The sequence below is a fragment of the Phocoena phocoena genome, chromosome 12 (genome assembly GCF_963924675.1).
Source record: "Phocoena phocoena chromosome 12, mPhoPho1.1, whole genome shotgun sequence".
Lineage (NCBI taxonomy): Eukaryota > Metazoa > Chordata > Mammalia > Artiodactyla > Phocoenidae > Phocoena > Phocoena phocoena.
This window is the reverse complement of record NC_089230.1, coordinates 16,019,463-16,091,551: the sequence shown is the minus strand read 5'-3', so window position 1 is coordinate 16,091,551 and position 72,089 is coordinate 16,019,463. Positions and strand designations below refer to the sequence as shown.

General features: G+C 36.6%; 1 protein-coding gene and 1 pseudogene across 1 annotated transcript; one reads left to right on the top strand and one right to left on the bottom strand.

Annotated features, from left to right (window-relative positions):
• Window positions 1-24,196: 24,196 nt before the first annotated feature.
• LOC136131824 (large ribosomal subunit protein eL30 pseudogene) lies at window positions 24,197-25,477 on the bottom strand (annotated as a pseudogene).
• Window positions 25,478-28,992: 3,515 nt separating this feature from the next.
• On the top strand, window positions 28,993-66,226 carry TAB2 (TGF-beta activated kinase 1 (MAP3K7) binding protein 2). Its single transcript, XM_065889051.1, has 6 exons — window positions 28,993-29,184; window positions 36,766-38,266; window positions 54,026-54,186; window positions 54,400-54,493; window positions 55,748-55,828; window positions 65,631-66,226. Exons 1-6 carry the CDS (start codon window positions 29,083-29,085, stop codon window positions 65,771-65,773), a joined length of 2,082 nt encoding a protein of 693 aa, XP_065745123.1. The 5' UTR covers window positions 28,993-29,082; the 3' UTR covers window positions 65,774-66,226.
• Window positions 66,227-72,089: the final 5,863 nt, after the last annotated feature.

Sequence of the window (72,089 nt, the reverse complement as noted above, 5' to 3'; positions counted from 1 at the left end):
TTGGTGGTAAATATGGAGGCTGAAATGCATGGAGCGGTGTAAGGGGAAGTATCAAAAAGAAAGTTAAAAATAGGGTGCCTAAATTAGGATTCTTGGAACAATATTGTACAGGTCCATGATAACTTTTCTGAAACCCTGGGGCCAGCTATGTTTTGGAATTCATAATTTTTTGAATTTTAGAAAGGTAACGTGTATATATTGTATACTATGTAACATGCCCAGCAAGGTTTGAGGCATCACCCAGTAGTTAAACACTAGTATCTCTGCAGTGAAAAATGGAAATGTTTACAGTAAGTGGCTAAATAAAGCCTATAAGTAGCTTCACGTCAGTTCAAAGCAGACTTTTGCCACTACCAGATGAGTTTTGACATGAAGCTTCATAAAAAATCTTTTCAGAACTTTTTAGATTTCAGAACTGAGGAAGTGACTGTGAACTGTACTGACTGTAATATCGAGTGAGGAGAGTCTCAGGAGTTGTGTTTTGAGGAATGTTAGTTATTAAATGGATGAAATTTGAAGCAGTTGAGAAAGGTAAAGGAAGGCAAGAGAAAAGTTAAGGTAATTTCAGTTTTCAGGCTAACAAGAAAATTGCTATTTCTGATAAAAATGGGAAGTTGAAGAGGGGAAGCTAGTTTGGGGAAGAGTTTAAGTTTAAACTTAAGCACAATTAAGAGGAAAAAAGTCTTCCTGCTTCAAATAAGATTCCCTTTTATTTCTCATGCATTCTGTATCATGGGTAAATGAGCTTAAAAGTTTAGAAGTGTTGGAGTAGAAAATTTCCTTTTAAAATGAGCTGTTAATTTTCAGAGCCTATAGACTCTGATGTTGAGATGCTAAAGTACTTCTAGTTTGGGAGTTGTTGGAAAGGTATTCCTAGATAACAAAGGGTTGTGGCCCTGCTCACTAGAACAAAACTTGGACAATAGACCAAAAGGAGAAGAGTGAGGTACTGGTCCTCTAACAGGATGCTTGTCTGTATGGCTGAATCATTAATACGACCATATTTATAATCATATGAATATATTCAGAAGTAGTAATTGGTGGAGAAGCAGTGGTAGCTGACACGTTTTCAGTACTTAATACATGTACCAGGCACTGTTCTAAGTGGTGTTCAGAAAACAGTCTAGTGGTATCTGTTCCTGCCTTGTAGACTAGGTCATGATTATCAACCTAGGTAGGAAGCATTAGGCTAGGTAGTGGTGTGATTTTGATTCCCAGTTCACTCTAAAAATCTGGAAGATAGATAATTAATGCACGAATATATAGAATTGAGTAGGTTTTAACTTTATTGCCATTCCATGATTTTCTTTAAAAAATTACTTTGATAAATGGACTCATACATTAGTATTGTCATATTAGAAATATGGACAAATATCTTTAACAAAAATGAAACAGGGGCCAGTAATTACTCTTGAAATTTTAGTTGCTTTCTATTTACTGTATATGTATATATTTGTTTTATGATTCATAAGTTTAAAAAGGCAAATTTTGCTTAAACTTTTATTCAAATTCTGCTACTGACTTGTGTGAGTTGAACTTTATATTTTTCTTCTGTTTAATAAAGATGTTGGACTTAATAATCTCTAAGATCCTTTCAACATCAAATTCTATGATTCTGAATGCTTACGTTTCATCAAGTAGAACAGGAAGCTTAAACTACAATTTAAAGGAGCTTCTCCCTAGATGATGCTGTAACTGTAGATGAGATGCCAGAGCAAGAAGTGAGAGAATAAATGTCATAGTTTTTACTTATACATCCTTTTGACAAACATTAAGAAGTACCAAAATAAGGAACCTAGGACGCTAGAAGAATATGCAATATTGACCAGAAAAGTTTTAAAGAAGAGAATGATCAGTAAGTATTCAAGTTAGTAATTAATCAATCAAGTTAATAAAATATAGAGGAGGGAACCCTGGACCTGGAGTTAGAAAGCCACAAATACATCTCTGGCCCTAACTCTGCTGCTTATTGGAGTTTTGATAATCAGTAAATTGATGTATTTTTCTGCACCTTGCAAATGAGAGTAATAATTACCTAGCCTTACTGGGTGGTTTTTCTTGAGCATCAAATGATATGGTGAATTAAAAGTGCCTAGTAAAACTTAAAATATTCTATGGGAACTTCCCTGGTGGCGCAGTGGTTAAGAATCTGTCTGCCAGTGCACAGGACACGGGTTCAATCCCTGGTCCGGGAAGATCCCACATGCCATAGAGCAGCTAAACCCGTGTGCCACAAGTACTGAGCCTGTGCTCTAGAGCCCGCGAGCCACAACTACTGAGCCCGTGTGCCACAGCTACTGAAGCCCATGCGCCTAGAGCCCATGCTCCACAACAAGAGAAACCACTGCAATGGGAAGCCCACGCACCGCAGCGAAGAGTAGCCCCAGCTCACTGCAGCTAGAGAAAGCCGGCGTGCAGCAGTGAAGACCCAACACAGCCATAAATGAATAAATTTTTAAAGAATAAAATATTCTATGAATTTCCTTTAAAAAACAAAATTTAACAGTACATTTGAAGATCTAATTGGATTTATTAAAAAAATATGAAACAAGCCGCAAAGTTTTTGCAAAATGGTGGGTAAGGCTCCTGAAGAGATTATTGGATTTGGTGATTTGAATAAAACTTATCAAGGGATAAAACTTGAAGGCAGATTAAAACAAATTTGAGACCATAGCATAACTACTCAGTAGAGAAGTTTGGCAAGGCACAGATGGTGAGAGAGATGTCCTAGCATAGCTTGTTTATTCTTTGCATTGCTATTGCAGTTTTTTGTATGCATGGTTGTGCTCCTTACTAGATTTGGAATAGAGGGCAGGAACTGCAGTTCATTCTCAGTTCCTTGAATAGAGTAGCAGTTTTAATAAACAGCTTTGGGAATAAATACTTGCTGAACAAGACTTAACTGATAAGGAAAGTTTTTGTGGTATAAATGTGTTCATGGATGTATGTTTAAGATGGTTAAGACTTAAACAGGTTCGTAGGTTGAAGTGAGAGATTGAAAAGAAAGGGTGTTGTGGAAATGTGAAAGAAAGGGATAGGATCTGCAGCCACAAATGAAAATGCTGGTCTTAGCTGATATGAGACTCTTTCCTGCAAAAAGCACTAGATAATTAGCTGTGTATATCAGAATATAGAGAAGAAAAGGTAAGCTTCCTGGTTCTTTTTATAAAGGCACGTAACGTAAAATATAAACATAAAAGATTGCACATCAGTCTCACAAAAGTTGGTGTAAAAAATGCTTAATAAAACTGTCAAATGGAATCTAGCATTACATTAACAGAATAATACTGTAACTGAGTAATATTCACTCTAGGAATGTAATGATAAATCAAATTAAGTCGTATTAGTAGGTCACGAGGGCTATGAATATCTTGACAGATATCCAAAAAAAGGGAAATCACATTTATTTCTAATAAGAATGCTTAGTGAAACAAGAACGAATGAACATAGCCAAGATTTTATATATCTCAGACCAGAAGCCAGCATTTTGTTACTAGAAATGGTAAAATACTAGAATTCCTATTTTAGTATTTAGTGAAATACTAAATTCCTTTTTAAAAGTCATGAATCAAAAAAGGTCTGGCCAGCATTACTGTTACATAACATTGTCTTGGGAATGCTGGCCAATATAATTAGACCAAAAAACAAAATAGAAGGTGTAATTATTGAAAGGGAGGAGGCACATTTATTTGTAGATGACATTTTATTTCTGGAAAATCCAAAAGAATCAACTGAAACATTATTTGAGTAATGAGATTTCAATATGATAGTAGTTATAAAATAAAAACAAAAATTAATGGTTTGTCTATAAAAGTGTTTTTCTTGATGTCTTTAAATTGAAAGTCTATCCATATGGGTTAATGAATAGGAATCCTCATTTTTAAATACTTTTTTTTTTTTTTTTTTGCCTTCTGGCAAAATTTAGTTTAATCTTATCATCTCTAAGTAAATTGCAATCTCTTTTGAGTAAGACTCTTTCTTTCCATGTTAACTTTTAAAAACTATTTGAAATAAAGTTGTAGCAGTGAATACATTTCGAGTAACTTTAAGGACATTTTTTTTTTCTTTTTCTTTTTAAAATTCCTTGTGGCCTGCGATAATGCTCTATTACTTGGTAATGCCAGGGAAGGTGTAATCTGATCTTTGAACCATATTTGGTAAATAATAATTTTGTGTGGAACCCACTGTTCTATCAGTAAGAGGAAAATTATTGCTCAAATGTAAGGCTTTTCTTTGCCCTTAAAGCATTTCCTGACTTAAAGACCTAGTTAGATCATATATTGATTCCTTTTGTTTTTTAAAAGGCACTGTATCCCAGATCTATAACCTTTTAACCTGTTGACAAACATATTTTTTCCTTTACTTGGAGGAAGAAGAATTACATGTCTACTTACTTGTTTACCACTAATTCTCTTTATATCCTAAATGTAAATTGTTATATTTTTATTTATCATCAATTCTCAGAACTGAGCGTTCTTACATTTGCTTTGTTCTGAAATCAGTGTTGATGAATCAGTTATATCTCTTAGGATGTGACATGGTTGAGTTATTTAAACCTAAAGCTTGTTACACAGCTGTTGCTTTAGCATTTATTAAAATGAAAGCTTAAGTATACTCATATGTTTAGAACAAAAAATAACGTTCCATTATGCAGAAAAATGTATTGAATACCTACTGTGTGCCAGGTCATTAGGTGCTAATTCTCATGACAATCCAGTGAGGTGGGGGATGGTATCCCATTTAATAGACCGGAAACTTCTGCAGAGTTTTAGTTTATACTGGAACCAGATTTGAACCTAGATCTTTCTCCACCTGAATATTTTCACCTGCAACATGCCATCACAGAAGGTGGAAAATTGACATTTTTCTTAAAAACTACTTTCATTTTATTTTGCTTTGTTGTGTTTCTAGTTACTAGAAATGCAGGGAGTTAAGTTCTTTGAATCCTTGTCTTCACTACTTTTTTGTCCTGTTACAGTTCTCACAATCTGCCATCATTTGACAGCAGCAGAGGGTTCAGTTTATTTTGACTGCTGTGGGATTGATTCGTTTCTTAGAGAGAGACTCCTAAGGGTATCAGCTCACCAAACATAAGGACATCATTTCAAGGCCCTAGTAATCTAATTAGTACAACAGTCTAACATTTTTAATAGCCTACCATTTCTGTAACCTTTGTAGTTGCAAGTTTTGCGGGTGTGTGTTTTTTTAAATAATGTGGACCTAACCAAAAAAAAAAAAAAAATCATTGAATCTGTTGTGGTAATGGAAAAAAGAATTTCCAGTGTGGTTAAGAACCACATCTTATGAGCTGTTCTTTGCCTCCCTCTTTAAGAATTACAAAGTATTTTTAAAAATTGGAACTTGAAATTCAGTTCATTGCTTGGATATATATAAAGCATTTCTTAAGAAACCTCTGACAATTGATTGTAGGAAATTAGGGGAACAATTAGAAGATGATTGGAAATAAGATAGCAAAAGAGAAAACTGACCTGAAAATGAGGACTTTACAATTCCAGTTTTACCAATGAAAGTGAATTTATTGTTGTTTTTCTCGTTCTTTATACTCTGTGGTCCCATATTGGGCAGTCTATTGCTAAAAGCCAATAGAGATTTCATAAAGGCTACTGTTTTAGTTTCTAGAATTAAGAGTTCAGAGTGGAGTTGTGTAGATTAAGACAATGACTGAACTAATGCAAATAGCATCTTCTGGTAACTTGTAATTTAAGAGATTCTTTTCCACTTAAGAATATTTCATGTGAGAGACATTGGGGACTACCTCACTGCTATTAGATCTCAATGTTATCTGGTCACGTTTATTGTTCTGCCTACCTCTAGTTTACTCTAGTTTCTCTTCTGCTTTCAAGGCTCCAGACCCAGTTCCTGGACCTGCCCTGGAAAAGAAGTATCCAGTAGAGATGAGCTCACTGCAGTTACTTAATTAAAAATTTGTAAGCTGCAAAAATGGCAATGGGCCAATCAAGAACAGCTACCATTTGAATTTTTCTATTTCCAGGTATGCTAAAGTCCATGGTACCAGCCAAGCTTAGCCATGTAACTGCCTTACTATGAAATCTATAATAACCAACACTTTACTTTCAAAACTTGTGGTCATCTTGCTTTAAAGTTTGGTAACATCCCTAACACCTAGATAACATGCAGCTAGTATTGACTTTAATGTACCTTTGCCTGAATATTTCTAATTTAACTTGTTTGCTAGTAGTAGCAAACTAATGCAAAAACCATTTAAGAAAAATAAATTTGACATGCTATTGAGTTAAGCCCTGTAAATCTCCAAAAGGTACTCTGGTCTTCATTGAAAAGTAAACAGTAACAACAAAACTGTCTTCCTTTAAGAGGTTCACATATGGTACAAGTAGTTTAGAGAATTAAATGAAACCAGTTCTCTGTCCTGAGATCCTCAACTGTTCTGCACTACGAATGCCTTCACATAAAGAGTTAATATGGCTTTTAAAAATTGGAAGAAGATTCCTGGATAGAACCAAGTAACGTATTATGTAATACTTTCGCCTGAAGAATTTAATTATATTTTAAATGTAAGTATATAACTAGTATTTGCTATGTTTTTACTTGATTGCTCAAAAGAAACCAAAGTCATTAGTAGTTGGAATGTCGTGAAATTTAACAACAAAACTAAAAACTAAGGTCTCTTGCTACCTTAGATTTTAACCGAGAAAAAACCACTTATGAATGGTTAGAGGGCTGGGGTCACTTAGCTTTTAAGGACATTTACTGCTTTTACCAATTTGTATAGATTTAGAAATAATTAATCCATAAAAGGTGACTCTATTTACTAAATGGGTAGATGACCTTACACATCCTTTGATTTTAAAGTTCAATTCAGTTAGGTTAGAGATTACCCAAAATTGAACAGAGGAATTTTATATCCCAGTTGTGATTTTAAAAGATGATTCCAATATTCTAGCTTATGCTTTGTATTCCTTCCTCCAGTGTTAATGCGTAATGAATTTAATGTCAGCCAGTCTTGTCAGCATCAGGTCACTGATTATGCGCCACTTCATTTGTTTGGTATGGAAATAATTATATCTCACTGAGTGTTGAATTAGGACTGGAAAGAGTTACTACCAGAGTTACTATAGGGTCATTACCACTGGTAGGTGAATTGAAGGGGAAATTAGAGAGAATTGCTTCAGAATTTCAAGTTGTACTGGTTATCACTGGGGCTATGAGTAATGGTGAAAGTTTTCTACATTATTAAATGCAAATTGTGTATAAAACACTGTGCTAGGCACAGTAGGGATGTAAAAATAAATAAAACTTGCTTTCAGTCAGTTTACAAACAAGTGATACAAAAAAAGTATCATAATAGAGGTACAAGCAATGTACTTGAGAGTGCCAGAGAGAATCAACTTTGTAGAGAAGGTAATATTTCTACAGAACCTTGAAGAGTAGATAGAACTGTTTAGCGAGAGTGACAAGAGTACTCCTAAGTTATGGAAGTCAGAGTATATAATATATTCTGAAAGTTGTGAGCACTCCAATGTGCCTACAGAATAGTACGGTACAGGAGGAATATGATGGGTGATGGAGCTGCGTCACACATGCTTTCAAATGTCTGATGAGGGAGTTTGGATTTAGTTCAGTAGGTAATGAGAATCCATTGCAGGTTTCTTAGCATTGGCACACTTAAGTCAGTGAGGCTTTTGAAAAGCTGACTGCAGTACAGTAATTGATAAGGTTAGAGATTAGGCAGTAGGAACACCTATAAAGGACAACACTTATTGTTATGTGATTGGGCATTATGTGTGAAGAGTTTTACCTGCAGTTTCTCATTTAATCCTTACAGGAATGTTGTATGAAATAATACAGGTTAACAGCGTTCATCACAGAGCCCAACCTGTAGTGAGTGCTAAACCAGAGTGATTATGCTATAGGTTCAGAGGCGAGTGCTCTTGTCCACCTTTATGTATGGACCTTTAAATCTCGTCTGTCAAGACTCCTGATGATTGAGCGTTGTTGCAGTTGCTAACTGTATCGGTAACAGTTTCAGCATTGATAACATAGGCTTTGAGTTATCTGAAAGTACATTGAGTTGGCTCAGTTCAGGTACTTGCAAATAATTCTTTCTATCCTGCTCTTACTCTCCTACCCACAAGTAGTGGGTAGGCGAATACAAGTAGTGTTATGGGGAGATATGTAGGAAATAACTTTATAGGGAAAATATTCTGCTTTAAGCTCAATTGTTTATGCTTAATTATACAAGTAATACATGAATATATATCCTTATAAAAAATTCAGACATAACAGAGATGACTAAATCTCCTTGGTCCATCTTCCATCCATGTGTCCCTTTACCCAGCCGGCTCTCATTAGTGTGTATCCTTTCAGAGCATTTCCTGTGCGTTCGTATAAAAATAATCTGTTTAAAAGTTTTTTTGTATCCTTTTTTTTTTTTAACACAAAGGGTATCATTATACACGGGTTTTGCATCTTTTTTCATTCAGTAATGTCTTATAGGTCTTTGCATATAATTACTTGGATATCTTCACTTAAAAAAAAAAGTTGTATGATGTTCTTTAGTATTGCTATACAGTAATTTATTTATTCATTCCTCGATGGTCATTCAGGTTGTTCTTTTAGTAATATACACTCCAGTGACATCCTTATATGCTCCTCTTTAAACACATGTGTTTGTCCATAGGTTAGATACTTTATATTGTTATAGATAGAGCTCTGGTACTTAATGATCAGCAACAAATTTCATTTACAACTGATTGCGCTAGCACTGGGTAGTGACACCACAGTTGAGAACTGCTGTCCTAGAATACTGCTCTGCTACTGACTTAGTTGGAACTGTAGATATATCTCTTAATACGTCTTTCCATGATTCTCTTCAGTTAAAAAGAAAAAAAAAATGGTTTACCCGTTGTCTTCTCTGCTTCACATGTGGGGAGGATGAAGTAAGATAGGTAACAAATATATACTATAAGAAGTCCAATATAAATCTGAATTCTACTAATTTATAATCTCAGAAGCAGGGACCATATTTTATTCACCTTTGCATGTTTAGAACACATTACCAGGCTTATAGTGGGCAGTGTTTGTGAAATGGATCCCAGATATCAAGGTGAACCAAAAAGTAGATCATATTTATGAGAAAGTTCCAGGCCACTATAATTTTCTTAGATCTTTTACATTATCTAGAATCTGTACATTTTTCACTGAAAACTTTCCACCTTTTTAGCCTTATCTCACTTACCCTTCTACACTACAGCTATAATTCTTCAAATTTATTCTTTCATGGTCTTTCCCGCAACACAAACAGTAGTCAGTGATAATCCTGCAAGACTTTTATGATTCATCTGTAATGGCTAAGTTCAAGCACTACATTCTTTGTGAAGTTTCTCCTGCCTCTCCTTAATTCCTATGTTTTAGGCACTTCCTCCTGATCTCCACTGCAGCTTATACACTGCTAAATGGCACAGAGTGAGTGTTGCTGAATGAATGCATGCCCACCTCTGGGACTTGGTGGAATGTCACAGAACCAGGCAGGGCTTGGAACTTCAGAGATAAATTATCTGAATCTGGAAAGTGAGAGACATGTTGTTCTTGCTGACTTGTGGGATTCAGCACATATGGTACAGAGGAAAGCAATTAAGATCATCTATGATATGCCTGTGCCTACCCTACTTCTTCAGCCTCTTCCTTTATCACACTTTTTTGCTGTTAGTCTCACTCCCTGCACTTCAACATTAACCAGCTTCTTGTGGTTTTCCAAACTTGCCATGCATTTAAAGTCTTTTCTCAGACAACTACTTATGTTTGAAATATTCTTTCCCTCTTGCCTGACAATCTAGCGAACACATTTTTATCTTCCAAGACCCAGCTTAGGTGTTGCCTTCTTTATTTTATTTTTTTTTAATTATAATCTTGTGATCGTTTTGTTTTTCATGTCATCATTCTTTTTTTTGAATTCTATTTATTTTTTTATATAGCAGGTTCTTATTAGTTATCCATTTTATACATGTAAGTGTATATATGTCAATCCCAATCTCCCAATTCATCCCACCACCACCATCCTCCCCACTACTTTCCCCCCTTGGTGTCCATACATTTGTTCTCTACATCTGTGTCTCTATTTCTGCCCTGCAAACCAGTTCATCTTACCATATTTCTAGGTTCCACATATATGCATTAGTATGTGATTTTTTTTTTCTCTTTCTGACTTACTTCACTCTGTATGACAGTCTCTAGGTCCAGCCACGTCTCTACAAATGACACAGTTTTGTTCCTTTTTATGGCTGAGTAATATTCCATCGTATATATGCACCACATCTTCTTTATCCAGTTGTCTGTCAATGGGCATTTAGGTTGCTTCCATGTCCTGGCTATTGTAAATAGTGCTGCAGTGGACATAGGGGTGCAAGTGTCTTTCTGAATTATGGTTTTCTCTAGATATATGCCCAGTAGTGGGATTGCTGGGTCATATGGTAGTTCTATTTTTAGTTTTTTAAGGAACCGCCATAGTGTTCTCCATAGTGGCTGTACCAGTTTACATTCCCACCAACAGTGCAAGAGGGTTCCCTTTTCTCCACACCCTCTCCAGCATTTGTTGTTTCTAGATTTTCTGATGATGCCCATTCTAACTGGTATGAGGTGATACCTCATTGTAGTTTTGATTTGCATTTCTCTAATAATTAGTGATGTTGAGCACCTTTTCATGTGCTTCTTGGCCGTCTGTATGTCTTCTTTGGAGAAATGTCTATTTAGGTCTTCTACCCATTTTTTGATTGGGTTGTTTGTTTTTTTTTAATATTGAGCTGCATGAGCTGTTTATATATTTTGGAGATTAACCCTTTGTTGATTCGTTTGCAAATATTTTCTCGCATTCTGAGGGTTGTCTTTTTGTCTTGTTTATGGTTTCCTTGGCTGTGCAAAAGCTTTTAAGTATCAATAGGTCCCATTTGTTTATTTTCATTTTTATTTCCATTACTCTATGAGGTGGATCAAAAAAGATCTTGCTGTGATTTATGTCAAAGAGTGTTCTTCCTATGTTTTCCTCTAAGAGTTTTATAGTGTCCAGTCTTACATTTAGGTCTTAATCCATTTTGAGTTTATTTTTGTGTATGGTGTTAGGGAGTGTTCTAATTTCATTCTTTTACATGTAGCTGTCCAGTTTTCCCAGCACCACTTATTGAAGAGACTGTCTTTTCTCCATTGTATATCCTTGCCTCCTTTGTCATAGATTAGTTGACCAGAGGTGTGTGGGTTTATATCTGGGCTTTCTATCCTGCTCCATTGATCTGTGTTTCTGTTTTTGTACCACTACCATATTGTCTTAATTACTGTAGCTTTGTAGTATAGTCTGAAGTCAGGGAGTCAGATTCCTCCAGCTCCATTTTTTTTCCCTCAAGATTGCTTTGGCTATTCAGGGTCTTTTGTGTCTCCATACAAAATTTAAGATTCTTTGTTCTAGTTCTGTAAAAAATGCCATTGGTAATTTGATAGGGATTGCATTGAATCTGTAGATTGCTTTGGGTAGTATAGTCATTTTCACAATGTTGGTTCTTCCAGTGCATGAACATGGTATATCTTTCCATCTGTTTGTATCATCTTTAATTTCTTTCAGCAGTCTTATAGTTTTCTTTTGTCTTTTGTCTCCTTAGGTAGGTTTATTCCTAGGTATTTTATTCTTTTTGTTGCAATATTAAATGGGAGTGTTTCCTTAATTTCTCTTTCGGGTTTTTCATCATTTGTATATAGGAATGCAAGAGACTTCTGTGCATTAATTTTGTATCCTGCAACTTTACCAAATTCATTGTTTAGCTCTAGTAGTTTTCTGGTGGCATATTTAGGATTCTTTGTGTATAGTATCATGTCATCTGAAAACAGTGACAGTTTTACTTCTTCTTTTCCAATTTTTATTCCTTTTTTCTCTTTTCCTTCTCTGATTGCCGTGACTCGGACTTCCAAAACTATGTTGAATAATAGTGGCAAGAGTGGACATCCTTGTCTTGTTCCTGATCTTAGAGGAAATGCTTTCAGTTTTTCACCATTGAGAATGATGTTTGTGGTGGGTTTGTTATGTATGGCCTTTATTATGTTGAGGTAGGTTCCCTCTATGCCCACTTCCTGGAGAGTTTTTTTTTTTTTTTTGCCGTACGCGGGCCTCTCACTGTTGTGGCCTCTCCCATTGCGGAGCACAGGCTCCAGACGTGCAGGCTCAGTGACCATAGCTCATGGGCCTGCTCCACGGCATGTGGGATCTTCCCAGACCGGGGCATGAACCCGTGTCCCCTGCATCAGCAGGCAGACTCTCAACCACTGCGCCACCAGGGAAGCCCATCTGGAGAGTTTTTGTCATAAGTCGGTGTTGAATTTTGTCAAAAGCTTTTTCTGCATCTATTGAGATGATCATATGGTTTTTATTGTTCAGTTTCTTAATATGGTGTATCACATTGATTTGCGTGTAGCGAAGAACGCTTGCATCCCTGGGATAAATCCCACTTAACCATGGTGTATGATCGTTTTAATGTGTTGTTGGATTCTGGTTGCTAGTATTTTGTTGAGGATTTTTGCATCTATATTCATCAGTGATACTGGTCTGTACTTTTCTTCTTTTGTAGTATCTTTGTCTGGTTTTGGTATCAGGGTGATGGTGGCTTCGTAGAATGAGTTTGGGAGTGTTCCTCCCTCTGCTATATTTTGGAAGTGTTTGAGAAGGATAGGTGTTAGCTCTTCTCTAAATGTTTGATAGAATTTGCTTGTGAAGCCATCTGGTCCTGGGCTTTTGTTTGTTGGAAGATTTTTAATCACAGTCTCAATTTCAGTGCTTGTGATTGGTCTGTTTATATTTTCTATTTCTTCCTGGTTCAGTCTCGGAAGGTTGTGCTTTTCTAAGAATTTGTCCATTTCTTCCAGGTTGTCTATTTTATTGGCATATAGTTGCTTGTAGTAATCTCTCATGATCCTTTGTATTCCTGCAGTGTCAGTTGTTACTTGTCCTGTTTCATTTCTAATTCTATTGATTTGAGTCATCTCCCTCTTTTTCTTGATGAGTCTGGCTAATGGTTTATCAATTTTGTTTATCTTCTCAAAGAACCAGCTTTTAGTTTTATTGATCTTTGCTATTATTTTCTTTGTTTCTATTTCATTTATTTCTGCTCTGATCTTTATGATTTCTTTCCTTCTGCTAACTTTGGGTTTTGTTTGTTCTTCTTTCTCTAGTTCCTTTAGGTGTAAGGTTAGGTTGTTTATTTGAGATTTTTCTTGTTTCTTGAGGTAGGTTTACTTCCCTCTTAGAACTGCTTTTGCTGCATCCCATAGGTTTTGGATCACATTGTTTTTGTTGTCATTTGTCTCTAGGTATTTTTTGATTTCCTCTTTTCTTCAGTGATTTCTTGGTTATTTAATAACATATTGTTTAGCCTCCATGTGTTTATGTTTTTTCGGTTTTTTTTCCCTGTGATTGATTTCTAATCTCATAGCGTTGTGGTCAGAAAAAAGCTTGATATGATTTCAACTTGCTTAAATTTACTGAGGTTTGATCTGTGACCCAAGACGTGATCTATCCTGGAGAATATTCCTTGTGCACTTGAGAAGAAAGTGTAATCTGCTGTTTTTGGACGGAATGACCTATAAATGTCAATTAAATCTAGCTAGTCTATTGTGTCATTGAAATCTTGTGTTTCCTTATTAATTTTCTGTTTGGATGATCCGTCCATTGGTGTAAATGAGGTGTTAAAAGTCCCCCACTATTATTGTGTTACCGTTGATTTCCTCTTTCATAGCTCTTAGCAGTTGTCTTATGTATTGAGGTGCTCCTATGTTGGATGCATATATATTTGTAATTGTTATATCTTCTTTTTGGATTAATCCCTTGATCATTATGTATTGTCCTTTCTTGTCTCTTGTAACATTCTTTATTTTGAAGTCTATTTATCTGATACGAGTATTGCTACTCTAGCTTTCTTTTGATTTCCATTTGTATGGAATATCTTTTTCCATCCCCTCACTTTCAGTCTGTGTATGTCCCTAGGTCTGAAGTGGTTCTCTTGTAGACAGCATATATATGGGTCTTGTTTTTGTATCCATTCAGCAAGCCTGTGTCTTTTGGTTGGAGCATTTAATCCATTCATGTTTAAGGTAATTATCGATATCTGTGTTCCTATTACCATTTTCTTAATTGTTATGGGTTTGTTTTTGTAGGTCCTTTACTTCTCTTGTGTTTCCCACTTAGAGAAGTTCCTTTAGCATTTGTTGTAGAGCTGGTTTGGTGGTGCTGAATTCTCTTAGCTTTTGCTTGTCTGAAAAGCTTTTGATTTCTCCGTTGAATCTGAATGAGATTCTTGCTGAGTAGAGTAATCTTGGTTGTAGGTTCTTCCCTTTCATCACTTTAAATATATGATGCCACTCCCTTCTGGCATGTGGAGTTTCTGCTGAGGAATCAGCTGTTAACTTTATGGGAGTTCCCTTGTATGTTATTTGTCATTTTTCCCTTGTTGCTTTCAATAATTTTTCTTTGTCTTTAATTTTTGTCAATTTGATTGCTACGTGTCTGGGTGTGTTTCTCCTTGGGTTTATCCTGCCTGGGACTCTCTGTGCTTCCTGGACTTGGGTGGCTATTTCCTTTCCCATGTTAGGGATGTTTTCAACTATAATCTCTTCAAATATTTTCTCAGGTCCTTTCTCTCTCTCTTCTCCTTCTGGGACCCCTATAATGTGAATGCTTTTGTGTTTAATGTTGTCCCAGAGGTCTCTTTGGCTGTCTTCATTTCTTTTCATTCTTTTTTCTTTATTCTGTTCCATGGCAGTGAATTCCACCATTCTGTCTTCCAGGTCACTTATCCGTTCTTCTGCCTCAGTTATTCTGCTATTGATTCCTTCTAGTGTATTTTTCATTTCAGTTATTGTATTGTTCATCTCTGTTTTTTTGTTCTTTAATTCTTCTAGGTGTTTGTTCTTTAATTCTTCTAGGTCTTTGTTAAATATTTCTTGCATCTTCTCCATCTTTGCCTCCATTCTTTTTCCGAGGTCCTGGATCATCTTCACTATCATTATTCTGAATTCTTTTTCCGGAAGGTTGCCTATCTCCACTTCATTTAGTTGTCTTTCTGGGGTTTTATCTTGTTCCTTCATCTGGTACGTAGCCCTCTGCCTTTTCATCTTGTCCATCTTTCTGTGAATGTGGTTTTTGTTCCACAGGCTGCAGGATTGTAGTTCTTGCTTCCGCTGTCTCGGTGTTGCCTTCTTTAATTAATCGTTTCCATAAACCCTCCATTTCCCTCAGAATTGATGGGTCCCTTCTTTGTTTCCCATGTATACTGGAGCACAACTCAGTTACAATTCAGTTATTATATTTACTTGTTGATGTATTGTCTTCCCCTACTACAATGTAAATTTCTTGAGTGGAGGCAATTGTGCTTTTATTAATTTTAATATTTTCAGCACCCATTATCATATAGAGTGACTAGTAGACACTCAGCAAATGTTTATTGAGTAAGCAAAATATGTATACTATATAGTACATATGCAAATATAATATATAACAATAATATATTAGAAAATGTGTCATTTCATAAATCAAAATATGAAGTAGATGATCACTTTCATATATTTTTGCAGTTCATATTTCTTATTATGGAAGTCTCTAGATTTATGGATAAGCATTGTATAATGAGATTTCTGGTTCTTTATTCAACTATATTATACAATTAAAAATATTGAGTATTCTCTAAGGGTATCTATAATTGTTTGAAGAATTGTGAAGTAGATTTATATGTAATAAATCTGCTGAGATAGAAGTTTCTGTACAGTTTTGAGATTATTCTTGACCATCTAATATAAAATTCATTCCCCATAACTATAACAAGATTAATAGTCATCTTTTCAACAGTTTTGTAGTGTTAGATTTGAAAGACTGGCACATAACTTAACAAAAAACAAAATTACTTTATTTTAGAGAGTTGATTCAATTTAATATTGTTTCACTGTTTTAACCACTCATTTTAAATACACTATAATTTCTTTTGAAGATTCTGAATACTGTTATAGTAATGAAATCTTTCTTTTCAATGTTTTCCTTTGCACATAGATCCTTATGTACTTTCTCCATTCGCAGGCTTAGCAGTCTCATGATTCACCACAGTTGTCAATTACCAATCAAGTGTATGTATATGATTTTAAAATTACTGATTTAACTTTTTGTTAGTTATTAAAGGTTTTGGAGATTAAGAATAACTGTCCATTTATACTATGTCTAACTCATGAAGTTAACCATCACACTCTCAGTGCCATAACACACACACATACCTAGCATCTGGCCAGCAGTCTACACTGGGGATAAGTCAGCTAAGGGCCATGACAGTAGAAAGAAGAGGGGCAAAGTTAGATGAGATGAACAGAAAAAACAGGGGTCAAGGAAGGGGTTGAAACTACATGGAGATGGTGAAACTTCTTATAACTTTCTCTGAATCTTCATCTTAAAATGCCATTCTAGATTAATATTTTAACCAAATTATTATAATTTTCACATGTCACTGAGACTGTTAGTTCATTAGAAATGTTTATGGTTGATGTAAGATGTAAACTGGTTCTTTCAAGTGCTTTCATTTCTTTTTCTCCTCTTTTTTTTTCCCCTTTTACCCATAAATAGGAGCTTATTATCATATCACATATTTATATCATGTTTTCTTTTAAAGATATTTGCATACAGGATGCATTATCCAAAAATTACATTAAAAGGGGCTCACTCAGAAGTAACTTTGTTTCCATCTTAAAGCCCTAATGTATTGAAAGATAATAATGGGGTATGAATTGGAAAATACGCACAAGGTAGTTAGTTATATAATATGTTTTGATGGATTATAACCATTCTGCCTTAGATTTATTGCACTTTTCTTGATCCTTAGAAAATGGTAGCACTCACCACAAAACCACAATACATAAATTGCCAAGTGTGGCTGACTTGCACATTCCTTTTAGAGGAACTTATAACGGGTAAGCCTTTTAACCATAAGAAATGGTCAACATTCAATGAACTTGAGGCAGTGTATTAAATGAGGAAATTGGGAAATTTTTTTTTAAAAGGAAGTAATGTGGATCATTATGTTACTTCAGTTATTAATATTTACTGTTTTTCTTTAGAAAATAAATTACTGTAGGCTTATAAAGTTGAGAAATACATTTTCTGGTAACATAATCCTTTTCCCTTTAAGCTTTTAACTAACACTAAATCTGAACATGATAGGTAACTTAAAGTAAGTAGCATTTAGGTGACTAACTTTGTGTGTTTCTGTTATTTTATTTTTGCAAATATCTATGTAAAATGATTCAGTATTACAGCTGTTTTATGCTAAAGTTTATGCTACAGGTGAATTATACTTATCCTGTTTTTAATTGTAGATGATGATAGTATTTGAATTTTAGATTTTTAATTGCCATAGCTATAATTCTTACATTTTAAATCTCAGGAAAATAACTTGATATTATAGAATTTGGGGGGCAGCGAGTTTGCTTTGCCTTAATAAAGATGTAATATCATGCTCCAAGAAATACAGTTCTAAAAATTTGCTGTTAAAGTTAATTTTGAGATTTTTCATATTCAATTAATGGCATTTGTAAATTCTTTTAAAGTTAATCAGATGTGAAGTGCATCAACGATTACCTACTTGGCATTTGATGAGATAGTTACATACTACACCAATAATGAAAAAGGTATTTTAAATAATGTATATAATTAGGAAGGTAATACTTTTTTTTTACGTTTAATTCTGAAATCTTCATTGAGGCCAAAAAGTTTCAAAACTTGCTTTAACTTTATAAAAGTTATAGCTAACTCACTGCACAGTCTGATCCTGTCAGCCAGTCCACAGAGAGACACAAGTTAAAATTAGTAATAAGAAACTGTTAACATCATATTGACAACCAAATATGTAAGTTGAAACATTCTACCTTCCAATTAGACATCCTGGGGAATTGAGTAACCGTTTTTGAGGTCAGGGGCTTTGCAGTACAAACAGTTCTGTTAAAATTTGACATATATGTTGCTAAAAAACACCATACTATGGAAAATAATACAGTCAAAAATAAAAAAACAAAACCCTACAAGACTTACGGTAAACATGGAATTGGGGTACAACACTCAAAATGTCATCAGTGAACACTTAGAAAGATAGGAACCTTAAAAAACATGATAGTATAGTTTTACACATGTTAAGTGGCTAAGAAATATGTAAACACTTGTACAATAGTTATACAAATAAATATTGTATTTTGCTTTTAAACCCTCCTGAAGTTTGCCTTGTAAAAGAAGTTTCCACATAGTTGTGGAAGCTTGTTATTGTGAAGTGGTTGAAGAAGCGTTTTCTGAAATCACAAGGGAAGTTGAACACAAGTTGTGGATGGGTGTGACTGATTCCACGAAGATGCAGTGAGCTGAGGTAGCTGGCAGATGGTTGAGGTGTGTTCACATTCACATTTTGTGTATTCACATGCAGCTTGTTTCAGCTGAGTATGGTTTTCTGCATTCACCTAGTGTTTCTGGCAGATAAAATCACAGCAAAATTCATTTAGTGTTCAAACTGTTCCCTAACATATCAATTGCACTGAAACAAATTTACAGTTTCAAAACAAGTATTACAACAGCACTGACATAACCGGGGGTAAGGCAGACACTTTAGTTTGGAGGGATAGCTACCATTTTTTATAGTAGTCTTTAATCTAGATGTATTCTGATCTGTATTTAGAGATTTATTGCAACAGTATTTTTTGAACATCTACTACTTGCCTTACACTTTCTAAGTGTTTAGGGTACAGCAGCAGTGAACAAGGTAGTCTCTCCACTTTGAAACTAACATTACTTGTGTAAAAATTTCTGTTTGTTGTCAAGGGTTAGTTTTAGGAGGTAAAATTGGATAGATGAATGGAAGAGGAAGTCTGGTAAAAGGAGTCTACTGGGCAGCAAGGCTTTTCTCTAACCTCTTAAATATATATACTTTTATAAGACAATTTCCTAGGGTTCTATCCAACTCAAGATTCCATTGTTTATAGAAAAAATTATCGTCTTTGGAAGTCACTATGGAAATCAGAGTTAAATTTTAGGATGGTATATATGGTTAAAGTGGAAAGACCTCCTTCTTGTCCGCAAGCTAAAGGAGAATCCTAATGCAGTTGGGAAGTGAATTTTAGTTTTATATATTTCATCCTATTTCTCTGTGATATTTCAACATGAACTGTATTTTTTCTGTTATAGTAATTAAATTTGTTCCAGCAAAACTCAACCATGTACAAACTGGGCAAAGATAAAATATGTATACCAGTTTACATAATAATACTAAACGGTTAGTGTTAACTCAAGATCTTCTATGATAAAGGCCACTGTACACTTGCAGCCTTCATTGGCCTTTCTCGTCTTCTCTTGTAGATACTCACCACCCCAAACTCCTTCTTCATAATTCCCTTTCCTCCTGTCCCTCCTTCTTTTAGCCAGACAGGTGACTGACTCATTGTCTCCAGAACCTGCCCAGTATTTGGTTGCCTTGCTTCATACTTTAACCTTCTTATTTAAGTACCCATGATTCAAGACCCTCCCACACCCTCCCTCAGCCCAGAGAGCCCTTTAAACACCTATAGCACAGTTTATATCACTTATCTGGCACTTAGATGCAACCTACTATTTGGTTTTCAGGTAGCTTTATCTGAGTTACCTAATTAAAACAAATTATTTGTCCCATATACATGGGAAAGGAAGGCCTCAAAGGCTCAGTCAACTCCTTCAATATTCTGCAGCCAGAGTGGCCTGCAGCTGTGTTTGCTAAGGTTTTGCTCCTTTGTACTTTGTGTAAATTCATGATATTTCGAATAAATAATTATTACTACTAGTGTTTGTAGTTTTTGCTACAGGCCAGGCAAGTGTAATACCATTAATTTTCACTGTGTTATCACTAATCCTGTAAATTCTTGGAGTTTCCTTCATTTTACAAGGAAGAAATGATAGTGTTAATGGCTACCATTTACATAAGCTATTTTATTTACTTGTTTGCTTGCTCTGTGTTCCTTTTTATTATCTTATGTGTATTACTCAAAATCATGTGAGGTAGCTACTCTGTCATCACCATTTTGTAGGTGAAGAAACTGAGACACAGAGGAGTTTAATGATTTGCCCAAGAAGACACTGCAAGTAAGTGACAGATTAAATTTCATAAATAAATGAGCACAAATTATAGAATCTTAGAATTTATACTTAACCAGCCATTTAATTGTCTCATTTTATTAAATGAAACAATGCCCACTAATGTAGAAATTGAGGGTGAAATATTTAGCAGTGTTATTTCTGTTTTTAACTATTAACATGTTCTTTCGCCAGAACATTTTAGAAACAGATGGTTAGAGTATTGTTTCTTGAAATTCTACTGCTTAGGAAAGTTTTAAGCTTATCTGAGAGTTACATTTAATTTATTCATTGATTTCTTTTTTTAATAAGACTTTAATAATAAAGGCCAACACTTTGTCAAGTTTAAATTACATAAACCTAAGTAGTTTATATAAGATACATTACCAGTTACTTCTTTTTTATTTATCTTTTTATAAATTAATTAATTAATTTATTTATGGCTGCATTGGGTCTTCGTTGCTGCACGCAGGCTTTCTCTAGCTGTGGTGAGCGGGGGCTACTCTTTGTTGTGGTGCACGGGCTTCTCACTGTGGTGGCTTCTCTTGTTGCAGAGCACAGGCTCTAGGCACACGGGTTTCAGTAGTTGTGGCTCGCAGGCTCTAGAGCATAGGCTTAGTTGCTCCGTGGCACATGGGATCTTTCTGGACCAGGGATCGAACCCATATACCCTGCAATGTCAAATGGATTCTTTTTTTTTTTTTTTTTTTTTTTTTGCGGTACGCGGGCCTCTCACTGCCCTGGCCTCTCCCGTTGCGGAGCACAGGCTCTGGACGCGCAGGCTCAGCGGCCATGGCTCACGGGCCTAGCCGCTCCGTGGCATGTGGGATCTTCGCAGACCGGGGCACGAACCCGTGTCCCCTGCATCGGCAGATGGACTCTCAACCACTGTGCCACCAGGGAAGCCCTGTCAGATGGATTCTTAACCACTGTACCACCAGGGAAGTCCACTCCTTTTTTCTTAAAAGTTAGATCTCTGGGAATTTTGCTTTCCTCCATCATTTATTTTGTATGGTACCTCCTGGCCAGGAGCAGTCAACTTTAATCTTTTACATATCTGTATAGTCATAGTTTGGGGGTTTTGTTTGTTTTTTAATCTCTTGTCAAGGTTTGTTTAAAAGTAATACATCTCATCTAAATCTATAATTTCAATAGTAGAATAGTAGTGTTTACCCCTATCCCCTCCCCTCTCGTTTCTCCCCATTTCTCCTGGGGTTAGAATTGCGAGAGCTTTGCTGTTTTCTTGGACTTGATGGAAAGCCAGCTTTTGGTCACATATGGTTAATATTCTACAGTTTTTTCATTAACAACACACACACTTTTCTTCCCAAAATGCTAGTAGGGGAAGAACCTTGGCAATATAATCCACCCCTCATAATAGACTAAGTGTAGGCTAACAGTATTTACAGGAAAAAGTAATATAAATACTGAATATGGATTTAAGCAAAAAATTGTGAAATAAGTATTGGGCAGATTGACATTGGAGTGAAGAAGCATGGTTATATTATGGGATGGGAACTAAGTTATAAAGCTAACTCTTCATTTTCCACAGTAGGAAATCCATAGAAAATGTATAAAATTGAAAAATCAAGAAATAGCCCTATAATCATCTTTGTAGGAATGTGGAGAAACAGCTCAGTGTTGACAGTGGAATATGGAATAGGATAAAAGTGGAGAGGCATGAGACAGGGAAATTGCTGGTTTCTTGATAAACTTTGTAGTACTGTTTGGCTTTTAAAAAACTATGTACATGTTTTCTTCTTTAAATTTTTATTTAATTTTTCATTATAGGGTATATCCTTAAAATAGTTCCGGAACAAAAAATTAAGATATTTTAAAATCAATTTTTGTATATAATGTTTAGTGTTTGGGCTGGAAGGAATGTTGGCCTTTAGGGAAAAAATTAATAGTGACTGTATGATGTTTTATACATAATATAACCAAGAGTATTTTTCTTTGACTGTTCTTAAATTATATGGTAGGATTGTCTCATCTATGCTCAGATTTTAATTAATGCCAGCACCATAGATGCCTCTCAAATGTTTATCTGCAGCCTAGACCTCTCCTCTGAGCTCCAGGTCCATATATCCCAACTCCCTCTGTGATATCACTGTTTTGAGGTTTTAAAGGTACCCTAGACTCAGTATGTTCAAAACTAAACTTAGAATCTACCCCTTTGTTTCCTTGGACCTTTTCTGTTGTTCCCTAGTTTATAGATGGGACCACCATCTGAGCAAATAAGAAAGCAATCTTTATACCTCCTTCTTTACCCCAGTATCTAATCCATCTCAAAGTTCTATTAAATTTACTTCCTAAATATCCCTGAAGATTTTCCTTCTACTCACTGTCCATTGCTATCTCTGCAGTTACAAGCTATTAACTATTTCATGGTTACACTACAGCATTTTTCTAACTGGTCTTCTCATGTATTCTTTTGCCCCTTTTCTCTGTACCATAGCCATTCTTCATACATACAGGTTTTCTTGATCATGTCACCTTTCCTGCCTCTGAGCTTAAATCTTTCAGTGGCTTCCCATTACCCTGAAGCTAAAACCTCCAAATTTTAATGGCCCAAAAGGCACTTCACGATGTGGCCCCTACCTTTTTCTTGCTGCTGCTCTTTATAGTTTTTCCTCATGTACTCCCTTCCAGTCTGTTTTTGAATGATGTGAAACGGATGAAAAAGATTACTGTGTCAGCAACAAGGTAGACTGAGATAGCTGGCAGCAGATCTGGTAGCAGGAGGCAGACAGAATATAAAATAGTGGACAAGTTAAAATAGTTACCTAAATTATGAGCTTGTTTTGAGGTGCCTTTAATCCAGGAATGTCTGTGACCTGGAGAGCAAGGGTATAGACTCTGATACTTGCATCTCCAACATGGTGTCTGCTGCATACTAGGCACTCCTTAAATTCGTGGGTTGTGGATGGTGATGATAGTCTAATTTTAAATATCCAGTTACCTCATAAATGCTCAAATTTTGATCAGACCTGTAAGTCCTGTTGCTTTTCTTTATCGTTGTTTTTTAATCTGAAGACTGTGGTCTCTTCTTGTGAATACAGTTAAACCATTATTTGTGTTATATTCTTACATTATTATGTGTTAAATTCTTACATTATTTGTGTTATACTCTTACTATAATTCTTACTCTGGAAGAATTCACCATGGTAAACAGTAGTGAAAATGAAGACTTGATAATTATCATAACGTGAAGTCTGAGTGAGCCATTAACTGATACTTAGTACTCTGCACTGTCATAGTATTGAGAGGTCAGAAGTAAATTGCTTACATACCTAAGAAAGGAAAGAACACGGCACATTTTGTAAATCCTTCCGGTATATTTACGGTTGGGTTTTGTAGTACTGTGTATACTCTGCTACTGTTTAGAATCCTTAAGAAATTATTCCTCCTAGATCATTTGAGCTGGTGGCAGGTTAGGTGCCAAAATTTTGCACCTACTGTTAGAAGCATACCTATAAAGTATGACTTTATTTTCTCAGAAGAGCAGTCATTTTGCATCTTAACCATAGAAAATATATTTTTGGTTATTATTAGAAATAATTTTCCAGATTAAGTTGTAAAGTATTTCTTGGTTTTCCTTTCGTAATTAAATAAATACCTGTCCGTTTCAATAATGTGTTTAGTTGTAAAACTTATTCACTCACCCACAAAGGTTATATTTAAAAATGGTTATCTTGCCTTGTCCTTAAAGTTTACTTTTGCCGGATGCAGGATGTCGGTTGATTGTTTATTTTCCCTTTCAGCACTTAAATTTTGTCATTTCAGTATCTTCTGGACTCCACTGTTTCTGATAAGAAGTCGGCATTCATTTTAATTGTTGTTTCCCTATATTTCGTTTCTTTGGCTCCTTTCAAGATTTTTTTTTTTTCTTTGGTTTTCAGCACTTCGACTGTTAGGCCTCTCTGTGGTTTTCTTTGGCTTTTCCTGTTGAGGGTTTGCTGATCTTCTTGATCAAGATCTTTTTGTTTGTTTGTTGTTTTTAAAACAGGCTCTGGCCAGTTTTATTATAGAAAAATTTTGCATGATTTACTTTTCACAAATCTGTTTTGGCATACTTCTAATGATATCAGAATCACCTGGATCATTGATAGCCATTGTGCATATTCTTTGGTATTTCCCACACGCTGTGCCCAATTCAACATTATTGCCACTGTAGATGGATACCAGTTTTGGCCAACATGGCGTAATACTCTGTTTCAGTTTTCCTCAATCTGAGCAGTTGTAGGTGAGGATGACAGGTTTCACTTTGCCTTGTCTTATTTTCAGAGCCTTCATGTACCCCAGCATGTACTTTCCACTTTTCATAAGGAGTTGGAATCTTGAGTTGATCTGGAGTCTAGAGTTGATTGACTTAGGCAACTTTTTTGTCTTCTTTGTGACCACCACCTTCCTGCCTTAGGTGCAGGATGGTGCCCAACCAAGAGCAACCTCCAAGATGGCCGGGGAGCCAGTCAAGATCTTCTGGATGTGTAAATTTATATCATTTACTAACTTGGGGAAATTTTTAGCCACTGTTTCATTAAATACTTTTTTCTACCCCATTCTCCCTCCCCTTTTCTTCTGGATATCCACTTACAGGTATATTGTATTAGAGTTATTGATTCTTTCTCACAGGTCCCTGAGGGTCTGTTCATCTCCCTACCTCAACCATTTTTTTTTTCCTCCACTCTTCAGGTTAGAATGATTTCTCTTGCTTTGTCTTCAAGTTCACTGACTCTTTCTTCTGTCATTTCTGATCTGTAGTTAAATCTAGCCAGTGAATTTTTTAATTTCAGACATTTTTCACTTCTTGAATTTGCATTTTTTTAATAGTTTCTTTTTGGCTGAGAAATCCAAGTATATTTGCCTTTACATTCTTGAACATAGTTAAAATAGCTGCTATAAAATCCTTAGGTGCTAATTCTAGCATCTGGGTCATCTTGGGCTTGGTCTCCCTTAGTTGCCTTTCTCTTGAGAATGGGTCAGTTTTTCCTGTTTCTTATGTGTAATAATTTTAGTTTATAACTTGGACATTATGAATGACACATTGTAGAGACTCTGGAGTCTATTGTGTTCCTCTAGTGGGTATTGATGTTTGGCTGGTGGTTTGCTTCCTTACTTGTTTGTTTCAGTAGGCAGTTAACTTGGCTCAACTCAGACTTCAAACTGAAATGTCAGTTCTGTTATTTTAGCCTTAGCCTGGCTGTTTGGAATCTCTCCCATATGTGTAGCTTGGGGATCAGGGATACGTGCAGAATTTATACACAGAATTTGGTGCTTCTCTCCTTTCTATGATTTACTGGCTAGATTTTCAGCTGTTGTTGTCATGCCATAACATGACCTATCCTTTGGTTCATTAAGTGAGTAAGACTATGGATTTATTTGTTTGGGTTTTAGCTAAGCAAACCAACTGAGGCCTGCTCTCTGGCTAAAAGCCATTTAAAAAATGGAAAATCACCCTGTGTTGTCCACTTCTTCTACGTACTGACTTCCTTCACCTCCCCACCCCCAGCACCACCACTCCCCCTTTGCTGTTTCTGCCTTCAATCTCTTTATACGTTGTCTAGTTATAGAAGTTGCTCATGAGGGAATTCGTCCAGTAGGAGCTACTTAGGCATTACAGGAAGTGGAATCCCTAAAATACAGTTGTACGTTTGAACAATTTTCTTGTTAGTGTACTTGATAGTCTTTATTAGAAAGCAAGCGTGATAAGAGTTTTTCAAAGAACTTTGGAAATTTCTGTATATGTTTTAACAATAGAATAAGTTGAAATTTATTTACATGATTCATCTACTTTTAAATAAGAAAGGTTGTCCTGAATTAGACTGAGAATTTATTTATTTGCCTCTCCCTCAAATTATGTATATAAATTTCCAATCTAGGTTATTTGAAATGCATTTTAGAAGCAAAAAATATGAAGAAACCATACAGTAAAACCTTTATTTCATCCAACAAATGTTACATCTTTGACTTAGATCCTGGGGATACAGCAGTGAACTTCAAAGTTCTTAATCCTGTGGAGCTAATGCTTTAGGGATAGGCAGGTGGGTAGGTAGGTATGTCAGATATTGATAAATGCTATGAAGTAAAAGCAAGGTATGAGGATGTGATAGGGAGGGAAGGGAAACAAGTGTGGCATTATTTTAGATAGAGAGATTGGTCAAGGAAGCAGTCTCTGAGGAAGTGACATTTGATCAGAGACGTTAATGAAGTAAGAGAGAAAGCCATGCAAGTATCTGAGTGAAAAGTGTTCCAGGCAGAAGGAGCAAGGAGTCTAAAAGCCCTAAGGGAGGAATGAGATTGGCTTCTCTTTGGAAAGTAACCAGTGTGAGGGAACTTAGTTTGGAACTGAGGGAATAAAGATGGTGGTAGGAGACAAAGCCCCGGGGGTGGTAGTTAGCCAGGGGCCTTGTTTAGGATTTTGCGCTGGGGAAATGATTGTTCTGATTTACTTTTCACAAAGATCACTCTGTTCAATAGAGTGGAAGGTGGGGGTAGAGCAAAGAGTTAAGGCAGGGAGGAGACCAGTTAGGAGACCTTCGCAGTAGTAGTCTAGGTGAACTATGATGGCAGCTTGGACAAGAGCAGTAATAAAGGTGGGGAGAAGTGGTCAGATTCAGAATATTCTTTTGCAGATAACAGCCAACCAAACTTTATAATGGATTAGATATGGCATGTGAGAAGGACCAACTGAATGACTGGTGGTACCATATACGGAGATGAAAGAGACTGGGAAAGGTTTGGTTTGGATGGGGGAAAATTGAGAGTTCAATTTTGGACATAGTAAGTTTGAAGTGAATTTTAGATATCCAAAAGGATATGTGAGGCAGGCAGCTGGTTATATTAGTCTGGAACTCAAGGGAGAGAGAGCTCCCTTGCTGTTGGACATACAGATTTGCAAAGCCTCTCTTTAAAGCAGTGTGTTTGGATGAGATTACCTTGAAGAGGAATGTAGGTGTAATTGAAAAGAAACCCTAGATCTGAACTCCATAACTTACCAACATTTAGATGTTCCGAAAGGGAAGAGGATCTGACAAAGAAAACTGAGAAGGAGCTGCTAGTGGGTAGGAGGAAATCCAGAAGAGTATAAATCTCAGAGGCCAAGTGAAGAAATTGTTTAAAGAATGAGGGAGTGGTTGACTAGATCATAAGCTACAGAGAGGTCTGGTGAGACGAGGCCTGAGGAGTGACTGTTAAGTTTGACAACCTGAAGATCCAGGACAGCTTTGATAAGTGTAGTTTCAGTGGAGAAAAACTATGAAAACCTGACTGGGGAGGATTTAAAAGTGATAAGAGGAAGGAAATGAAGACAAAGTATAAACCACCCTTTCAAGGAGTTTAGCCCAAAAGAGGGAATGGGCAGGTAAATGAGCTGATAGCTGGAGTGAAGTCAAGGAGGCTTTCTCAAGATGAGCAGTACTGTAGCCTGTTTATCGCCCTTTATTGTTATGTTTAAATATCTTTGCTAATTTCCAGTACTTTTCTTTTCTCTTGCAACCCATTTCTAGAAACACTGCATTGAGTGCTAAAAATTGTGTGTGTGTGTCTCTGTGTGTGTGTTTTAGAAATAGATTTGAGAAATGTGTAATGCAGATAACTTGGTTTGGCAGTGCTTTTACCTATGAGATGTAACTAAGCTGAAGTCACACAGACAAAAGAATTAAGGAAAAAGTAACCACGTGATAATAAAAAGCTTGAGAGTCTTTACCAAACATGATATCTCAATGAGCTTTTATTGTGTTGAGGATTCGGGAGTCCTATCATAACTAAATTTACTCAAAAGTGTTTTAATATCTACTGTTATGCTGAAAACTGTCTACAAAGCGCTAGGTGTGTAATAATGGGCAAAAGAGACCTAATTCCTACATTCATAGAGTTTACAGACTTGTATTTAAGCTTATGGAAAAGAGAAATGCTACAGATAAGAAATTTGTTTTAAAGAGATTGTCTTATTGTCAAATTTATACTAAAATGAAATGTATTTTAATTATTATGCAAATGGGATGATTTTAAATATTTTAATATGTTATTTAGGTTTAATATACTTTATACTATTTATATCCCAAAGAGGCTTTCAAGATTAAGCACGGTTTACATTAGGAATATTAGGAATATAAATAAGTTAGGTAATTCTCAACTTGGGCCATATGTTAGAATCACTCGGGGAGCTTTTAAATACCCACACGCTCATGCTGCTCCCAGCCAATTAAATCAGAACCTCTGGGGTTGGGGCCCAAGCATTAGCATTTTTAAAATACTGATTTTATAGAAACAGAGGGAATAAAATGCTGCTAAGCCCCTGAGAATGAATTGATTACACATTTAAAGATTAAGTATATCTGAAAATTAAGGCAAAATATCAAATGTTTTGATTTACAGATCAGTTTTAGACAAAGCAGGCAAAGCTATCTGTAGGACCAAACTTTTTCAGGATCCAAACTTTAAAAATTTTAAGTAGAGTAAACAAGATTACTTACCTTAGACTGTCCTCTGATCATTAAGAAAAAAATCAGTAAAGTTACTCAGTTTTCCATTTTAAAAACAACCTTGACAGTTTCTTATTTGAATGCCTTTTAAAGCATACAAATACGTAGGAATTAGAATGCCATTATAAAGCATACAAATACATAGGAATTAGAACATTTTAAAGTTTGCCACCAGTAGTTATAAACTGAAAAGATAGTATAACTATATGGGAAGCATTATAGGACTAAATAATATTTTTATAGTTTATATTAAATATTAGGTACTAAAGCACATACCCTTTTGTATTGAAATTTTAAATCCACAACAATATTCATTCTATAACAGTTCTCATTAAAGTTTTTTTTCTTTCTTTCACAGAAAATGCTTGGACAGAAGAGATGAGTACTGTTTCCACTAAGGCCTAGAATTGCCTACTGTACAAATAGTCCTGATCAGGCAATATACGAATGGCCCAAGGAAGCCACCAAATTGATTTTCAGGTTTTACATGACCTGCGACAAAAATTCCCTGAAGTACCTGAAGTTGTTGTATCCAGGTGCATGTTACAGGTCAGTGTTCAATGATTTCTGAATTTATTAATACAAACTTGGTATTTTTTTAAACACTGAAAGAAAACTCTTTTATCTTCTTTGGCATTAGTGTACTATGATGGAGAGATGAGCTTTGGTGTCTGATAGTCATGTGGCCTTTCGCAAGTTATTAGGCTCTCTGTACCCCATCTGTCATATGGATAATACCTACCTTGTAAAGTAGATGTGAGGATTAAATGAGATCTCAATATAAAGCATTGATACATGGTCCACACTTACTATGAGCTTGCTTCACTCCCCACTTTCCCCATTTTGCCAGAACTTTTAAAAATTCCAGGTCTTCATACGAAAGTGAGAAAATCATTAAATAAGGGATCAGGAAACTTGGGATCTAATCCTAAATAGGCACCCTAAACATATTTGACAAGTAATATGCCTTCTTTTGTACTTTAGTTTTCTTATCTGTAAAATGAGGAAATTTGACTAGACAATGCCTGAAGTCCCAATGCTAAAGAAGAAAAATGTTTCTTTTTATATCTCTTAATTTAATCTGTAAGTTTTCCAATTAATACCACTATCTAATAAATTTTTACATTTTTCTTAGTACGTACAATTTTAGAAATCCGTAATTCTAAATAGTTAGTGATAGTGTACCTTCTCATTTGATTAAACTGTAAAACCTTTCTATCAAGAACTATTTTTCAGCTTGTTAAAATGGAGATATAAAAAAAAGTGATTTGGTTTCAGACTTATTTATTCTTGATGAATGATTTTTAAAGTTTGAAATTATATGAAACTTTCAAGGCTCAATATCTGTACTTGATATCAAGTGACTACATTTTGTTCACACCCTATCATCTTTTCTCTGTACATTTAATTGGTCTACCCACCTTTAGTCTAACCCAGCTTTGGTCGCTCCTATCTATCCTCCTCACTTCTGCTAGAAATGTCTTTTTAAATGCAGGTTTTATCATATATTTACCTGTTTAAAAACCTCATGGTTGTTCCCCATACCCTTCAGAGTAAAGTTTATATATCTTGACTAGGACATACTAGGTCTGTGATCTAAAATCCTGCCTTCTTCTGCAGCATGATCTCTTACCCAGTCCTTCCTCCCTCACACCCTATGCTATAATCATCCTCAACTGATTGGAATTCTCCAAACACGTCTGGCTCTTTCTGTGGTATATTGTTTAAGAGCATATGTTTTGAGTTAATAATACTGTATTGCATATTTGAAATTTGCTAAGAGAACAGATCTTAAGTATGCTTACCACCAAAAAAGAAAGAAGCCAGGGTGGGAGGGTTGGGGGAGGGATGGAGGAAGGAAGGAGAGAAGAGTTGACTATGTGAAGTGGTGAATGTGTTAATTGTAGTAACCATTGCACAATGTATATGTATATTAAATCATCACATTGTATACCTTTAAAAAACATCATGTACAACCAAAATATATACAATTTTTATTTATCAATCATACCTCAGTTAAAGCTAGGGGGAAATAAATTTAAAAATTTAAATAATAACAAATAGTATATATTTTCCTGATAAAGAGACTTGAGTTCAAGATTTGACAGTTATTAGCAGCAATTGAATTAACCTCTCTGACCCCCATTTTCCTCAGGGGTACAATGGGAATAAAGAAAGTTCACAGAGAGTTAAATGTGATAATGCAGGAAAGCAACTAGTAGGATACCTGATTCATAATGAGCGCTCAATAAATGTTAGCAACCAATACGAATAACAGTAATAATAGTGGAAGGCCCATAATGAATATTTGGTGAATGAATCAGTAGTCCATATTTGTTGATATCAGATGTGCAGTGAAATGAAAGAGGAAAAAAGGGTAATAAAAATGGAGTCAGAAGCTAAAGAAAGTATGGGAAGAAGCAGAGATAGTGAGGGGAAGGTATCTTTCCCTAGAACTCAGGTACCTCTTCCTAATTTTTCAAATAGCATTTTCTGATAAGACTATACTGAGAATGTTCAGTGAGTCATTGAAAACTACAAAAATATTATAGGTTCTTCAATAAGATTGTATAAGATTTGCTACTGAAAGAACTGTCCAGGACATGGAGGGGGTGGGGAGGGAGGGAGGAGAGAGAAACTCTTACAGTATGATCTTCAGGATATATTAAGTTAAAAAAAAAATGTAGAGCAGTATATATAGATGTATGTAAATACATCTATAAATAAATATTCACATGTATGTACATCTGCCCCTGTTTGCATAAGGAAATACTGGAAGGATTAAAAACAAAGTTAATAAAAGATGGTTACCCATGTTGGGCAAGGAGGAACAGGCCAGATGGGAGTGAGACTTCTTAGCGTGTTATCTTTTAATATTGTTTTGATCTTTGTAAATGAATTAACTAGTTTTTTAAAAAATAAAATAAGTAAACATGTTTTCAACTTTACCAAAAACTAGAAAATAGATGATTTAGAATTTCTTTTGGGCCCCCAGTAGTATCAACTTTCACTGTGTTGATCTGGTTTTACAAAAACAAACCTCCGTATGGCATGCTTCCCAACACCCAACTCTCTTTAAATTGAGTTGCTAATCATTCGAATAATGTCCCTTTTAGCTGATATAACAAAAATGTGACAAGCAAGGAATGGGGAGGGCTCCTCTGGGGATACAACTAAGTTGTAAGTTTTCCCAAATTTAGAGTTACTTTTAAACTGTAACGGCAAATAAGCTACATCTAAATGCAGTATAAACACCTCTTATTTGGTGACGGCCTTTCTTTTGAGAGCCACTCTCCCTTTCTAAGTTGGGTAGGCTGTCTTTTCTCTGGAGGGATCCTCCCTATAATATACTGGTTCAGAACTTTTCTAGATGAAAAAAAAAAGTATATAGAATATTGAAAATTAGTAGCTAAAGAATCATGTCACACTACCACTTTGTATACATGTTCTTAGGAGGAGAACAGAAATATCTAACCTCTGTTCTCTTCCTGACTTTGTTTACTGTTCAGCCCCCTCTTTTTGGAACTACTCACATCATTTCCTTGTGCTGTGGATTCTCTAAGATAGCTATGTTATCAGTGGATGTAATTCATATCTTTAAAATTTGGTGATTAAATCATAACTTAGAATACTGTAAAAATATTGCATAGTTGACACTTTAATTTTTTTAACTGAAATTTTCACTAGTTTTTAATTCTTTTAATATGACAATTAAATCTGTAAGTTTAAAATTGCTATTTCTTGGGCTTCCCTGGTGGCGCAGTGGTTGAGAGTCCGCCTGCCGATGCAGGGGACACAGGTTCGTGCCCCAGTCCGGGAAGATCCCACATGCCACAGAGCGGCTGGGCCCATGAGCCATGGCCGCTGAGCCTGCGCGTCTGGAGCCTGTGCTCCGCAACGGGAGAGGCCACAACAATGAGAGGCCCGCGTACCGCAAAAAAAAAAAAAAAAAAATGCTATTTCTTTTCAAAGTAATGTGTTGTGTTACTTACCATATCCTTAATTGAAGCCTTCTCAGGTGCCCTCCACCCATAATCCTTATTCATATTTCTATTAAAACACCTACCATTGTACATTATATTTATTTGCATACACATTAATCTCCTTCAGTGGACTGTGAGATCCTTAAGAGCAGCGATTATATTCCTTTCTACATCCTACTGGGATGCCCAGTAAATATCGGTTGAAAGAATGAATGAATCAGAGTTTGAGAAGGATGATTATAGTGTATACTTTGATATTATCTGTAATGTCTCTGTGCAAGAAGCTTGGAGAAAAAGATGAACTGAAAATAATGATTCGGACTCTTTTGTGGTTTTGAAAAGAATGCAGATTTGTATATATACAAAAAAGCAGTGATTTTTCAACCTTTTAAAAACTCATCCCATCTCTTTTGATACACTTAAAGGGAGTCCTATACAGTTTCCCACTAAAAGTAACCAGGGATTCTTTGAGAAACAGCTGGTCCCAGGTCTGGGATAAGATGTGTACAAGATGATCTTAGACATCTTGTCATATTAGAAAGCAAGGAAGCTATGAAAGACTAACGAGCTCATGTCATTTGTACACAGGAGCCAACTTGGAGTCATTCCCACTAGGCTGAAGATAGGATATAATGACCACAATCAGTTGACACATATCAAAATGTTAAAGATACAGGAGTTTATAATGATACTGAAAGTAAGTGTCACCTTTGGAAGTTGCTAGGGCACCAATTCATTATTCTAAAAGCCAGTAAAGAGAACTTATTTATCCTGCCTCTTCTGTGCAAAGAGTAAGTAAATAGTTAAAGAGATCAAGTTCTATGAGGAAGAATTGCAGCTAATACATGATAAAGGAATATTATATTTGGAATATCACCAATAGCACCATTTTGCAACCCCTAATGAGATAAAGTTTCTAAACAGTGATTATCATTGGCTGATAAAAATCATTAGCTGGCGCTTCCCTGGTGGCGCAGTGGTTGAGAGTCCGACTGCCGATGCAGGGGACATGGGTTCCTGCCCCGGTCCAGGAGGATCCCACATGCCGCAGAGCGGCTGGGCCTGTGAGCCATGGCCGCTGAGCCTGTGCGTCCGGAGCCTGTGCTCCACAACGAGAGAGGACGCAACAGTGAGAGGCCCGCATACCACACACACACACACACACACACACACACACACACACAAAAAGATCATTAGCTGGATCAAGCTGTGACAACATCAGAACCTACCAGTCAGCCTTAAGATCACAAAAAGACAGGCAGATATATTATTGTGCCTCCTGTGTGATACACTATGAAATAAAGCCCAAGCAGGGTCTTGCTAACAATTTGTACATGAACCTGCACACACCTCTAGTTGTACCTTCTAGTTCACAGTGAAATACAGAAAATATTGATACCATAGGGTGCAATCAGCTAATCCAGATGGGAAATCTGCTGGACAAATGATCATTTTTCAAAAAACAAATGGCTTAGAAAATTTGAGAAAGAGCGGAGGATTAATTATTATTATAAGAAATCTAAGAGGCATATCAACCAAATGAAATATGTGGACCTTGCTTAGATCCCGATTTAAACTAACTAAAAAGATACTTATGAGATAATCAAGGGACTTTAACACTATTTGGATATTATACGATCTTAAGTGTTGATTATTTTAGGGTATGATAATGGCATTGTGGTTATGTTTTAAGATACATATTGAAGTATTTACAGATGGAAATTAAATAATGTCAGGCTTGATCTAGCTTGATGAAGGGAGCAGCTGGGGCATACACATTGGATGAAGAAAGATTTGCCATATATTGATATTTTAAAAGATGGATGATGAATATAGGAGAGTTTGTCATATTTACTCTCTATTTTCATACTTGTTTAAAATTTTCTAAAATAAAATGTTTAATAAAAAGTACGTTTCCTTTTATCCTATTGTAGCCTTGTAAAATCCCTGTAAGTTCTTTTATGTTTTGCTGATAAGAAACTAATGTCTGTAGAGAGTAAAAAACCTAAGGGCACGTGAGTTATGGCATAGCTGGGACTAGGACATATTAAATAATGAGAGATTATAAAGAATTGAAAGGATTTTTGAGAGCTCAAGAGAATTAGAGAAGACTTTTTAAAATGGGAGTATCAGCTTTTAAAAAGGAAGTGTGGGATTGGATTTAGTAGGGAATATACATTTTAATTTGGGAATGTCAGCAAAGGAGATGAGAAGAAGAGGTCTTTGTGAGCTTTGGCTTAGGAGGGAGAAGAATTTACTAAGAATAGCAATAAACTTAGCTTGAAGCAAAAAGCACCAGTTAGGTTTGGCAAAAGATAAGGTCTAACTATGATAAGGAATAATCAATTGATAAAGATTGTGATGAATTTTTAAATTTTCTTTGAAAAACTAGTATATATCAATTCAGAGTTATGTGTAGGATAAAAGGATTTTTATAGCATGAGAGATTTGAAGTGTTCGTTTGGGGAAGAAAAAAAGTCAAACGTTGCTCACTAATCTTTTCTTTCGTATTATCTGGTCAAACTGTAGACTACCATTTCTTAACAAGACTTCGAGATGCCTTTTAGTTCCATTTTCTCTAATAAGATTTTATCTCATGTCAAACCACCTGTAGACATTTTAACTTGGCTATATTCATCCTCTTTATGTCTAAAACTGTCCCCTTTCTGTCAGGCTCTTTGTCTTCCAGCTGTCTTTGAATTCTCTTTCTCCCTTATAGCCAAATTATGTTGACTGTTTATTTGTAGTCTTTCATAATTTGTTTCCACCATCAGTCATTATTTCATATCTTCTAACCGATCTTCTTGGCAAAAAGTTTTCCTTTCCTCTTCATCTTAAGTATCAGTGGAGTTCTTTATCTTCCCCAAACATCCTTTGTGTCTTCACTTCTCTGTTAATGAATGTTCAGTGGCTCTCCCCATTGCCTGTATTAAAGCCCAAACTCTAGTATAACTCATTTTTAACAAGCCCCAATTATTTAACCCCAATCTGCTTTTCTAACAATTTGTTCCACAAAATTTCCAATACAAACCTTTAACTCCAGCCAGATCTGCTCCAGTCACCTTGTTTAGAACATACTTTTCCTTACTATCACATTTATGTCTGTCTTTAGGCATGCCATTCCCTTCACCAGGAATGCCTTTTTTCCTATCCAAGTCCTACATATACTGTGAAACCCATGAGATTATACCTCCCTCATTAACACAGTCCTTTTTACGGTAGCCTACGGTATTAACTCTCTGTTGAACTTCAATACCACTTATTATTTGACATATATTCATGTTTTAATAATGTTACCTTTTCATAAATCCATGGTTTGTCTCCCTAATTGAGTTGCAAGCTCTTCTAGGGAAAAGTCTGGTTTTATACATCGTTTGAGTCTTCCACAGTCTCAAACAGAATGATGTACATATCGTAGGTGTTCAGTAAATATTTTTATGGATAATTTATAAGTAGTGGTTAGTTTCTTTTGAGAATTCTTTAGAAACAGTCTAATAGTTGTTTTGTTTTGTTTTGTTTTTCATTTCTCTGGAGTAGAATTATATGATGCTATCTAAAGGCAAAGATGTGATCTCAGTTACTCTGGAGGCTACCTTGATCTTACATATGTAGTATGTGGCTTGTTTGTTTTTAACACAAGAGGAAGCACATAAGGAATTGTAATGCCTTTGTTATGAATTTTAGAACTTTTCAATTTAAATACCACAAATAATAGTTTTTAAAAGGTCATTGGTTTAAAAGAATTACATAGCACGTGAATATGCAAAATATTAATTATACAATATTATATGCTTAAGTTGAATGCTTATATTTTGTTCAAAATTCAAACTGCATTTTTAATTAAGTTGTAATTTTACTATATTTGCATGAATCCATTTTACTATAAAATAACTCCTAAAACAGAATACTGACTTGGTTCACTTTTAGCTATTGCTAGTTAGAGAACTTTTCCATTACATTAGTAGTGAGGATGTTTAATTCAACTATTTGCATAAATACTAGTTCTTCTCAAGTAAAAGAGCTCAAGTGTATCTGTTATCATTGTATTAACTAATCTCTTGTTAATCGTGTAATATTTAAGTAGTGATGAGAGTATATGCATTGGCTTCTGGTTGTTAACACAAGCTGTTTTTATTTTGTCTTATAGAATAATAATAACCTGGATGCCTGCTGTGCAGTTCTCTCTCAGGAGAGTACAAGGTATCTTTACGGTGAAGGAGACTTGAATTTTTCGGATGATTCTGGAATTTCTGGTCTACGCAATCACATGACTTCTCTCAACTTGGACTTGCAGTCACAGAATGTTTACCACCATGGAAGAGAAGGAAATAGAATGAATGGAAGTAGGACTCTAACGCACAGCATTAGTGATGGACAACTTCAAGGTGGTCAGTCCAATAATGAACTATTTCAGCAGGAGCCACAGACAGCACCAGCTCAAGTTCCTCAAGGCTTTAATGTTTTTGGAATGTCCAGTACATCTGGTGCTTCAAATTCAGCACCACATCTTGGATTTCACTTAGGCAGCAAAGGAACATCTAACCTTTCTCAACAAACTCCAAGATTTAATCCCATTATGGTAACTTTAGCCCCAAATATCCAGACTGGTCGTAATACTCCTACATCTTTGCACATACATGGTGTACCTCCACCTGTACTTAACAGTCCACAGGGAAATTCTATCTATATTAGGCCCTACATTACAACTCCTAGTGGTACAACTCGACAGACACAACAGCATTCTGGCTGGGTATCTCAGTTTAATCCCATGAACCCTCAACAAGTTTATCAACCTTCACAACCTGGTCCCTGGACTACATATCCTGCATCTAATCCTCTGCCACATACCTCAGCCCAGCAACCAAATCAGCAAGGCCACCAGACCTCTCATGTCTACATGCCCATCAGTTCACCTACTACTCCACAACCACCAACAATTCATTCGTCTGGTAGCTCACAGTCTTCTGCCCATAGCCAATATAACATTCAGAATATTTCAACAGGACCTCGGAAAAACCAGATTGAAATCAAACTTGAACCCCCACAAAGAAGCAGTTCTTCGAAACTGCGTTCTTCTGGACCTCGAACCTCCAGCAGTTCCTCTTCGGTCAACAGCCAGACCTTAAACAGAAATCAGCCCACTGTTTACATAGCTGCCAGTCCCCCAAATACCGATGAGGTGATGTCCCGTAGTCAGCCTAAGGTCTATATTTCAGCTAATGCCACCACAGGAGATGAGCAGGTCATGCGGAATCAGCCCACTCTCTTCATATCCACAAACTCTGGAGCATCTGCTGCCTCCAGGAATATGTCCGGGCAAGTGAGCATGGGGCCTGCCTTTATTCATCACCACCCTCCCAAAAGTCGAGCAATAGGCAATAACTCTGCAACTTCTCCTCGAGTGGTGGTCACTCAACCCAATACAAAATATACTTTCAAAATTACAGTTTCTCCCAATAAACCCCCTGCAGTTTCACCAGGGGTGGTGTCCCCTACCTTTGAACTTACAAATCTGCTGAACCATCCTGATCATTATGTAGAAACAGAGAATATTCAGCACCTCACGGACCCTGCTTTAGCACATGTGGATAGAATAAGTGAAGCACGGAAGTTGAGTATGGGATCTGATGATGCTGCCTACACACAAGGTAATAATAATATTGGCAATGGGATCATTTTCCATTCTGGGCTTAATTGGTGTACATTTGATTTCACTGCAGAAGTGGATATCACTATTATTTTATCTTTTAAATGTTGCCTGAAATAATACTATCTTAAGAACCTTTGAGAGTGTTCATATAAATTTTGAATATCAGTTTTATCTTATAACTTGAAGCTTGAATGGTAGCCTTATCAGATCTTCAGAATAATCAACTCTTGATTTGTCTGTTTTCTTAACGTTTATAAAACTTTCTTTTCAGTAACTCTGTCACCTGTAGTGATGCAGATTTTCCCTTTAAATTTTCTTCAAATAAAAATTCATAAAAACACATTTTAATAGGAGATTAGTGAACTAATATAGTAAATCTGCCTTCTTTGACCAGAAGAATTCTCTGTTCTTCATTTTTCTAATACAACATTACTTGTCTTATTTTATAACAAAGTTTAAATTGCTGTGAATTCTTGAATAACTCAAAGAGAAATTTGAATCCTGTTCCTGGTACTTATTTCTTTCAGTCTCCCTTAAACATCAGTTAGTGCAACCTTTCTCTTTGTTTGGAATTGTGAATGAGAACATTAGTTTTAAATCTATCTCACTTGATTGTCCTTTTCTGGAACAGACTAGTTAATATTGGTGTAATACTAAATTATATTAATTCAATTAGAGATAATTTCTATCATGTCACATTTTATCTGACCCCTTAAGTTATTTAATCTTCCGTAGGAAACTGTTAAATTCATTCAGATAAAAAAGGAGAGGATGTTTGTCTTGACTATTGACTCAGGTTTTGTAAATTAGCTGGAGTCCTTTAGAGTAAGGATGTATCTCAGTCATCCTTATATCGCCAATGAATTGTTCCAAGTATTATAGATTGGAAAATACTATATCACCCCCATGCAGCATGTAGCCTCCTACTACTATTAGTACCACTTGTCGTTTTTAGAATTTCTAAAAGTAGTGATTTTACTGCTGAGTTTCTTAGAGGAGCCTGATTGTTTTGGTTTATTTTATGTTTTAAACAATTATATTCTAGTGATTCACAACCCAAGCTAGGCTGTGGTGCTTTCAAATTCTGTAATCACCTACGAAGCTTTCAAAACATAAAAATGCCCAGATTCAGTCAACACTTGCTCAATTAGAACTTCTTAATGGTGAAGCCTGGGTGCACGTGCGCATGGGTGCGCATGTGTGTTTTAAAGCTCCATGGGTGATTCTGATTTCACTAGAAATTCTGCTGAGACTTTATTTTCCATATATCTGTGACTAAACTAGAACCATTTTTGTTTAGTTTTGGCAGTAAATTATTTTTAATGTAACAGTATTTTTTTCCACTGATACTTAATTCCTGTTCTTCCCTCAAAGTCCTTTCTTTTCCTCTCCTTCCAACAAAATAGTAGATTTCCTGTGTTTGGATAGTTACTGATTCTTAAATGGAGAGTAATTTTTTTCTTCCAGTTTTATTGATATACAATTGACGTATAGCATTGTATAAGCTTAAGGTGTACAACATAATAATTTGATTTACATATGTACATCATGAAATGATTACCACAGTAGGTTTACTGAACATCCGTCATCTCATATAGATACAATATTAAAGAAATAGATTTTTAAAATATGTTTTCCTTCTGACTGAGAACTCTTAGGATTTATTCTCTTTTTTAAAATTTTTTTTTTAATATTTATTTTTTTGGCTGCATCGTGTCTTAGTTGCGGCACGCGAGATCTTTCTTTGTGGCACCTGGGCTCTTTGTTGCGGCGTGCAGGCTTCTCTCTAGTTGTGGCCGGCGGGCTCCAGACCGCACAGGCTTAGTAGTTATAGCAGGTGGGCTCAGTAGTTGTGGTGCGCAGGCTCCAGAGCACGTGGGCTCTGTAGTTAAGGCACGTGGGCTTAGTGGCCCTACGGCATGTGTGATCCTAGTTCCCCGATCAGGGATCGAACCCACATCCCCTGCATTGTAAGGTGGATTCTTAACCACTGGAACACCAGGGAAATCCCTCTTAGGATTTGTTCCTAACAGCTTTCATTTACAACGTACAACAGTGTTAATTATCTTTACTGTGTTGTGCATTACATCCCTAGTATTTATTTATCTTATAACTAGAAGTTTGTACCTTTTGACTGCTTTCATCTAATTCCGCCCCCCCCCTCTCTGATAGCCACAAATCTGATGTCTCTTTGTTTGTTTTTGAAGTATAATTGACCTACAACACTGTATTAGTTCCTGGTACACATCATAGTGACTCAATATTTCTGTACGTTTCAAAGTGATCACGATGATTAGTTGTCATCTGTCACCATACAAAAATATTACATAATTATTGACTGTATTCCCCATGATGTACATTTTATGCTTGTGACTCAGAATTTCATAACCAAAAGTTTATACCTCTTAATCTCCCTCACCTGTGTCTCTCCTCCTCCCACCACCACCCCCAGAGAGTAATTTATTTTATGAAGATAACTTGATAAGGGGAATTTTTGCTTAAAGTAGATGTGAGATATTCGTATACTAACTGGAGTGTGAAAATAAAGTATTCCTTAAATGTGCTAACTCCAACTTCTCTCCCATTCTCTCTTGAGTCTTCTCTAGTCAGGATTTTTCCCACTGCAGTCAGCCACAACTGCTCCTGTCAAGGTCATCAGTGACAACATCATTACTAAACCCAGTGGTCTTTCAGCCCTTGTCTTCCTTGATCTGTATCAGTAGCCTTTGCCGCTGTCAAGCACCTTCTTCTCTGTGAAACATTTTGTTCATTTGACTTACTATAGGATAATACACTAGGATTCCACCTCTCCTTTTATTCTTTGGTGGTTCTCCCTCATCTCTCTGACCTTTCACTTCTTTGTTCTTCCACTTCTTTGTTCAAAGAAGTGAGATCAAAGCCTCAGAGTTCGATCCTTGGGCCTTCTCTCTTTTCTGTCCTTACCATTCCCTAGATGATCTCAGCCAGCCTCATAACTTTAAATATTATTCTATGCTAATAGCTCCCAAATTTGTAACTCTAACCTGGACTTAATTCCTGAATTTCAAGCAATTTAATTAACTGCCTACTTAACATCTCCATTTGAATGTTTACTAGGCATCCCAAGTTTACTCTGTCTGAAACAGCTTCTGACATTGCCCCGAACTTACTCTTCCTATCTCCATTAATGGCAGCTTAATCAGGCCAGAAACTTCAGAAATACCACTGACTCCTTCCTTCTTTCATATTTCACATCTAATTTGACGATAAATCCTGTCAACTCTAACCTTCAAAGTATATCAAGAATTCTTTTTTCTTACCACCCCCGTTCATTGTCACCACTCTGGCCTGAGCTACTGTCATCTCTTAGATGAATTATTGCAGTAGCCTACCTGCTTTCACCCTTGCCTACTTATGGTCTTGTTTTGACTCAGCATCCACTGGGATACAGTTTTAAAAACATAAGTCAGATCATATGACTCCTCTGCACATGATCACTACCTATTTCATTCAGCCATCCGCTGCCTCCCCCCCAATCTCTTTTCGTTTTACTTACCACCTCACTCACTCTGTTCCAGCCCTGCTGGCCTTCATGCTACTATTCTTTAAACATAGAAGGCATACCTTAGGGCCTTTGAACTTGCTATTCCCTCTGTCTGAAATTCTCTCCTCCCTGACTCCACAGTTAACTCCCTCACTCCCTTCAAGTCTTTACTCAGAAGTCTACCTTTTCAATGAGACTATCCCTGATCTCCCTATCTGAATCCACCCCCCAGCATTTCCTGTCTCTCCATCATTGCTTATATTTGCTCAACGGGGAAATGAATAATCTAATATTAAGATATATAACAGCTAATACCTGCTGAAAGCTTATAATGTGCTAGGCACTGTTCTGAAAGCCCATCAATTTCTCACAACCAACTATAAAATAGGCACTAGTAGTATTCCTGTTTTCAGCTTAAAATACTTAGGAACAGATAAGTTAAATACCTAGCCAAAGGACAAGTAGCAGCGTCAGGACTCTCACGTAGGCAGTTAACAGAGCCCATGGCACTGTCTTTCCAGATTTTCAAAATAAACCCTCTGGAAAGATGCTTCAGGTTTATCTTGTACCTTCATGTAACCCCTGGTGCACCACTGTAGGGGCTGTGTATGCCTCAGTTTGAGAAGCATGGAGCTAGAAGATCACTCAATAAAAATAAATAAAAACAGGCAGCAATCACAAAAGAAATCACAATATAGATAATATATAGATATAATTTGAAATAACTTGAAACAATAAAGTAATAACCTTGGTAGATGTAGGAAGCACCTTTTTATTTTTTCTTTTATTTTTGGCCACGCTGCGTGGCATGCGGGATCTTAGTTTCCCGACCAGGGATCGAACCCACGCCCCCTGCCGTGGAAGCAGGGTCTTAACCACTGGACCACCAGGGAAGTCCCGGAAGACCTTATAAAGACACCTGAAGGTAAAAAAAGCTTTGCTAATGAATAAGGGCTCTGTTTTGAGAGCTCAAAGCCTACAAAAAAAAAACAGGTTTCCCCAGAATGGGCCACTCAAATTATTTCTCTTTACTGAACAACCTCCAGACAGCTATAACAACCATGATCACTTTCTTTAAGCATACCTACCTATGTAAGGAATTTCCTAACATTCGTATGGTTGTGTTATCTGCATGTGCACACAGTACTGGAGTGGGTGCTGTTCTGCAACCTCTTATCTCATTTCCTTCTGTTTAGCGTGGAACTGGTGTTGACCAAGATTTCTGTATCATCCAGTGTCAAAATCTTGACCTAGTGTTTCATCGACTTGGTTCTAGTCAAATCAAAAGACTGTTCTTTCCAGCAAAATGCATCTCTTGCGACGTTAACTTATACGTGTGTAATGCTTTACAGTTTACACAGCACTAAATGAGGTGGCCCAAATAATACTGATCTTTAAGTAAGGATCTTTTCTGAACTCTAATTTGTGTGGTGTGGGTAATAAAGAGAAAAGAAATATCCCTGCCTCCTGCAGTGAAATTGATCTTTCTAAAGCTCCTGAATCATACTGTTTCAGAGTAGAAGAGCAAGTTAAGCCAGGTACTAGAATCATTGGAAAACATTTTTCTCAAATTGAGGCGAGAGCGTGCCTAAATAAATGTGGTAAACAAAACGCATTATTTTTCATTTATTTATCATCTAACATTTGAAATATAAACATGCTACAATAAAAATTTCAAAAATGAGAATTTCTTTTGAAAGATCTATTGTTTCATACGCCCTCTGCTATAGAATGAAAAAAGAGGAGAGTTAATGAAACTTCTTTCGGGACCCTGCTCATCTCAGCACCAAGTCTATCACCATCACCCCCTGTAAAGGAAGTAAATTATACTTTAGTCCTTAATCATTCACTGTCTTCTGAGACTTTCTGGTGTCCTCCCCCCATTCATAAAAGTTTGCTTTTTGTAACACTGGAAACTTCTGTAGGTGTGGAGAACAAATGCTCCATTCATTCAAACCAGTTTTCATGGTAGGGGATTGGGGGCAGTGGCCTGTGGTCTGTGTTTTGTTACAGTTGCCAGAGGCTCTTACCAAACTGACATTGCTGCCAAAAATGATTTCATCTTCTCCATTATCGCTACAGAAAGCATCTATGGCACTGATCTAGCTAAAGTAATAAGCATTTTTAATGATACTTTAATACTTTTTTTTCCAGTTATATTTATGGTCCCATTACATTGTCAAACAGCAGCTATGACTTTAAACCTAAAATAGAAATACAAATAAGAAAATGTATGAGAGGAAATTAGCTTCTTGGACTTTCTCATTCCTTGTCTTTTTTTTTTTTTTTTTTTCTGTACGCGGGCCTCTCACTGTTGTGGCCTCTCCCGTTGCAGAGCACAGGCTCCGGACGCGCAGGCTCAGCGGCCATAGCTCACGGGCCCAGCCGCTCCGCGGCATGTGGGATCTTCCCGGACCGGGGCACGAACCCGTGTCCCCTGCATTGGCAGGCGGGCTCTCAACCACTGCGCCACCAGGGAAGCCCCTCCTTGTCATTTTTTTCAGCGGTACTTCCCTCCAAATCACTACACCTTTCTATTTAATGAGATTTAATAAAAATGCTAATCATGACAAAACTTGAGGGGGCTAGATATTCTTTTCAAAAGGAACTAGAAATTAATTTAAATTTTAAAATTTGCACTTTGATTCACCTGCTGATTGGAAATGCCTTTTTTCGAACATTGACTCACTATGTTGACATTGAGGTCACATTAAATTAACTCAGTAGTTAAGCTTGACTTCAAACCACTTAAAGAATTTTTTTCCTTTCGAATCTGGCCTACTTCTCGTAGGTTCTTCCTGGTCTTAAGACTGCCTACCTTTTTAATTTGGAATAAATCTCAAGGCTGGAAGAGACTTGTTTCATCTAGAACTCTGCAACTAACGTTATCCAGTCCACTTACCCATCCAGCAGTTGGTCCTGCAGGACCCCTGTCAAGCGTAAACCCATTGTGTACTGCGTGCTTTCTGAGGGACAAAGTGCCTCCTAAGGCAGTACATTCCATTTCTGAAGAGTTCTGCCTGCTAGCAAGTTATTTCCTATGTTAAACTGAATTTTCCACAAGTATTAATGAAAAAAACATGTCCATATGGTAAAAGAAATTTAACCCAAAAAAGGGAAGATATGATAAAAATGTCTCCTTTTGACCCCTGACCTGTCCCTTCCCCCAGCCATCCCACTGTTTAATTATCAGAGGTAATCTCCATTAGCAGTTCTTGATCCTCCTTCCCTTTATAATTACTCTCTCTCTCTGTCTCACACACTTTTTTTTAATGGGAATGCAATATATGTATATGAGTATACATAAATACATATATGTGGCATTATATAATATGTACATACTCTACAGTATGTATAACATAAACATACTCTTTGGGGATATATTATATACATTTTTTGTTTAACATCTTAAGATCATTTTATTTTAGCATGTACGAATATTTCATTCTTTTAATTTACTTTAAAAAAGTCTTAGTCATTATTTTAACATTTATTGAGATAAAGTTCATCAGTCATTTACAGTGTACAAGTCAGTGATTTTTAGTATAGTCACATGTGTGTAACCATCACCACAACCAATATTAGAACATTTTCATCACTTCCAAAAGAAGCTCCATACCCTTTATCTGTCACCTCCTATCCCATCACCTCCACCCTCAGCCCTAAGTAGTCACTAATCTACCTTCTGTCGCCGTAGACTTACATATTCTGGACATTTCCTATAAGAGGAACTACATAATATGCAGTCTTTTGTGACTAGCTTTTTTCACCTAGCATAATGTTTTAAAAGCTCATCCACCTTGTAACACGTGTTAGGACTTCATTCCTTTTTATGGCCCATTGTGCCATTGTATAGATATACTGCATTTTGTTCATTCTTTCATCAGTTCATGGACATTTAGGTGGTTTCCAGCTTTTGCCTATTGTGAATAATGCTGCTGTGAACATCTGTGTACAAGTTTTTGTGTGGACATATGTATACACATATGTGTAGGTATACACGTAAGAGTAGAATTGTTGGGTCCTGTGGTAGCTCTGTGTTTAGCCATTTGAGGAATGAACTGTTTTCCACAGTGGCTGCACCATTTTGCATTCCCACCAACAATGTGCGAGGGTTTTGATTTCTCCACATCCTTCACCACAGTTGCTTTTTTCTTTGATTCTTGCCATCCTAGTGGCTGTAAAGTGGTATCTCATTGTGGTTTTGACTTACATTTCTCTGTTGGCTAATGATGTCAAGGATCATTTCATGTACTCACTGGCCATTTGTATATTTTCTTTGGAGAAATGCCTGTTTATTTCCTTTGCCTATTCTTTAATTGGGTTATTTATTAGTGAATTGTATGAGTTCTCTGTATATTCTAGATATAAGTCCCTTATATGATTTGCAACTATTTTCTCCCATTCTGTGAGTTATCCTGTCACTTTGATAGTGTCCCTGAAGCACAAGTTTTTAATTTTGCTGAAGCCCAAGTTATCTTTTTCCTTTCATTATTTATATTTTTGCTGTCATATCTAAGAATCATTTGCCAAATCCAGGGTCATCAGGATTTACCCCTGTGTTTTCTCCTGAGAGTTTTATTGTTTTAGAGCTTAAATTTTGGTCTTTCATCTATTTTGAGTTAATTTCTGTGTAATGGTATGAGATAAGCGTCCAGTTTCATTCTTGTGCATGTGGCAGTCCAGATGTCCCGTCACCATTTGGGCTGTTGTGTTGTTGCTGCGAAGTTCTCTCCTGTACCATAGGTGGCCTTTTCTTTTTCTTTTCTATACTGGAGTAGAGTTGATTAACAATGTTGTGTTAGTTTCAGGTGCACAGCGAAGTGACTCAGCTATAGGTATACTTGTATCTACTCTTTTTCAAATTCTTTTCCTGTTGAGGTTGTTACAGAATATTGAACAGAGTTCCCTGTGCTATACAGTAGGTCCTTGTTGGTTCTCTATTTTAAATATAGCAGTCCAGCACCATTTGTTGAAAAGACTCTTCTTTTCCCATTGAATGGTCTTGGGACCTTTGTAGAAAATGAGTTGACTGTAAACACGTGGGTTTATTTCTGGACTTTCAGGGTTTTTTTTATTATCTGTATGTCTATCCTTATGCCATTACTACACTGATTATTGTTACTTTTTAGTAAGTTTTGAAATTGGGGCAGGTAAATTCTACTTTGTTCTTTTTTTAGATTGGCTCTTTGAGGTCTCCTGCTACTCCATATATAATTTAGAATCAGCTTGTCACCTTCTACAAAGAAGTCAGCTAGGATTCTATAGGGATTACACCAAAACATTTTTCTAAATATACTTCATTTTTTTTAAAAATGCAAACAGACCAAAAAGGGTTTATGATGGGAAGTTCCCCTCCCCAGAGACAACCAGTAGCTGGTCACAAACAGTTCATTTCGTGTTCTTCTAGAAATTGAAATTGTATATGAAGCATATTTATACCTTTTTTTATACAAATGAAGCATAGTATTTTACTCTCTGTCTTTATCAGTGTTTTTGTTTTTATCTCTTTGAGAGTATTCCATGTCAGGCATTGCAGATCTGCTTCTTTTAAAAATGACTGCATAGGGCTTCCCTGGTGGCGCAGTGGTTGAGAGTCCGCCTGCCGATGCAGGGGGCGCGGGTTCGTGCCCCGGTCCGGGAAGATCCCACATGCCGCGGAGCGGCTGGGCCCATGAGCCATGGCCGCTGAGCCTGCGCGTCCGGAGCCTGTGCTCCGCAACGGGAGAGGCCACAACAGTGAGGGGCCCACGTACCGCAAAAAAAAAGAAGACTGCATAGTATTTTGTACATGATCTCTAATCAGTCCTTTTTTGACAGATCTTAGGGTCTTGTTTTTACAAACTGCTGCAGTAAAAATTTTGTGCATACAAATTTTGCCGACACCCAAGTATGTTGGCAGAAGAGATTCCCAGGAGTGGAATACTGCTCTGTCGAAGGATATGTGCATTTTTAATCTTGATAGATGTATCATTTAGGCTTGGTTATGCTGCTGTAAGAAACTGTGTCTTTAAACAGCAAAGGTTTATTTCTAGTTCACTTGCCAATTAGATTAGCTGGTGGGCTCTTCTACATCATCCTCACTTAGGTGCCCAGGTTAAGGGAAGCTCCATCTCTGTGCTTCCGTGATTGCTCAGGCAAGGCAAAGGACATACAGCAAATCAGCTCTGACTCCTTAAGCTTCTGCTCCGACACTTGTTACTCTTTAGAAAAAACAAGTCCACATAGCCACCCCTAATTCAGAGAGAATGGAGAGGCGCCGTTCTACCACATACCTGGAAAGCAGAGAGGCCGAAATATTTGGTGAAGGACACTGATGACCGCCTCAGAGCATGTTGCCAATTTTAATTTTGAGACTCTCTCTAAAGAGATTCTACCAGTTTATACTCCTATATTTATACATGGGGAACATTTTTAGTAATATTTATAAGAATGTCCTTTTCTTCTTTCTTTCTCCCACCCATCACTATGCAGGTGATTGAAAAAAATACATCTTTGTCTGTCTGATAGGTAAAAATATATTGTTTTGTGTTTTTAAATTTGCATCTTTGAATATGAGTGAGGTTGAGCATCTTTTCATGTATTAATTTTTAAACCATTTGTATTTCTTATTTTGTGAACTTGCTTGTTTTGTGCCTAGTCTGTTTTTTCTAATATGTTGTTACTTTTAACTTGGTCAATAAATTTTTTTGTTGTTTTATAAATTTTTTTATTTTTGTACATTCAAACTTTTTAATCTTTTTTTCCTCTGGCTTCTGTTTATGTTTAGAAAGCCCTTCTCCACTCCAAGATTTTGAGAGAAAAGAACAGAAATCTTGTGTGTATCTCCTCTTTAGTTATAGTGATACTCCTTGAACTCATATTGAACTGGCCTTATTTCTTATTTCTCTTTCATATGGCATCCCTTCAAAAACTTGAAAATAACTACCATATCCCCTTTTAAAGTATAAATCTTTCTAAGCTATGAACATTCCCAATTCCTATTATGGTTCATCCAGTTGTATTTCTTTGAGGCTTTTTAGGTGTCTGTAGGCCCCAGTTTTCTTCTTCTCTAAAACAAAGCTTTTAGACAGTATCTGTATCATAATGCTGTAAGAGTACATGCAGCATCTTAATTATATGCAAATAAATGACAACAAAGTTGTCTAGCAGGGGTCCCATACTCATCTGTTATTAATACTAATATATAAGTAATTTAAATTTCTTAAAAATAATTATAGAGGTTAAGCATTATTTTCATGGTTTTGTTGTAAAATGTGTTGCCCAGATTACAGGCCCAGTTGCAACACTGTTGCAAGATCTGATTTCAAGCTGTCCTTAAAAGTGGCAAAATAGATTAAAACATCAGCATGCTTTATTTTAAAGGGTAATTGCCGTCTCTGAATCTTGTGACTCAATCACCAAATAAGTGATTGTAATTATACAGTGGTATATAAAACATCTAAATATCCCTGCTGTCTGCAGTTACAGTCCAGAGAAATCTTGATTTATTTTAGAAGGTGGCATTGTGCCTTTTGGGGTACAATGACTTAGGCCACATGGTACCACACTTGGGCATTTAAAATTGCCCTGACAGACAAAAATTTTAAAGACAGTAGAAATAAGTGTCTTATGTTTCCAGTGATAAAGTTTATCTCCTTCACTCTCTCTCTTTTTTTTTAAATAAGCCTAAAATCTTTGTATCCATAAATGCCTGGTACGTTTTCCAATGGCAAAGGCATCTTTTTTTTAATATGCCCATCCAATTCTCTTATTTTTTTTTTTTAACTTCTGGAGAAATTAGATGTCATTTACATTTATAGAATGCCTAAAATTAGTAAAGCTAGCGCTGTCTGAAACTTCAGGTGAGTTTTTCTATTTACAAATAAAGTTGAGTAATTAATTGTCTCCATTGTTTATTGGAAGCTGGCCAAAGTTTGGTAAAGACTACGTTTTCCAAGATTGCTGTGTGAAATATCTAGTATGCCTATAGAAGCGGTTTTAAGAGCCTTAGTAATTGTCAGTTATTTTAACAACCACCAGGGGGCGTTGCATGCCGAAATTACTTTTATTCATTAAAATTTAATTTTGACTGAAAGAAGATTTAAAGCGTACTGAGTATTTTTTCTCTACCTGTTATTCCTCCTCCTTTTTTGTGTATTTAAAAGGACAAGGTGGATAGTTAAGTTTGGAAAACTGAAGAAATCGTTGTATGATTGAAATGTTAAATATAACCCTTATTTCCTTAGTAGAACTAGCATATGAAAGAGCCATCTTTCTGCAGTGTCAGCAACCTAAAAAAGTCTTGCCATATTTTAAAATTATTAAAATTTTGCTAAGTAAAACATATTAGAAGTACACATTCAAGGAGACTTTAAAATAAATGTCCAATTTTGTTTTAACAGTATTTCCTAGACATTTCTATTTCATTTTACTATCCATTAAAAGTCAAATTATTGTTATTTTACATGTAATAGGTATTTATCAAGTGCCTACAATTTTCAGGGTTAAAAATAGATACAAGATGGTACAAAAATGTTTACCCTCAAGGAGATTGCAGTTTAATTGAGAAATGTACTTTATCATGAAAAATCTAAAACGCTGAATTTTTCCAAGTGAAAAATGAAATGAACTCATCTAACAAAAAAAGATTCCCCTTTAGTGTGAAATGATTTATAAATACAAAGTAATAATATGTAAGCTCTTGACGTAGTTTATTGCCTTTGTTTCCTTCCTTCACACTTCACTCATGGTAGTAATTTACTTAATGCCCTTTGAAGTAGTACAAAAAGTAATTTCAGTTCCATTACGATTTAAATAATTTAGGATTCCAGAATAGGGAAAATTAATGTGATTTGGCTGAATAATTAAAATATTATTACAATGCAAATATTACAAATGAAGCTGCAGCATAGTCGTTACCTGTGCCTTATTATGGTTTAACTACTTGTATATAATTGGATATTATTTTAATTTTATCAAGGTATACATGCTTGTGTGTGTGTGTGTATATATACACACACACACATATATTCTATGTATAACTACTCTATATAGACCACAGTAATGTATCTAGGTATAGGTCTTTTTTTTTTTAATCGTCCATTTTTCTGCATTCATTGGACCTTCAGTTTGAAGGCTAGCGTCTCCCTTCAGACCAGGAAATCTCCTGGTTTCCAGTTTCTTATTGCCTCTTTCCAGAACTTATTTTAATCAGCTATATAACGTCCTGGACCAATTTTCTATTTATTTCTCATTGTCATATTCTCAGTATATCCCACCTCCTTGTCCTTCTGTTTTGTAGTTGAGATTTCCTTAAATTTTCTTTCAGTCCATGTATGAAATGTTCATTTCAGCAGTAATGTTTTTAATTTCTAAGAGCTAGTTCTCCGATTCCTTTTTCATAGCCGATTGCTGTTTTATTAAGGATGCTCATTGTCTGAACTCTCTTAATGGTGTTCATTAGAAGTTGAGTTCTCTCATCTCCCTATTCAGTTATATTCACTTAGTCTGGGTTTAGTCTTTCTCTTTATCTAGGTCTTTCACATGTCAGATGTTCCTCAAACGTGTGGTGATCCTTGGCTATTGCTTCATATTTGAGAATGAAGGACTATGAGGGCTAAAAGCCCTGGGTAAGCAAGTGAGACTCATCACTTGGCAGACTTTGCTTTGTGAGGAATAAGTGAAGAGCCTTCTGCTGCAAGAGAACACTCCACTGTCACCACCTAGCATTCTTTGTGTATGGGAACCAGCTTGAGAAATGTGTGTTTGAAGGAGCCTTAAGAATAAGCATACAGCTACCTGCCCTTCCACAGGATGGGGAGAGATCAGCTGTTCCATAAAGAGACATCCAATTAACCCCCTTTTCTGGCCCACTCCTCACTTCTGCCTTCTGTTGTTACCTTCATTCTCCAAAGTCTGGAGCCTCTTTAGGTTTCTGCAGGCAAGTTAGCTGCCTCTTTGCAGTACAGTACTTGTCTATGAGACTGTAGCTTCCTCCTTCATAAACCTATGCCACTTCATCTACTTTCATTCTCCAGAAACTTGTTGAAATTTCTCGTCCATTTATTGCCTTCTTCCTATTTTTTATCATTGTTGGATTCTATCAGTTTTATTCCTCTGTCATTTTCATGGGGTTTCAGGAGGCAGAAGATTATGTAAATGCAATGCTCAATCATCTTTAAATGGAAGTCCTCTCTAATATAATTGATTCTTCGTATTTAATTGTTATAACTCCTTACTTTGAGGTTCTCTCCCTGCCCTCGTGGTATGAATTTTGACCACTCAGAGTGTAATATAGGTTGAGTTTCAGTTTCTTAGAAAATCTGTTCTTATCCCCTCTCCATATATAATATTAAATAATATAACAAATGTATATCTTATTTTCCAATTCAGCGCACATATGAATTATCACATATCATTAGAACCACTAAGTAAATGTGTTTTAGAAGAGTAGCCCCCGCTCGCGGCAACTAGAGAAAGCCTGTGCACAGCAATGAAGACCCAGTGCGGCCAAAAATAAAATAAATAAATAAATGTATTTTTTAAAAGTTGTGGGTTTTTTTTTTTTTTTACATATTTAGGAAAAAACTTTTAGGGAGAAAATCTCCATTACTTTTAAGAAATACTGCTTTTAAGTAATCATTAATTTGAACAAATGTCTAATGCCACTTGAGACATGTTGGTAGGTAGTTAGGGTTTAGAAACGAAGGAAAGTGTATTACGTACTCCTAGTTCTCCTTTGCCTTGCCCTTCATTCCCACTTCGTGCCTCCGTCTTTCTCCTCTTATTATCCCACTCAAAAATTAACAGCCCACTCCTCATCTTTTTTAAGAGAATAAAATAAACCCTAATGCAGAATTCTTATATTTTGGAAATAGAGGGATAAAAGTCTGCAATTCAAATAAAATAAACCAAATTAATAAAAGCCTGACAGAACAAGCTTGGGGTAGGTATGGAGGTACAGAGACATGGTGAGTTTTCTACCAGGAACATGTGTACCTCCAAAAACACTGCCCTGTGTTCTTAGAATATATATTAAAATGGGAGAGAGGGTAGCAAGAATCAGTCATGGTTTTTAAAACTTGAAACATAATGCCCTAATACTCTTTTCTTCCAATAAGTAAGAAAGAAGAATTACAGAGGAAATACCTGTGGATTATATTAGTGTCAAATTTTTGTTGGGAAAAATTATGTATTGTTTAAAGTTAATTTTAAAGTACTTGAGCCTAACTAGCCTCCCACACCTCACACCCTAATTTGATTCTAGAATACACTACCAGATTGAATGGCCTGAATGTATATAGCCTTTTCCTTATTTTTTAGATTCATGGAAATTTGAGTTTGATTGATGATGACTGTTTAGCATTAATCTAATCTGTTTAATCGACTTGACTTTTTCATTTTTAGAGGTTATTTATTGTATTTTCCAAAATCTGCCTGTTTTCTCATGGTAGAATCATCCCAAGCTGCCTTTTAATAGAAGTCTATTCAGGTATCTTCACTACCAGTCCAGTGTCCTAAGAAGTGAAGCTCACATTGTCCAGAGATGGCAGGAACATATACCAATTTTTATGGTTTAATAAGGTTTCCCAAGCAATTCATCATTCATGCGACAAGATTGATTGCTTATTTTCTTTCCTTATGAAATCTTAGGAAAATATTTTCACAAAATGTAATTGCAATATAAGAAAATGTGTTTGATTTATCTGAATGGTATTGTTTTTAATTTGCAGTTTGAGGAATTTAATGTTAACATTCATATGAATTGAAATCAGTTTTATTTGTTGTATACATCAAAATGGATTTAACCTAACTCATGTTCCCTTCTAAAATATCTATAACATGTCTATTTTAGGATACCTTATGTATAGTCCAAACATGTCAGACTTTTTGGAGTAGAGGGGCTTATCCTTTCAAGGGGTCAAATTTGAATTAAATAGTAAGTAGGTTAATTGACTCTACTAGACCTTTTGAGCGGTTATAGGCAAAAATGCTGTCATTGGCCATATTAAAACCTCCCCCCCCAAAAATGAGTGACATTTGTATGCTTAAATGATTAAAATAATTTTCAAGTAAAAAATTTTGAAATTTTAAATGTTTAACTCACAATATTTTGTGTTATTGTTATCTTTGGGGTTCTTGGCAGCCTTTTGTTTGTCACAGAAGTAGTCATTTGTTTTGTTTTCCCAAGGCTGTTTAAAGGTTAATTGACTAACCTGGGTGGGTCCTCATATTTACTAATATGTATTGCAGCTCTTTTGGTACATCAGAAGGCCAGAATGGAACGACTTCAAAGAGAACTTGAGATTCAAAAGAAAAAGCTGGATAAACTAAAATCTGAGGTCAATGAAATGGAAAATAATCTAACTCGAAGGCGTCTGAAAAGATCAAATTCCATATCCCAAATACCTTCAGTAAGTCTCTTTCTCTAACTGTTGTGCCTGCTATGCTTGAACATGAGAATAGGCAATCTGTCATAAGTATAAAAGCTTGATCTTGTTTTCTAGAAATGCTCTTAATTCATACTTCTTTCTCTGTCCTTACCTCCCCCTGCAAAATTTCACTCTTTCTTAGCTAATAACACAAGAGTTCAATGTAGATCCTTCTCACATGGAATTATTTTTCAGCTCGAAGAAATGCAGCAATTGAGAAGTTGTAATAGACAACTCCAGATTGACATTGACTGCTTAACCAAAGAAATTGATCTTTTTCAAGCCAGAGGTAAAGTTCAATGCATACTCAGCTGAAATTCATTTTTACCAACTCTTTTCCCATGGCTAAAACCAGACTTATCAATTGTGATCTTACTGTTTCAGATTTGACTTTGGAGCGTATAGTGCTACTTGGATTTTTGTTTTCACTCACTCTCCACTCCCCCCCAAAGTTATGTATTTGGTTGAGGAGTAATTTGATACATTGTATAGCCTTCAAATCCCCTTTAGTCATGTGTTAAGGGAAGACAGTGATTAGTATGTCTGGCTGTATTGTCAAGTATTGCTGTTATGTATTAGTATAATCTGGTACAATATTTAATGAGATTAAGATGTACGTACCTCATATACCTTTTTCCCTTTCAAGAATTATGCTTTTAAGAACATAATTTAAAAGGCATCGCCACCCTAATGGTACTTTCTTAATTGCTAAAATAGAGAAGAAAATAAAAATACGGCTTATATATTTTTAGGACAATGATAGCTTATTATATACTTGAGCTATTCTTGACAAGCAATAACTGCTTATTGTAAAACAAAAAAATGTTTACAATTCAGTTCGATAGACAACTAAAAGGAATATTTATAACTTAAACCTAATTCTGAAGTTTAGAAATAATAGAAATATATAGAATGGAAAAGACAGGAAAGGGAAGAAGCCAAAAAATAAGCCCTTAATCATACTTCTTAGTATGTGCCAAAATCCATTAAACTGAAAGATGATTTGTTTTATTTTAGTCAGTAAGCAGTTTATCTTGAAATATTCATTGAAAATGCCATAATTTAACTTTGGAGAGAAAAAGGAAGTTAGTGCCAGTCTAGAAACTATAATTCTTGAACTTGTTGCTTTTGTTTAAAATCTGAAGCATTGTATTACATTACTACAAGGTTTTTATACTTACTTGAAGCCAAGCTATTTAGTTGCTTAAGACCATGTTAAAATTGTATTTTAAATTGTTAAATTTTAAGTTATCTTGTCACATAGAACAGGGGTCTAGTTCTAATTCTGTTACTGTCTTACTGGCATTAATTTGACTTCTTCCCCAATTTACCACTTAGACCTCTGTTATGGGTACTATATTATACCTATCTCAGCTGTTTTTGAAGCCCTGACATGTAATTTGACATTAGAGGTGCAAAAAGTATTTATTTCTTCTATTTATACTGTGATATTTTTTAGAAAAAAGTATTTGGTTTTTTTTAACAATTTTTTTAATATTTTTGAGCTATAAGCATTGATATACTTACTTTTTATGTATTTCAGGACCACATTTTAATCCCAGCGCTATTCATAACTTTTATGACAATATTGGATTTGTAGGTCCTGTGCCACCAAAACCCAAAGGTTAGTGTGTCCAGTAAGCGTGAGAACTGTTGCATTTTGAAAAGCAAGGTTTTGGAAAACCTTCCACTCTAGAAGTGCTTCAAACTTCGGCATTCTTGGATGGATTCATTCGGAAGATATTTATTTTCACTTACATGCTGGGATTTGGAGGGGTGCAAAAATGTAATGTACTTAGCTCTTGAAAAGTAATATGCATGTCCTAAGGATTCATCATATACTCCCAAAATAGCAAATCTTGGCCAAAAAAAAAAAAAAGATCACCAGGTGCGGAAACTTGCATTCTTTGAAATTTTAGACAAACATTAAGGAAGACACCTTAGGAAAGTTTATTTTTCGTGAGTATTCTGTCCTATATAGTTTACGCATAGTTGTCTGTAATCAAAATACTCTGAATTTCAGACGAATGGTTTTTTAAAATAATTACCTATTATCATTTTTACATCACTGATATTCACAGACTGTATAGACACCAAACTAAGAAATGTGGGAACATTTGTGTGGGTTTTTTTACTCCAGGCATTAAAAAACATATAAAATGGGAATAAGAAAGAAACAAGTATGTTACTAGTTTTTTAGTTTGTTACAAGAATTTTCATAGTCTCTTTCAGTATCCTTTGCTGTCCACTCATTTTTGTTCAAGTATAATTTAATTAGGCCTAGCTTTATCTTCATATTTTTTAATTTAAATGTCTTTAAACATCGTTAGCTGGAACGTAATGAACTCTTATTACAAAGGAGTAAAAGTGAGATTAGGGTATTTGGCATAGTACGTGGGGAAGCCAGTGTTCAGACATTGGATGCTATTTGGATGTTAATTGAATATAGGGATAAAGAAAACAGTGGTATAGGCTAGCTTCCTAAAATAAGCAAAGTGGGTATTTTAGCCTCTAAATGAGTTGCCTTAATACACTCTTTTTTACTGTCTTTCAAAAACTAAAATTTTCATATAAAAAGATTCTGTTTTGTTTCCACATAATCCAGTACCAGTACCTATGTGTTGAGGTTAGGAGGGAGGTGGAATATAGATGATATAAGATTTGTCTTGAGAGTTGTAGAAGCAGGATAAGTGCCTGAGGATTTATTTCACCGTTCTCCCATGATAAAAAATTCGAAAAGAAAAACTCCAGTACTTAAAAACCTTTGCACAAAAGATAGAAGCTTGTGTACTGGCTACTTTGGGAGAAATAAAGAATCAGTCATTTTTGCCTTAAAGCTAAAATAGGGAGTTACTAGTTTCACTTATAGAGGTTTACTTAGTTCTTGAAATCAGTTCTGCTTCTCAATGCAGGGGTGTTTTTTGTTTGTTTTTTTTTTTAACATCTTTATTGGAGTATAATTGCTTTACAGTGGTGTGTTAGTTTCTGCTGTATAACAAAGTGAATCAGCTATATATATATATACATACATCCCCATATCTCCTCCCTCTTGTGTCTCCCTCCCACCCTCCCTATCCCACCCCTCTAGGTAGTCACAAAGCACCGAGCTGATCTCCCTGTGCTATGCAGCTGCTTCCCACTAGCTATGTGTTTTACATTTGGTAGCGTATATATGTCCGTGCCACTCTCTCACTTTGCCCCAGCTTACACTTTCCCCTCTCCGTGTCGTCAAGTCCATTCTCTACGTCTGCGCATCTTTATTCCTGTCCTGCCCCTAGGTTCTTCATAACCATTTTTCTTTTTTTTTTTTATTTTATTTTTTTGCGGTACGCGGGCCTCTCACTGCTGTGGCCTCTCCTGTCGCGGAGCACAGGCTCCGGACGCGCAGGCCCAGCGGCCATGGCTCACGGGCCCAGCCGCTCCGCGGCACGTGGGATCCTCCCAGACCGGGGCACGAACCCGTGTCCCCTGCATCGGCAGGCGGACTCTCAACCACTGCGCCACCAGGGAAGCCCCCATTTTTCTTTTTTTTTAGATTCCATATATATGTGTTAGCATACGGTATTTGTTTTTCTCTTTCTGACTTAACTTCATTCTGTATGACAGTCTCTAGGTTCATCCACCTCACTACAAATAACCCAATTTCGTTTCTTTTTATGGCTGAGTAATATTCCATTGTATATATGTGCCACATCTTTATCCATTCATCTGTCGATGAACACTTAAGTTGCTTCCATGTCCTGGCTATTGTAAGTAGAGCTGCAGTGAACATTGTGGTACGTGACTCTTTTTGAATTACGGTTTTCTCAGGGTATATGCCCAGTAGTGGGATTGCTGGGTTGGATTGTATGGTAGTTCTATTTTTAGTTTTTTGAGGAACCTCCATACTGTTCCCCATACTGGCTGTATCAATTTACATTCCCACCAACAGTGCAAGAGGGTTTCCTTTTCTCCACACCCTCTCCAGCATTTATTGTTTGTAGGTTTTTTGATGATGGCCATTCTGACCAGTGTGAGGGGATACCTCATTGTAGTTTTGATTTGCATTTCTCTAATGATTAGTGATGTTGAGCATCCTTTCATGTGTTTGTTGGCAACCTGTATATCTTCTTTGGAGAAATGTCTATTTAGGTCTTCTGCCCATTTTTGGATTGGGTTGTTTGTTTTTTTGATATTGAGCTGCATGAGCTGCTTGTATGTTTTGGAGATTAATCCTTTGTCAGTTGCTTCATTTGCAAATATTTTCTCGCATTCTGAGGGTTGTCTTTTTGTCTTGTTTATGTTTTCCTTTGCTGTGCAAAAGCTTTTAAGTTTCATTAGGTCCCATTTGTTTATTTTTGGTTTTATTTCCATTTCTCTAGGAGGTGGGTCAAAACAGATCTTGCTGTGGTTTATGTCATGGAGCGTTCTGCCTGTGTTTTCTTCTAAGAGTTTTATAATGTCTGGCCTTACATTTAGATCTTTAATCCATTTTGAGTTTATTTTTGTGTATGGTGTTCGGGAGTGTTCTAATTTCATTCTTTTACATGTAGCTGTCCAGTTTTCCCAGCACCACTTATTGAAGAGGCTGTCTTTTCTCCATTGTGTATCCTTGCCTCCTTTATCAAAGATAAGGTGACCATAGGTGCATGGGTTTATCTCTGGGCTTTCTATCCTGTTCCATTGATCTATATTTCTGTTTTTGTGCCAGTACCATACTTTCTTGTTTACTGTCGCTCTGTAGTATAGTCTGAAGTCAGGGAGCCTGATTCCTCCAGCTCCGTTTTTCTTTCTCAGGATTGCTTAGGCTCTTCGGGGTCTTTTTTGTTTTCATACAAATTGTGAAATTTTTTGTTTTAGTTCTATGAAAAATGCCATATGTAGTTTGATAGGGATTGCACTGAATCTGTAGACTGCTTTGGGTAGTATAGTCATTTTCACAGTGTTGATTCTTCCAGTCCAAGAACATAGTATAACTCTCCATCTGTTTGTATCATCTTTAGTTTCTTTCTTCAGTGTCTTAGATTTCTGCATACAGATCTTTTGTCTCCTTAGGTAGGTTTATTCCTAGGTATTTTATTCTTTTTGTTGCAATGGTAAATGGGAGTGTTTCCTTAATTTCTCTTTCAGATTTTTCATCATTAGTGTACAGAAATGCCAGAGATTTCTGTGCGTTAATTTTGTATCCTGCTACTCTACCAAATTCATTGATTAGCTCTAGTATTTTTCTGATAGCATCTTTAGGATTCTCTATGCATAGTATCATGTCATCTTCAAACAATGACAATTTTACTTCTTCTTTTCCGATTTGGATTCCTTTTATTTCTTTTTCTTCTCTGATCGCTGTGGCTAAAACTTCCAAAACTATGTTGAATAATAGTGGTGAGAGTAGGCAACCTTGTCTTGTTCCTGATCTTAGTGGAAATGGTTTCAGTTTTTCACCATTGAGAATGATGTTGGCTGTGGGTTTGTCATATATGGCTTTTATTATGTTGAGGTGAGTTCCCTCTCTCCCTACTTTCTGCATGGTTTTTATCATAAATGGGTGTTGGATTTTGTCGAAAGCATTTTCTGCATCTATTGAGATGATCATATGGTTTTTCTCCTTTAATTTGTTAATATCGTTTATCACATTGATTGATTTGTGTATATTGAAGAATCCTTGCATTCCTGGGATTAACCCCACTTGATCATGGTGTATGATCCTTTTAATGTGCTGTTGGATTCTGTTTGCCAATATTTTGTTGAGGATTTTTGCATCTATGCTCATCAGTTATACTGGCCTGTAGTTTTCCTGTTTTTGTGGCATCTTTGTCTGGTTTTGGTAGCAGGGTGATGGTGGCCTCATGGAATGAGTTTGGGAGTGTTCCTCCCTCTGCTATATTTTGGAAGTGTTTGAGAAGGATAGGTTTTAGCTCTTCTCTAAATGTTTGATAGAATTCGCCTGTGAAGCCATCTGGTCCTGGGCTTTTGTTGGAAGATTTTTAATCATAGTCTCAATTTCAGTGCCTGTGATTGGTCTGTTTATATTTTCTGTTTCTTCCTGGTTCAGTCTTGGAAGGTTTTGCTTTCCTAAGAATGTGTCCATTTCTTCCAGGTTGTCCATTTTATTGGCATATAGTTGCTTGTAGTAATCTCTCATGCTCCTTTGTGTTTCTGCATTGTCAGTTATTACTTCTCCTTTTTCATTTCTAATTCTATTGATTTGAGTCTTCTCCCTTTTTTTCTTGATGAGTCTGGCTAATGGCTTATCAATTTTGTTTATCTTCTTAAAGAACCAGCTTTTAGTTTTATTGATCTTTGCTGTCATTTCCTTCATTTCTTTTTCATTTATTTCTGATCTGATCTTTATGATTTCTTTCCTTCTACTAACTTTGGGGGGTTTTTGTTCTTTCTCTGATTGCTTTAGGTGTAAGTTTAGGTTGTTTATTTGAGATGTTTCTTGTTTCTGGAAGTAGCATTGCATTGCGATAAACTTCCCTCTGAGAACTGCTTTTGCTGCATCCCATAGGTTTTGGGTCATCATGTTTTCATTGTCATTTGTTCCTAGGTATTTTTTGGTTTCTTCTTTGATTTCTTCAGTGATCTCTTGGTTATTTAGTAGTGTATTGTTTAGCCTCCATGTGTTTGAATTTTTTACAGATTTTTTCCCGTAATTGATATCTAGTCTCATAGTGTTGAGGTCGGAAAAGATACTTGATACAATTTCAGTTTTCTTAAATTCACCAAGGCTTGATTTGTGAGCCAAGATATGTTCTATCCTGGAGAATATTCCATGAGCACTTGCGAAGAAAGTGTAATCTGCTGTTTTTGGATGGAATGGCCTACAAATATCAATTAAGTCCATCTTATTTAATGTATCATTTAAAGCTTGTGTTTCCTTGTTTATTTTCATTTTGGATGATCTGTCCATCGGTGAAAGTGAGGTGTTAAAGTCCCCAACTATGATTGTGTTACTGTCGATTTCCCCTTTTGTGGCTGTTAGCATTTGCCTTATATATTAAGGTGCTCCTATGTTGGGTGCATGAATATTTACAATTGTTATATCTTCTTCTTGGATTGATCCCTTGATCATTATGTAGTCTCCGTCTTTGTCTTTTGTAATAGTCTTTATTTTAAAGTCTATTTTGTCTGATATGAGAATTGCTACTCCAGCTTTCTTTTGATTTCCATTTGCATGGAATATCTTTTTCCATCCCCTAATTTTCAGTCTGTATATGTCCTTAGATCTGAAATGGGTCTCTTGTAGACAGCATATATATGTGTCCTGTTTTTGTATCCATTCATCCAGTCTGTGTCTTTTGGTTGGAGCATTTAATCCATTTACATTTAAGGTAGTTATCGATATGTATGTTCCTATTACCATTTTCTTAATTCTTCTGGGTTTGTTATTGTAAGTCTTTTCCTTCTCTTGTGTTTCCTGCCTAGAGAAGTTCCTTTAGCATTTGTTGTAGAGCTGGTTTGGTGGTGCTGAATTCTCTTAGCTTTTGCTTTATCTCTAAAGGTTTTAATTTCTCTGTGGAATCTGGGTGAGATCCTTGCTGGGTAGAGTAATCTTGGTTGTAGGTTTTCCCCTTTCATCAGTTTAAATATGTCCTGCCACTCCCTTCTGGCTTGCAGAGTTTCTGCTGAAAGAGCAGCTGTTATCCTTATGGGGATTCCCTTGTATGTTAATTGTTACTTTTCACTGCTGCTTTTAATATTTTTTCTTTGTTTTTAATTTTGATAGTTTGATTAATACGTGTCTTGGCGTGTTTTTCCTTGGATTATCCTGTATGGGACTGTCTGTGCTTCCTGGACTTGATTGACTATTTCCTTACCCATATTAGGGAAGTTTTCAACTATAATCTCTTCAGATATTTTCTCACTCCCTTTCTTTTTCTCTTCTGCTTCTGGGACCCCTATAATTCGAATGTTGGTGTGTTCAGTGTTGTCTCAGAGGTCTCTAAGACTTTCCTCAATTCTTTTCATTCTTTTTTCTTTATTCTGCTCTGAGGTAGTTATTTCTACTATTTTATCTTCCAGGTCACTTATCCGTTCTTCTGCCTCAGTTATTCTGCTATTGATTTCTTCTAGAGAATTTTAAATTTCATTTATTGTGTTATATGTCATTGTTTGTTTCCTCTTTCGTTCTTCCAAGTCCTTGTTAAAGGTTTCTTGTATTTTCTCCATTCTATTTCCAAGATTTTGGATCATCTTTACTATCATTACTCTGAATTCTTTTTCAGGTAGACTGCCTATTTCCTCTTCATTTGTTTGGTCTGGTGTGTTTTTACCTTGCTCCTTCATCTGCTGTGTGTTTCTCTGTCTTATCTTGCTTAATTTACTGTGTTTGGAGTCTCCTTTTCACAGGCTGCAGGTTTGTAGTTCCCATGTTTTTGGTGTCTGACCCCAGTGGCTAAGGTTGGTTCAGTGGGTTGTGCAGGCTTCCTGGGGGAGCGGACTGGTGCCTGTGTTCTGGTGGATGAGGCTGGATCTTGCCTTTCTGGTGGGCAGGACCACGTCCAGTTGTGTGTTTTGGGGTGTCTGTGACCTTATTATGATTTTAGGCAGCCTGTCTGCTAATGGGTGGGGTTGTGTTCCTGTCTTGCTAGTTGTTTGGCATAGGGTACCCAGCACTGTAGTTTGCTGGGTGAAGCACTGAGTGGAGCTGAGTCTTAGTGTTGAGATGGAGGTCTCTGGGAGAGCTTTCGCTGTTTGATATTACGTGGGGCTGGGAGGCCTCTAGTCGTCCAGTGTCCTGAACTTGGCTCTCCCACCTCAGAGGCTCAGGCCTGACATCCGGCCAGAGCACCAAGACCCTGTCAGCACCCGATCTCGCTTCGGAAGACAGGGCTGGGCCTTGAGAGAGACAGAAGACGTGGAAGTGTGTGGGTGGTCTCTGCAATCAGAAGTCCTGAGTTCCAGTGCTGACTTTCCTGCTAACGGGTCTTTAGCCTCTGTTTCTTTATCTGCTAGTGTTGGAGGGTCTCCTGCAGAGTCGGCGGTGGCTGTGGCTCACTATGGGGACAAGGACACTGGCAGCAGAAGTTCTGGGAAGTTCTCCTTGACGTGAGCCCTCCCAGAGTCTGCCATTAGCTCCACCAAAGAGCCCCATCCCATGACTCTTTTTGAATTATGATTTTCTCAGGGTATATGCCCCGTAGTGGGATTGCTGGGTCGTATGGTAGTTCTATTTTTAGTTTTTTAAGGAACCTCCATACTGTTCTCTGTAGTGGCTGTATCAGTTTACATTTCCACCAACAGACAATGCAGGGTTTTTTATGGGTTTTTGTTTGTTTGTTTGTTTGTTTACTTTTGCGGTATGCGGGCCTCTCACTGTTGTGGCCTCTCCCGTTGCGGAACACAGGCTCCGGATGCGCAGGCTCAGCGGCCATGGCTCATGGGCCCAGCCGCTCCGCGGCATGTGGGACCTTCCCGGACCGGGGCACGAACCCGTGTCCCCTGCATCGGCAGGCGGACTCTCAACCACTGCGCCACCAGGGAAGCCCAATGCAGGGTTTTTTAACAGCTAAAATGAAGTGTGGCAATCACAAGTCATCCTGTGCCACCTAATTTCCTTTTTTCAATTCTGGTGGTTACTTAGTTTCCAAATACCACTCATAAATAAGAGTCATAATTCTAAGTACCAAAAGAGATCGTGCAGATGTAAGAAAACCATTGGAGATTTTTCCATTTAAAAAAAAATTTAGGTCCTCTATTGATACCTTAGATATTACTTAAATAATGAAGAAGATTCTGGCACTTAATAATAGATTGAAGTGTTAATATAGATTGAATAGCCTTCCTAAAAAACCTTTGTAGTTAAACAAAAAGGAAAGACAAGGTTTTACTGAAAATGTGCCAGGTAGGAATGTTTTCTAACCTCGGTGAGACCAAAATTCTAGTAAGTAGACTGGATTATCCCCAGATTAAAACAGTTATGCTATAAAATGTTTCCCAGGTATGGAGTGTGAAATAATTGTAGATGGTAAAAAGTCAAACTTTTTTTTAACTGTATTTATTTTAATGTGTTTTAGAGGATACTAATAAGTACTGTCAGACCCTTGATTTTTCAAATATTTTTACTTAGGTAAACCTTAAATAGATATTTGTTTTAAAGTTATTCAATTTAAAGAAAATTACTGTATAAATAGTACTTCCATGCTGCCCATGCATGTGCCAGAAATTGTGGTGATGCCTAAAAAATTCTGACCAATGCTTAAAGTGGGAATTTTGCAATAAAGTGTTTAACGCCAAACAGTAAAGTGCTGCTAAAGGGGTACAAAGTACCAAACATAACTTAATGATTTTAAATTTGTTATAGAAACTTGATATTTTCATCTACTATATACAATAGTTTGTCTTTTAAAATAGCAGAAAAGGATTTAGTTATCAACTCCATGGAGCAGGTAGAATTTTCAAATTAATATACATTGTCTTAACATAGTTTGGAAACCACAAATTATAAACCTTGACTGGAGAGATCCAACAATGCATGCTCCTTTTACTTGAAACGTCTCCACAATAATTTGTAGGGATACTATTCTGAAATTATAAATGGTACCTCCCTCCCCCCAAAAAGTAGTTTCATAAACGTAATTTCATCTTAGATACAACCATGGAGGAATATAATTATTCCCTATATTTAAGTTACCTCTCTACATTCAAACATTCTAGAACATTGGCCTCATAAAGCTGTAGTGACTTTATTTTATAGGTAAGAAAGATTAGATGTAGAGGTTACATGATTTATTATCTAAGATCAGAGAGCAAAGAAATTAGTAGTTAGTAACAGAGCCAGGAGTAGAACTCCATTCTCACAACTCTTAATCTTTAATCTAATAGTCTTTCCAGTGTTCCATAATAAATATGATTTTAAAATAAAGTGAGAAATAAAGTCTGGTAAACTTTTGTACTGATTTACTCCTCCAAGGTCTATTGTCGATATTTAGTTAAATAAATAAGATTTTAGAAATTAGTTCATCTTTATATTTCATTTGTGTTGTCCAGATAGAGAACATTTAACAAAAACTTCCATTCCTGGTGGAAAACAAAAATATAAATACTACTTCAGTGAGAAATGAAACTCAAACTTTAATCAGACATAAATGCACTAGCAGTATTACATTGTAGTTGGACACCTTTTCACCATATTAGGTGACATTATGGTAATCTTGGCTATTAGTTACCATATGAATTGACTTCCCTTTTCTCCTGCTATAAATTGGGGGAAATGATGCTCTTTTCCCCTTTGAGGAGATATTGCGGTGGTTATGTCATGTACATGTTGCTGTTCCCCAGCAGAGAAGTGCCAGCCTGATAGAGACAGGTTGTAAGGATCAAGCATGTGTGTCAGTTTCAGCTAGATGCTTCTCTTGTTTAACAAGCTGTTTCATGCTGTGCAGTACAAATAGTGTTTAAAGTTGCCAGTAATTTATGACTTTGCGATTTTTGCTTCCTTACAGATCAAAGGTCCACCATCAAAACACCAAAGACTCAAGACACAGAAGATGATGAGGGGGCTCAGTGGAATTGTACTGCCTGTACTTTTTTGAACCATCCAGCCTTAATCCGTTGTGAACAGTGTGAGATGCCAAGGCATTTCTGAGCCAAGAGGCCCTATATCTTCCCTAAAACCACATCTGAAGTTCAAGAAACTAGTCTGTCATCAGGGGAAACGTTTCACTGCTACATAGGATTTTGTCAAATTGAAGGTGTGACAAGATGGTGTTGTGCTAATGTTAAATGTCAGCCCACAGAGCTAATAATACCTCAGTCTAATGTCATGGGCAGTTGAAATTCATCACGTGAAGGTAATCTGCTGAAAGACTTGGTTGCCCACTGCCTAACCATGTACAGTGTTACCAGTAGCCCATTAAGGATAATTCTCAATATATTAATACCTAGGTGTTCCCAGTACCTTTTCCCCTCATGTCACTACTGAATTTTGACAGGAGGAAGGAATAGAACAATGGCTTTTTTTTTTTAAAAAGCTTTCGGTGAAACACTACAAACATGAAGAAAAGGAACAAGGTTTAACTATTTAGAAACTGTTTGCTGCCATATAGTGCCAATGGATAGGGGAAGAACTTCACAAATCTGTGGTACTCTTGGCTTTGTCTTTGTCTTCCCTGAAAACGTCTCCACTCTGTGAAGCCAGCATCTAGGGTCTAAAGATGAAAAGAAAAGCAGCATGCATTGTCTGTACAAACATGGAGTGAGATATCCCAAAGCCTTTCCTACTGTACAGATCTCTCGAGTCTGCTTTAAGTGATTTCTTTTCTTCCTTATTATTTTCTTGTATTTCTATATGTATAGTGTAATAGTCTTTTGTTAACTAATTTTCTTTTTTCCTTTTAGTGATTAAGCACGATCGTGTCCCTTTTTAAGCCTTACCTGAGAGAAGCAATGCCTTAAAATAAAAAAAGCATTAATGAAATGAAACTATGCACAAAATAACTTTCCTCTACTTATTCTGTACTTTGCCCTCATGAGTGCCGATGTTCTGTGAAGACATACAGATGCTGCACAGTGAATTGCAGAAAATATTACAAGACTTACGTCTATAGGTCACACTATATACTGACTTTAGCAGTGGGTAACACAACACAGTGTTTTATCTTCCACAGGGAAGCTTAAAACAAAAGATATTTTTAACCCACTGACAGCAACAAGGTTAAGCTTGCTTTATCTGCCTCATGTCCCACAGAACTCTCACGAGAGATTACTATTGGGAAAGTACAGTTTCAAAACCAGCAACAGCAGCAGTACCTACAGCCCTTTTTTCGGAGAGAAGTTTAAATGCTTTACTGTTGGGGCAATCCGTTTCTAAACCTGACTTGGTGGCAGTATCATGTATATTTATAAAACAAGGCTAGTCATATTTAGGACAACTGAAGAAGAGCTGGAAAAAAGAAAAACAAGCAAACTTGAACACTGAAGCAACCTCAAGCATCTCTTTATTTTGATGATATATTTTTATAAGGAAAATAAATATTCAGATGATCAGGAGTGTATATAACTAAATGAAATCAAGAAAAAGAAATAACAGTATGCATTTTAAAAAACAATTATGGAATTATATATCAGTGCTTAGAATGGGCCTAAGGGAAGTGCTGAAATGTAGCAAAAGATAGGTAATGTAGACTGTCACCCACTGTAAATGTTTGCAAATGAATATTTTTAAATAAACAGGATTATTACAGGTGATTCTATATGAATGTCAAAGCCTTAACTTCCAGGCTTTGCATCTTGTATATGGGAAGAACTATGACAATCCTAGTTAATTAGACAAACTCAAAGCCCTTACATTTGATGCGTTTTGTTTTAAAAATAGGCCTTGTTTTTCAGCTTCATCTGCAGTTCTATGTGAAGATTGATAAATCAGTTTTTACTTGTTTTATTAATAAAACGTAATTTGGATATCTTGAGTTGATGGTTTTGTGATTTAGCTGGGTAAAAACTATCTTTGTAACAGATAAGTTATTTATAAAAATTAAAACACTTCTATTCTAACGTGGATTTTGTGACTTGTTTTTAAAGTCTGTGGGACAGGAGCTAATTTATGCCCCAGCAGAACCTTTGATAGTTAATATAAACCAGAGAAAACTCACTCTCCAGAGTCTTCTCATGACATCATGGCATTCCACTGCATTTCTTGGATTATTTGTATCAATTTCCGCAGGCTTCTTTTTAACTAATGAATGAAAGCAGTCATGTTTAAGCTAAGGCAGAAAAAGGAATATTGCTTTTCTCAGAGTTTATTATAGCTTTTTCTTTTGTTTCTTTTGGGGTTTTTAAGTGTGATTTCTTGGGCCATGTAGCCTGAGTAGTCGTTGAGGTAACGTTTGCTCTCGTATCATGTGTAAGTGCTGAGGATGGTGGTGCTTCTCTTGAAGAGAACCTTTACGTTGGGTTTTCAAAAAATTATGACTCCGTTTTTCTGAGCTTGAAAAGAGCAGAGTGGCGCTTGCTGACCTTGTTATGACATAACTTACAGAAAGCTCTGCCTTGCCCTGACTGGTCTTTTAAACCTAGTAGGACATAAATATTCTTTGCCAGGGAATATGAGGTCTGGATATGTGGGTGGTCTGGAGACTACCTTCAGGAATTATTGCACTAAAATAGAACTGCAGGTACTAAGAGCCTCAGATGGGAAGATGGACTTCGTTTCTCATTGCTGATCATCCTTGGGTGCTGACATGCTTTATATTGAAAGGGGAGGTGGGCAGTTAGCGGTTCATATAAACTGGACTTCTCAGGAAAACTTTTTTTTTTAACAAAATGTTGGCCAGTATCTACTATATAACTAGTATGTTATACAAAGATGCATGCTGTATTGAGAATTTTTGTGGAAAAAATATAAACATTTATTTTTCTTTTAAAAGTTCCATTTTTTTTTAATGACAAGCAGGGCCAAACTACAGTGTAATATTAATTGACTTTATATTGGAGTATTGAAATTGTATATAAACTCATATCTATGATAGCTCAAAACTATATTAGCTATTTAACTTATATTTTAATCAAAGCATGTATAAATAGCAAGGTTAACTGACATTTCATCAGTTTCCTCTATCCCGGTTTAATGTTGATGGGAAATTATAGTGAACAATGATAAGTTTAAGTAAATGGTATGAGATATAATCGTCAGTCTGTGAGTAATTGAAGTTGACCGTGTTGCCTTAGAAAATAATATTAAATGGCACCAAACGCCATTCCAGATTTGATATCTGCGTGCCAGGTATTAGCATAGTTTCCTATATAATATTACAAAACGCTTATATTTCTCCGTGACAAGTGAACGTATATTTTTTTGATTCTAGTTTTTAGAAACTATAACTATCCATTTTACTTGAAGATGAAATGACTCAGGGCTGCATTTTAATTTTTATTGTTTCCATCTGAAAATATAATTAGGCGACTGAGAGAAAAGGCTTCCTCTAAAGAAAGTACAATTTTGTAGCTTTATATTTGTTAAATTGGATTCCCCCCCCCCTCAATATGTAGTAGGCTGTTTGGTGTTTTTCTGTTGTTGTTCTTGTTGTTTTTTAAGGGAGTGTAGTTAGTCATTAAAAATGCTTGGTAATGCATTGTCTTTGCAACTATAAATTTCTTCCTGTATTACAAGTTCAAAAATAGAATTGCCATGTTACAGTACAATAGTTCATTAATTTACCTAGTTATTTAAGAAGGTTATGAAAGCAGTTGCATTTTTAATACTGTGCCACCTTATTCCCCAGATACACCCCTCAAATCTTAAGAGTCAGGACAGTTGGGATCCAATTCGGGCATCTCCCTAGATTTACTCTGTAACCCTGGGATAGTCCTTTGCTTTTCTTTCCTTGCCTTGTTAAAGGAAGATAATTATATTAACGTTAAACCCTCCTCACAGAGGTGTTGAGGGGCTTAATGTGGAACTATCTGAGCCAACCTCTTTTCTCTCTAGGAACCGGATTATCCTAAAACTGGGTTATGTTTCTGTATGAATGGGTTTTGAGGCATTTTTCTCAACAGTATTAATGAACAGAATGGTAAGTTTACTATTTATTTCTCTGAATTGGTCTAGGGACATCTCAGTCGATCAGAATTTGGTATTTCAGTCACTGTAATTCTTTCCCTCTTTTAAAGTCAAAAGGTTGATTGCTTTGCAAAGGTTACAAAGCTGACCTGGAGATCAAGTGTGTTTATATTTCTCTTGCATGTCCAGCTCTCTAAAGAATGTACGTTTTATGATGGAGAATAGCAAATTATTTCTCTAGGAAAATAAACACTTTCTTCAAAGGACTTAGTCCAGTGTTTGCACATCTGCATATTTGTTTTAAGCCTAAAATTGACCCAAGGTCCACTTCATTCTAGCCTCTCTTTACAGATCCCCTTCTTTTACCTCTTTCTTTCCCGCCCCCCACTTCTGAGGGCAGAAATATATCCTTCCTCTGATCCCAACTGCATTCGGCCCTCCGTATCTGCAGGTTCTACATCTTCGGATTTAAGCAACCGCAGATCAAAAATACTCAGGAAGGGACTTCCCTGGTGGTCCAGTGGTTAAGAATCCTCCTTCCAAAGCCACGGTTCGATCCCTGATCTGGGAACTAAGATCCCACATGCTGCAAGGCAACTAAGCCCACACGCTGCAACTACTGAGCCCATGCACTCTGGAGCCCGTGTGCCACAACTAGGGAGAAACCCACGCACTGCAATGAGCCCACGCACAGCACCGAAAGATCCCGCATGCCACAAGGAAGATCCTGTGTGCCGCAACTAAGACCCAGCGCAGCCAAATAAATAAATAAATGTTGGGGAAAAAATGGGGGGAAAAAGATTCCAAAAACTTCCAAAAAGCAAAATTTGAATTTGCTGTGCACCAGCAGCTATTTACATTGTATTAGGTATTATAAGTAGTCTAGAGATCATTTAAAGCACAATAAATACTACACCTTTTTATATAAGGTACTTGAACATCCTTGGATTTTGAATATCTTGGGGGCTGTCCTGGAACCAATCCCCCGTGAATACTAAAGGACGACTTGCATAGTAGAACCATTACAACTTACCAATCTACATTCCAATAATGCTTATTGATCCTCATAGCACAGTGAATAAATACTGTGGTATCTTCAACGTGGCAGTGCTTTCCAGAGAGTTTACAAAGAAAAAAGTTGGGCTTCCCTGGTGGCGCAGTGGTTAAGAATCCGCCTGCCAATGCAGGAGACACGGGTTCGAACCCTGGTCCAGGAAGATCCCACATGCGGAACAACTAAGCCTGTGAGCCACAACTACTGAGCCTGTGTGCTACAACTACTGAAGCCTGCGCGCCTAGAGCCCGTGCTCCACAACAAGAGAAGCCACCGCAATGAGAAGCCTGCACACTACAACGAAGAGTAATCCCCTGCTCGTCGCAACCAGAGAAAAGCCCACGTGCAGCAACAAAGACCCAAAAGCAGCCAAAAATAAGTAAGTAAAATTAAAAAAAAAAAAGAGGGCTTCCCTGGTGGCGCAGTGGTTGCGAGTACGCCTGCCGATGCAGGGGACACGGGTTCGTGCCCCGGTCCGGGAAGATCCCACATGCCGAGGAGTGGCTGGGCCCGTGAGCCATGGCCGCTGAGCCTGCGCGTCCGGAGCCTGTGCTCCGCAACTGGGGAGGCCACGGCAGTGGGTGGCCTGCGTACGCAAAAAAAGAAAAAAGCTCCCTCCCACCTGTGAAACCACCCATTAGTTCCTAGTAGGCTCAGTGCCTTTCGCACTGTGATCTAACTGGTTCTGCCTCTGGCTTCTTCCTCTTACCTTGCACCTGCAGCTAGATTAAAGAGAGAACATCATCTCCATGCTCTCTTCAGAAACCTCTACTGTTTCCCCATTGCTGACTGGGCTTAACTTGTACAATTCTGTCGTCTTTTCGGGATGGTTTGTTACTTTGCAACAGAATACTCTTCCAGCTAAATTGGCCTAATCACTTCCCTGAAGAGATCTTGCACGCCCCACATCACCCCAATGTACTTTTGTCCATCCCATTTCCCCTGTCTCTACTTAAGTTTAACCTTTCAAAGGTTAAACTTGGTGCAGCCAAAACTCAACCAGGTCAAGGGTCAAGGTTGTGAGAACTTTCCAAAGTGCACCTTCTCATGGCGCTTGCTGTATTTTCTGCCCACTTGTCATTCATTGCTACTTTGACCTCTCCATTTACATCCTGACAGGGCAGGTATTGTTACACACCCGCTTTGTGTCCTCACAGTAAATGCCCTCATGTACAGCAAGAAGTCAATAATTGGTGATGGGGCTTCCCTGGTGGCGCAGTGGTTGAGAGTCTGCCTGCCGATGCAGGGGACACAGGTTCGTGCCCCGGTCTGGGAGGATCCCACATGCCGCGGAGCGGCTGAGCCTGCGTGTCCGGAGCCTGTGCTCCGCAACAGTGAGAGGCCCGTGTA

Coding starts and splice junctions, on each gene's coding strand:
- TAB2 (XM_065889051.1), top strand. CDS start 29,083: ATGGCCCAAGGAAGCCACCAAATTGATTTTCAGGTTTTACATGACCTG. Junction 29,185..36,765: donor TATCCAGGTGCATGTTACAG/GTCAGTGTTCAA, acceptor TTTGTCTTATAG/AATAATAATAACCTGGATGC. Junction 38,267..54,025: donor TGATGCTGCCTACACACAAG/GTAATAATAATA, acceptor TATGTATTGCAG/CTCTTTTGGTACATCAGAAG.